This window comes from Cebidichthys violaceus, unplaced genomic scaffold (assembly GCF_023349555.1).
Source record: "Cebidichthys violaceus isolate CVI_PGR_0920_01 unplaced genomic scaffold, fCebVio1.0.p SCAF_86, whole genome shotgun sequence".
NCBI classification, from domain to species: Eukaryota; Metazoa; Chordata; class Actinopteri; order Perciformes; family Stichaeidae; genus Cebidichthys; species Cebidichthys violaceus.
In genome coordinates this window covers 335240-406991 of record NW_027176971.1, presented here as the reverse complement: position 1 = coordinate 406991, position 71752 = coordinate 335240, and the positions used below count along the sequence as shown (strand labels likewise).

At 40.7% G+C, this 71752-nt stretch overlaps 4 protein-coding genes across 6 annotated transcripts; 2 read left to right on the top strand and 2 right to left on the bottom strand.

The window, feature by feature from the left end:
• Positions 1-39554: 39554 nt before the first annotated feature.
• On the top strand, positions 39555-44257 carry LOC137866578 (excitatory amino acid transporter 3-like). Its single transcript, XM_068702576.1, has 9 exons — positions 39555-39687; positions 39769-39917; positions 41812-41953; positions 42301-42408; positions 42511-42630; positions 42777-42971; positions 43080-43214; positions 43777-43886; positions 44048-44257. Exons 3-9 carry the CDS (start codon positions 41832-41834, stop codon positions 44155-44157), a joined length of 900 nt encoding a protein of 299 aa, XP_068558677.1. The 5' UTR covers positions 39555-39687; positions 39769-39917; positions 41812-41831; the 3' UTR covers positions 44158-44257.
• Positions 44258-57229: 12972 nt separating this feature from the next.
• LOC137866581 (adenylate cyclase CyaB-like) lies at positions 57230-63876 on the bottom strand. 3 transcript variants are annotated; one of them, XM_068702582.1, is made up of 6 exons: positions 63770-63876; positions 62749-62911; positions 62078-62179; positions 61795-61920; positions 61531-61572; positions 57230-57477 (listed from the first exon to the last, which is right to left on the bottom strand). In XM_068702582.1, exons 1-6 carry the CDS (start codon positions 63859-63861, stop codon positions 57406-57408), a joined length of 597 nt encoding a protein of 198 aa, XP_068558683.1. In that variant the 5' UTR covers positions 63862-63876; the 3' UTR covers positions 57230-57405. The 3 variants fall into 3 exon arrangements, with proteins under 3 accessions (XP_068558683.1, XP_068558681.1, XP_068558682.1); XM_068702580.1 differs by lacking the exon at positions 57230-57477 and adding an exon at positions 60517-61380; XM_068702581.1 differs by lacking the exon at positions 57230-57477 and adding an exon at positions 60517-61380 and having other exon boundaries at positions 62749-62908.
• A 242-nt stretch (positions 63877-64118) lies between these two features.
• echdc3 (enoyl CoA hydratase domain containing 3) lies at positions 64119-67121 on the bottom strand. Its single transcript, XM_068702562.1, has 6 exons — positions 66919-67121; positions 66204-66325; positions 66030-66087; positions 65439-65673; positions 64754-64932; positions 64119-64585 (listed from the first exon to the last, which is right to left on the bottom strand). The coding sequence occupies exons 1-6, from the start codon at positions 67053-67055 to the stop codon at positions 64432-64434; spliced, it is 885 nt and encodes a 294-aa protein (XP_068558663.1). The 5' UTR covers positions 67056-67121; the 3' UTR covers positions 64119-64431.
• Positions 67122-69174: 2053 nt separating this feature from the next.
• On the top strand, positions 69175-71480 carry kics2 (KICSTOR subunit 2). The gene is made up of 3 exons (XM_068702561.1): positions 69175-69649; positions 70135-70423; positions 70512-71480. The coding sequence occupies exons 1-3, from the start codon at positions 69409-69411 to the stop codon at positions 71329-71331; spliced, it is 1350 nt and encodes a 449-aa protein (XP_068558662.1). The 5' UTR covers positions 69175-69408; the 3' UTR covers positions 71332-71480.
• Positions 71481-71752: the final 272 nt, after the last annotated feature.

The following is a 71752-nucleotide window of genomic DNA, read 5'->3' as shown; positions in this document are numbered from 1 at the left end:
CCCGTCTCCAAAATAAAAGGAAAACACAAAAAGAGGCGAGCGTTACTCTCCGCTACCCGTGACGGACGTTTCTCAAAGAGATAGCGCTCTGGGTAAACATGTGATCGCCACAGATCCAATCAGCTCAAACAAAGGGGATAAGCAATGGAGCCGGGTGAATTTGATCGTGTGTGTGTGTGTGTGTGTGTGTGTGTGTGTAGACTGTAATGTAGGTGTGCATCTGTACTATAATGTGCCGTGTTGTTCGTAGTAAAAGTGCAGAAGAAGAAAAAAGGGGAGAAAGAGGGAGCCAGGCGCCGCTGTTATCATTTGCATCATAATGGTAAACTGATATGAATAGTGCTGCGTCGATGCTAAGCTCTTAACGTGCGTGGAAATTGCTTACCTTCAAGAAATGTGTCGCCACGTTGGCGCTTATGTGCGAGTATTGTTTCGTGGTTTCATCATACTTTTTTTTCCCTCACCTCGCCGAGGTATCGTAGGAGTGATTTAGAGACCGCTGGCGGAGACGCGGCCGCCTCCTGAAATAGGTAACGTGAATATAAAAAGGGAGGAATTTAGGTGAATCAACTTTTCATTCTGGGTTAGATTTGTTTCTTCCTAGTTTGAAATAAACTTTGAGCTGAGGAGAGGAAGACATTCCTGGATACAGAATAAAGAGTTTTCCTCCTGGTCGATGAGGTACATCCAGTTTATTACAACCTGGATTTAGTTTTCCTATGTTCTGATGACTTATTACCCTCCAAGTTCATCGCTGACAGATCTGGGAAGTCATCGCTACAAAAAAGGAGTCCAAAGGGGAAAGAAACACGATCAGTCAGATCCCGGTTGTAAAGAAACCCGCAGGTGAGTCGTACTTATGTAGAAGAGAAAACGTCAAATGAGTAAAATCATGACCCAAAATCGCTAAAATGATGTGCGTTTACCAAACGGCAAGGAACAAAACCAAGAGTTCACAGCCAGGCTAGCGGTGCTTTGAGCTAAACGCTGATGATGGCGCTCGATACAAGTTTAAAGAAGCATCAGGACGTTAACTCAGACGTGAATACAGAACTTTCACGTTTGAGTCTGGCCAACTGCTGCCATCGTCACACTGCTAGCATGGCTGAACACCGTACATGTGGCACCAAAGGCAGGAGGAACTGGACTTCTTAGGGGCCCAGGAGCTCAGTTTTCACACAGTGTCTTTTTCTAAACGCCAGCGTCTTTCTTTAATTGTGAGGAGACAGCGTGTGTGACTGAGCAGTTTGCATGATATCTTACAAAAAAAGTTATTCCTCACTTTTTTTTGGTGCGTTTTCCTGCGATGCGTGTACATTTGTTACATGCCTGCGGTCTTTTCAAAATAAACTTCCGTCTCAGTTCGGTTGAGGTAACAGAACTACGATGTTAGGTTTCAGAAAAGATCGTGGTTTGGGTTAAAAGTGACGTTTCTGAAGTATACGATAAGTTCCGTTACAAAGACGTCGCCCTCTGGTTTCACACGGGGAATGAACCGTGGCCTCCGGGCTGAAGGATCGTGGTTGTGTCGGACCCGTCCTCCTACTCTCCCCTCCGCTGGGTTGTGTGCGATTTAACGGTCTTCATACGTCCTCGTTCGCGTCCTGCACATTACTTTTGGTAGGTAAAGCTTTACGAATGCTGGCTGAGAACGAAGCGCTCCACAGTGTCATGATCATAACCGGTAGAAAGGATAGCCTGAACCTAGAACAAAGTTGAAATGCATGCTGTTGTTGTTTGTATCTGTGTTTGAAAATGACTTTAGTGATTCTTAAAGCACTCTGAAAAGTGCCACAGAAACAAAGTTTATTATTTAATATCATTCAAAAGGCATAAAAAAAAACATTAGAGGACACATCCAAAGACACAGAGTATTTAACAACGGGATCCCCCCCCCTTCTCCTTTCCCATCCAACCCCCACATCCTCCTTCCCTACAGTTCCCACCTCTGCCTCCTCCCTCCATCATCTCCCCAGGAGGCTACAGAGGCCCTGTACTTCCCAGATAAGACCTTCTCAGAGGGACAAAGGCAGGGAGGGGGGGGTGGGGGTGGGGGGGTGTTGGTGCTGGTGTAGAAGGAGGAGGAAGGGGTGGGGGTGGGGGTGGAGGGTGGAGAGGGGGGCGGCCTTCAGGGTCACCTCAACGGCGCGCTCCTGATAGCGCTATCAGCTTATGCTAATCACCAGCTAAGTGTTTCAGGACGAGAAGGCGCTATCCTAAAACATGCGCCTCCTACTTAACCTGCGCCGTATCGCGATGAGCCCCGGCTCATTCAAACCGCCGCCGCTCTTCATTTAAAGGGCGACGAGACACCGAGAGAGGGAGAGAGTCCAAATTGATTAATCGTGTCACAAATTGATGTTAAGCGCCATCGCAGATACAGACACCCCTCCTTCTCTCTCTCTGTCTTCTTTTTTTTGACCAACTTGGCTTTTTGAGGGTATTGTTCTGCCAATAATGGCGAGGATGGGGGGGGGGGGGGGGGGGGGGGCGCCGGAGCCGCTTTGGATGTCTTGACTGGATGGCGGGAATACAGAGCGGCCGTGTAATGTAATGTAAGGCGCCATTGTTAGCCGGGCTTACTGTACACGACAGGTGAAAGATAAAGAAGTGTGCGGGCCACGCTTCCCCTCAACCTATACTTCAAGATGAAAAAAACGTGGCTGATAAACGCGCCGCAGGAACAGAAGATTCAGATAAAAGTCCCGGTGAAAGTTGAATGGGAGACTTCGGTGTCTAAGTGAAGCATTTACCTGCCGCCCGAAGAGAAGGATGAGACCTTTCTGCTCAATCGCTTCACTGCATTCATCTCAAATCTTTCCGTCAAAACCTGCTCTACCTCTCCTCGGCTCCGATTTATGCTCTTCTAACTCTCCGTCTCTCACCGACATGTTTAGTAAAGCTTCATTCCTCTGTGTGTAGGTTTGGGTTCAGAAGTGTCCTTCAATACTACTCTGTTACAAGTCAAAGTCCTGCATTCACAATCTGAGTATTAGCATCAAAATATACTTTATGTACCAAAAGTAAATGTACTCATTTTTCCATTTCAGGATCATATATATATATGATATTACCTGCTGCATTAATGTGTTCATCACTGTAATGTTGCACCTGGTAAATACATCATAATTTATTAGTTGACATTTTGTATTAATAATTTAAATCTGCAAAGTAACTAAAGCTATCAAATATATGTAACGAAATAAAAAATGTAATGGAGCTGAAGTACGATAAAAGAACCTAAAAATGTTACTTCAGTACTTGTGTATATGTACATAGTTATGAAAAAAACTATAAGTAAACTACTGTTTATAAATCGTATTGCTGTAAGCTCAAATTAAAGACATTTAAATGACTTCCTGCTCAGGTTTTTCACATTAAAAGTCTTCCAGCGGCGCAATAAACACAGTCCTCATCCGTCTTTAATGTGAAAAATCTGCATGAGTTCAATGGTGACAAATGAAAACTTTCTTTAATTTGCTCATTATTTTTGAGTCTTGTCTCGTCTCGATTGTGGCAGCTGGACGGTAGGAGGACACTCTGTCAAAGACTTCTGCGAGTGAACTAAACCAAAGTCGGGAGGACAAAAGCAGGATTTAGTAAAGTGAGGTGGACTTGATCCCGCCTCGTCCCTCAGTGGAAATCGCCACCCTTGCCGTCTCCTCGACCGCCGGCTTCCCCGCTAAACTCTGAAAAGGAAGTTTGGTGCTGCGCCATATCTTCTCCTCCCTCCCCTTGTCCATCCGTGTGTTTCCTCCTCCTTCCCTCAGTCTCTACTCCTGTTTAGATAGAGGAGCTTTGGGGAACCCGGGGGACAGGAGGTGAGGTCCACAGATAGAGGGCCCCATTGTGGTCCAACGGGAAATGCATTGTAGCTGGATTTGTCCAGTTTTATGTAAAAGCAATACTCTTTTCACCTGAACTAATACAAGCTGTGGCGTAAGCCCCTTACTGCCATGTGCTGCATTTTTCCCCTAATCTCTCTGGATTCAGCAGCGTCCCCACATACCTCAGGGCACTCACTGATAAAGCCTTAACTCTATACTACTCTCTCTCTCTCTCTCTCTCTCTCCCTCCCTCTCTCTCCCTCTCTACACTCACCCAGCCTCCTTTGCGGTCTCTCGCCCGTCTGCCTTTTTTTTTTTTTTCCCCCCTTCCTCCTCTTTTCTCTTTCCCAGGACACCGATGAAGCAGCCTAGCAAAAAATTAAAGTGATCAAGAGATTTAGAGGAACGAGGAGAAAATCACTTTGTGAATTCCATCTAGGAGAGGAGATGAGAAATGTCGAGGGAGAGAGGAGGAAGAATCGAGGCGGAGGGATTTCTGAACGGAGAGTAAATCGACTTCAGCATCGTCTGCTATTATGGGGATGAACACACACGTGTTCGGCTACACGCAGCTGATTGATTTCCAGGTTGAATGTCCCGAATCTGCTCGTATTAACTGTATTAATTACCGAGTTTCTTCTTTTATAGCTGTCTATACTCCTTAAATGAAAAAAAATAGTACAAGGCACAATCAAAATAATAACAAATCTGTACAAATAGATGGTTTGTCATTCACCTGCCACCTCTATCATTGAGCTTTGATTAAATTAGGTAACTAAAAACACTCGATTTCGGTTCAGGAAACACGGTGGTCGTGATTAAAAGAAACCGTTAGTAGGAATCGGGATGTGAACCAAGGTTTCCTCTGTCAAAGTCGGACATTTTGAGCCCTTTCTGATCTGCCAACTCGACGGTTAAAGTCAGCCAACGAATACCTTTGTTGTGTTTAGGGAATAAAAAGATCATAACTACAAGGAAAAAAATCATGTTGCAAACCAATGTTGTCTGTTTCTCGGACAACCAACCAACCATCCATCCACCTTTGGTCCTGAGAGCACACGCTCATACTTCACACAACCCAAACACAAAACGTTCAAAGCATTTGAACAGATGATGTCGATCAGAGTGAGGAAGATCTCCACACAGCAGCGGTGAAGCTAACTTTAAAGGCGTGAGATTGTTGTTTTGAGGATCGGCACGGAGTTTGTTCCCCGCGTGAAACGAGAAGTCAGTGTTGATGTCATTGTCTCGTAGCTCGCACACTGTAGCGACGGCACTTCTGTGGTTATTTCAACCAAAAACGGCGATCTTTTCCTCCACCTAACCAAGTAGTCTTGTTGCCGAAAACCAACTTTTTGTAAGAAATCACATGAACCGCTGAATGAGGATACGTTCCTCGGGACCAGAGCCCCGCTGCTGGGTCTCACGTTGGCTGAATTTGAGTCTCAGACGAAGGGTCTCTCCTCCCAGTGAAGGGGAGTGTGTTGATCTTTATTTTTCTCCCCCACGTCCTCTAAGGGTCTCCGTAGATTGGTACCTATACCGCAACCACATTGGTTCATTATAGTGCAATATATTGTCGCCTGCATGAAACTGACCTTTTAGCGCTAAACCATCCTGTGGTGCTTCCCTCATGAGATTATAAGACACCTTGTTTGCAGTACACCAGTTCCCCTTGTGCTAAGAAACAGCCGACAGCTGTGCTAATCTCACACCAGCCGAAACTGAACCAACAAATGAGGGAAAAATCACGATATATAAATTATGCAAAATGTACTGATACAAAGCTGTCCTTTTACATTTCCATGCTGTCTATAATTAGCTTGCAAACGTGTGCCTTTTTTTTTTTTTTTTTTTAAAGACACCATTTGTAAGATTTGTATTTGAATACAGTATATTTCAAATGATGTGTTTTTATTCCATTTAAATATTCTACACGTCTACTATTTCGTTGCCAACGTCTTTTGGGTAACAACTACTTTCTGAGGAAAAGCTCAAGAGCTCAAGATGTAAAAATAAAAAAGGACAGATGGCATTTTTATTACAAGCCTAATCCAGCATTTAAGCTGCTCTAATATCTCTCAGGCGTATTTTGGCCCGTTCTTCTTAGATTCCCCTCAGATTTAAAAGTTCCGCTGAGGCGTCTCCATCTCAGCTTTACGCGCACAGGTAGGAAGGCGCCTTTCTCCCATCAGCCATGATTTGTCAAAACAATTTGAGATCCTGCAGAAGCTACTGTAGGTCCTCCTCTTGAGCAACCGAAGGCACACAGCGCTGACAGAATCTTTATTCAAATGAAGATCCTGTCAAGAGAGATTAACTGTTTCACGAGCCCACACAGGGATCCCCTTGCCAAAAAACGGCAGATATTATACCACTGACTGGTGCTTTAGCATCACTTCATGTCCTCCGAGGTCTTCCTCCCTTCCCTGCTCTTGAGCATGACTTTTAAAAGTGTTACTTTCTCTTGTATTCATTCCTTTTTTTCTATCGTCTCCTAATCTACCTCAGGCTTGTCTCACTGTTGCATGTTTCTTGAGTCTTGGACAGTTTACTGCACAGCTGTGAATTTGTTCCTCTCTTGAGTTTAAGCACCAGAATGCAAAAATCTTCCCTTTTCCTTCACCTTGTCCTTGCTTTGGTTCCTTCTCTTCCTCCTCTTCTGCCGCTGTGGTTTTATCTCGTCCTTGTGCTCGTCCTCTCCCCTCCTCCTCCTCCTCCTCCTCCTCATAGTAAAGGCTCGAGTGTCCTTTGAAGACATTTTTGTTCTCAGTTTCCTTCTTTGCCGTTTCAGGTTGAACAGCAGGTTTGGGCACCAGACACACACCAAAACACAGGCGGAAATAGTGTGAGAAGACGCTGAATGTCTGAAGTTTAAAAGCCACTTTTTGCAAAAACTACAATATTGTGTTGAATCAAGACAAACCGTCTCGTATCTCTTGACGCAGGGTATCACTTCAGACACGTCACAGTCTGTGAGGTCGTAATTTGGATTTGCAAAGTATTTGCATGACATTTCAAGGTAAATTTGTCAATAGTTAATGTCATTACATTCATATTTTTTGATATTGTGAAATGTTTTTGGCTAGTTTAGGACGCTATCATACTAAATATGAGACTGGTGCTTCCTTTGTTTAAGTAGTGGCACATAAACCATGAGTGTAAACAAACGCATTATCAATACAACTGGTTATTGCTTTGTTATAGAGTAACTATTGTGGTTTTGAGTGTTGATATTCCTTAATTATTAATTGTCAGAAAGTAGTGAAAAGTGCTCATCGCAATTTTTGTCACGTTGTGAAGTGACATTTTCAATAAAACAGTTTTGTTTTTTTCCTCTAATCAACAATCTAATTCCCCAAAATATTCAATTTCCTGTGATATTAAACTAATAAAAGCAGCATAATTCTGACATTAGAGAAGTTGGAAGCAACACATTTTCGGTATTTTTGCTTATAAATGAGAAACGATTAGTTTATTAGTTACATGACAATAAACCTGTTATAATAATTCATTATTAAAACTATGATCATTTTCATTCAAGTGTCTTTAGAAGAACATGAAAGCTTTTGTCGGACTATTTAACGCCTTACGATGTTCTCTTGTTTTCCTTGCAACAAATACAGTTCTGTTTGCATTCAGTGTCTCTCTTTGAAACCCACGTTTCGTGCACGGTTGCATTTCTTGACACCTTAACGCCACCAACCGTCGATCAGTGGGAGACTGTGAAACCGTCGGCAGTAAATAGGAGTCCAGCACACAGACTGTATGAATAAGAAGCGGACGTAATCAGCGCAGTGTTACTGAGGGAAGTAGAGTCATTTTAGACTAGACTTCTATACAACCAGAGCAGTCGCCCCCTGGTGGACACTAGAGAGAATGCAGCTTTAACACACTTTCGAGAACCGGAAGTTGTACTGAGAACGAGATACAAACAAAGCGGGGACCAGAACTCCACAGAGCGCAACACAAGTATCGATATCTAAAGATGTAAATGTGATGATCCGGTGCAGAGGCTGGTAGCAGGTTTCAGATTTTTCAAATTCAGTGAAGGAAGACACTGTGGGTGGGAAGCTACAGCTGTGGGTGGGTGGTGTATGTGTGTGTGTGTGTGTGTGTGTGTGTGTGTGTGTGTGTGTGTGTGTAGGTGGGAAGCACCAACATATCACTGCTCTCCATCAGAAAATCTCTATCAGCAGATAAAACAAGGCGGAACAACACCTTGGACAAGATACGCCGACACTAATCTCCAACACTTATCAACGTTTCCCTGCTAATATCTCCTCCTCTAGTTCCCCCCCCCCCCCCCCCTTCCTCCCTCACGGAGTCCCCACCCACACGACCCCGTCCCTGAACACGAACACACACACACACACATCGCCGCCCGACTCCTCTCCCACCACGCCATTGTGAGGCGCCGGCCGCCCTGGCAATGTGCTTTGGTGTGATACTGAGAGAGGGCAATTCAGCTCCTCATAAAGACCAGGCTATAATCTCCTCCCAGCGACAGGTCCACCTACCCCACCCACGCACTCGCGCACACCTTCCTCGCGCACACGGCCTCGCCGCGTCCTCGCCACAGCCGCACCATAACACACATACACGGTGACAACTTAAAGCCGCACCCAGAATGACACGCACCATTATAAATAGTCTAATCTATATGGTAATAGTGTTGTATTCTACAAGCAGAGAATGGGGATAAGATAACATTGTGACTTCGGGGTTTGTACTGCCTTCTATGGTAATTGTTATCAAAGGTTATTTGGGATGACATCGGCGGCTCCTTGTGATTGGCTGGGCCCTGTTATTTACGATATGAATTATGATAACCATGATGTCTCTCTGCTCCTCTCCCTCGCCGCTGCCTCGCCGGCCGCCAGATACAATAAATTGCTATCGTTAATCACGGCGCTTTGTTCTGCCATGATTACCCCTCCACCGCAATAAGAGTTTTATTTAAGGGAGAATATGGATTTGTCATCCTTCTGGCGGCAAAATGAAACCGACAATATTTTACGTCCTGACATTTAATTTGTAAAAGCGGACGCAGGCTGCATTTGCATTTTATGACACCCTCTCCCTCTCGCACTGATCCATCCCTCTTCCCTCCTCCTCGATGTCTTCCTCTCCTTTTATACGCAGAGTGGAGGTGACATTTGTGGATCGGGTTGGGGCTGGAACGAGAGCAGAGGGAAGGGGGGAAGAAAAAAAAAAGGCGAGGCGATGAATGCTCTTGAATGTCGGCCAGAGTTTACGTGTTGTTATTTTTGCTGGAGCACGTCGCCTGGCCAACGAAATGAACTAAAAATAGTTTGTCAGGCAAATCAGTTGTTGTGGATTTTACATAACACTGTACTGCAAAAAAGGAGTATCTTATCTCAGCAGTATCAATACCCTTTTCAAGATGATAGCCTTGATTGTCTGTTTATCGGTTAACATGTGAGATACCGCCTGATGTGGACGATACTGTGATCTGTTTGTTTGGCACAAAATAGGAGGAGGCAGCATCTCTTCAAGAGCAATCTAAAGCTTTTAGAGATGTATTTCTGTTGGCAGCTGAGGGGGAAATGAACCTCCAACAGGTTTATTGGCTCGATTTTTTAAAATCCTAGTATGTTGTTTTTTTTTTTATGGTTTTGAGCCCCGGTAAAAGCGCCGCACTCTGGTAAAAAGATACAAAGATACGAAAGGCATCCGTTCATTTAACGGAACGCGTATAAAAAAGTGACACAGTGTCGTCGTAGAACCGAACTTCTCAAACACGTAGTTCCCTTCGGTTCGGTTTGTTTGACAGCAAGATTACGGAGAAAACGACGATTGTATAATATTCTATTATCAAATATAATGATAGAATATATATATAGAGTATAATATATATTATATTTTTCTGTTTGCTGACGCACCAGCCGAAGCAAACATTCGTTGCACGTGAAAACCTTTTTGGCAAGAAGCTTGACCCGAAGCATGAGTGCGAACCTTTCCGCGTTGTTAATAAGATTTTATCAAAATGAATAACCGCAAAAATACTATCTGTACACACCTGCAAGTATAAGTGCAGTGTCGTCTTTTAAGATCAAACAGAAATCCACAACAGACATATTGAGCAATCCTTTTCCAAATACTCCAGGTTTGACAAACTGGTGGGTCTGTTTACAAATCATCCGAGCGCTCATGAAAAGATGTCCCAAAGAAGTAATGTCCTAAAGTAAAGTAATGTCCTTAATCCTGAAGTCCAAATCATAAATGTGACACCGTCCATCCTGATGAAGATAAAGAAAACACGCCCTGACGGAAAAATAAATGGGAGAAAGCGCAGGAGGTTTACCAGAGGAGGGGTCAGACGGACATGTAGATGGTGACCAGCAGATTTATATTATACTGCAGAATTATGATGTGGAGAATCAATAATTAAGTGCAAAGAGTTTTGGGGTACAAATGCAGAAGCACCTGAAGTAAAGATTGTACATCAGAATAATTCCGCCTTCAATTTTTGAATCCAGCTCCCATCACGCCTGAGAGTGCTGAGAGAAACGTCTCATGTTTATTAAGAACAGGTAAATATAAAAATGTGTGAGCTTCAACATCTTAACAAATGTCTTTGTTTGTCACGACTCGTGAACTCAAGAGCTGCTGCACAATTTCCCCTCCTGGAGTTCTGCATTAGTGGGTCATTCGAACTGACTTTGTTTTGTGTGTGAACGCGTTAAAACACGACCTTCCTTGAAGGCATCGTACCACAAAGTTGTTCGGAAAAAAAATCTGAATTGTCCTTTAAATAACATGTCTCAATGCTAATGAAGAGGGTCTTAATAAACAGATGTACTGCTGTTTACCGTCGCACTGCTGCAGGGATCCATATTTAAACAGTCTACACACACACACACACACACACACACACTGTGAGGGCTCTCTGGGAGATAACAGTAGTGAAGTCGAGCTATTTCCTTTTCCTGTTTGTGTGGTGCCAGGCGAGCCACCCTGCTGCCACCGAGGAATGTTGATAATGCTGGCCCTGGGCTCTACTACACACACACACACACACACACACACATACATACACACACACCAACACACACAGAAACACTAACAGACGACGCCCATGTTATTCCACCAACGGCGAAAAACTTAATACACGTAAACATGACGGGGAATAAACTCCTTGAAAAAAAACAAAAAAATAAAGCTCCAGAGGAGACTAGACTTTGAATGACTTTGACCCGGCGTTGCCTCAGCTGCTTTGAACACACACACACCCACACACACACTCACCCACACACACACACACACACACACACACACAATAGCGTCCCTCTCTTTCTCTCAGCTCCACCTTCCTCTCACTTTCCTGACCTTCCAGTCCAGGGTGGATGGAAAGAGACAGCGAGCCCACTGGAACCTTGGGCTGAGTTATGCAGGAGTGAGCTTTGAATAATTGTCCCGCAATATGAGTGTCTCTGATTAATTGCCTGAGATAAGGTCTGCTTTCCTCCCCACTCCTCCCATCTGTACTCCCCCCCCCCCCCCCCCCCCCACCCCTTCCTCTTCCTCCCCTCCATCCCTCCCCAGCTCCAGCTCCCAGGCCTGCCTGCCTGAGCTCCCATAATCAGCCCGGACTACTGAGAGGGAGAGAGAGAAACTATTTAACTGACCCTGTCATCTTGGAGCACGATGATGGCTGTCCTAATTACTCAACAATAACAAAGGCCCTCATTTAGCTCTGACGGCTGCCTGCAATCAGCAGTTCTATGAATAACTTAACAAATAGGAATGAGGGGGAAAAAACGTATTTACAGGCACATTAATTCAAGGCCAAAAGACAATACGTGTCACCTCCAGCTAACTCGGGATTCAGGTGACAATTAGTAGGTGTGTGTGTGTGTGTGTGTGTGTGTGTGTGTGTGTGTGTGTGTGTGTGTGTGTGTAAAGCCTTTTGCACATGCATGCGAGCTAGAGTTTGACTAATCAAACATAATTATTAGTCTAATAAAAGACGTAGTAAATAAATAAATGTGTGTCACAAAAGGATTTGTGAGAACTTTTGGATTTAGCAGAAGAATTGTGATAATTGTGGCTTGAAAAGAGACGATTTTTTTGAAATTCAGCATCCCGTAAGTTGGATATTAGGTCGACAAATGCGGGTTGTCATTTTCAATATAGGTTTCAAACACGCGACAAAAAGTAGTAATACCACCACGTAAAAAAAAAATAAAAAATACTCTTTATTTGTTTAGATTTCCCCACGAACGCATTTATAATACAGTGGAAATTACACACTTAATTATACATAATAATTATAATTAAGAAGAGTATAGAAGTACATGCATGGGCGTTCTCAGAGTATTATGACAGTATATTGCAGTGTTTCTCTAATGGGAGTACTAGTACCCTCTGGGGTATTTTGATGTACTGCAGGGGTTACTTTTGATGTTATTTTTGAAAACATCAGTTGTGCATTGTTCCAAAAATAATACTACTTTATTAGGTTAAATAAAAAAAAAATGGAATTTCAATGAAGAACATTTTATATATATACGATATTCTTATTTCTGGCGAACATGGATTTGTGGTTGACACACGTTGCAGCAATACGGCTTCAAAGAAAAAGAGAAAGAAACAAAGAACAAGAAAGTGAAAACACAACAACGTCAGTAACGTCTTAAATACAGCATTCATGTGTTCATCAGCGACACGGCTGTTGTCTAGTTTCATCAGATGCCGGTGGTGCAGCACCGTATGAAGTCACATTATATTTAGTGCTCAGATAAATAAATGTGAGTGCTCTGATTAATAAAGGAAATATGTAATGTTGATCAGAACAGATGTCTAAAGGCCTTTACACACCGGGGGGGGGGGGGCGTTCATTTAATGTGATTCATTTGCACGTTAATACGTTTACGTTATATCATTTTACGCAGCGTTGTGTGAAACGGACATATTAAAACTACATTGTACAATAACACAGAAGCTCCATAGTCCGAACCAAGACGGCAAACTGTTCAACTTTGACGAAGACAGTGAGACCGGATCAACTCCTTCAGTTCTTACCCTTCACAATAAAAGCCCTATACATAAACACCGAGCAATTGTTTACCGAAGGCAAATTCACCCGGAGCATTTTGTAAAAGGAAACTCAGTGAAATAGCGTACAGTAGCTCAGGCTGTACAAATATTGAACTCAACTGAGTCAACAGGATCCCGGTAGTCCGAATCTTTTCTCTTCTCTGCCAGTATAAATTGTTTTTATGTGAAATATTCCCAGGCGAGTATTACGCATTATGAAGCCTCGAGTCCGGCGATTTTCGCCATCGCCATCTTGGAATACAGTCGTAGCCGTATAGTAAACCCTGTTTTATGGTCTGTCTGACTCTAAATGGAGCATAATGTACTAAATGAACATCATGCTGTATTGAAGAAGACTTGAGACCATAAACTCATGTTTACAATGGTCAGTTTTCCGGCTTTAGGTTAAAGACATGCCGGGCCGTCACAGGAATCCTCTCCGGGTTTTGGTAACTTCTTGCTCTGAGCTCTTCCTTGTCTTTCCTTCCAGCTGACTGACAGACTGTCTGTACTGAAGAGCCATCTCAGATGTGAAGGTCTCTATCGACACGCTCTTTACACATGGGACCCTGACGCTTGGGAATCAAACACATTCAACACATCCAGGCAAAATGCAGCACAAAAGCTGCTTTTCAGCTGGCAGATAGACGACATGTTGACACCGTGGAGCCGAGAGAGAAGCCGTGACTCCACAGTGTTCTATTGTGATGTAGCGAAATAAAGTTGTAGTATCTTACGGCATACTTTAAATGTGACTCAAAGTGGTAGTGTCAGGAGAGTGAGTATTACTCCGACTTATTCAACCGTGCAAACACAGCCTCTGTGGTATTTGTCATATCTAAAAACCTAAACAAGTTTTTCAGAATGTTTGGAAATAGTTGTGTTTTTCCTTCCCGACCACAAATGTGTGCTTTTCTTTTGGGCATGAGTGTCAGCTGGTTGGTTTGTGAGTATTTCTACACTGTAGTATTAGTAGTTTTATTTAAGTAAAAGATCTGAGTACTTCTTCCATCCACTGGTTCTACAAAAACCTTGCAAGAGCATCAAAATATTGATCGCTGGAGTATTGATCTGCTCGTCCCATTTTCTCTTTGCCCACTCCTCTTATGTGTTATTGATTCTGTGCATTAAATCCATCATATCAGAGGAGGACGACACCGACCAGACCAGACTTTTTAATACCAAGAAAAATATCTGCCGTACAGGCGCGCTGGTCTGAGCTCAGTCGGTGTGTTTGATTGTGCGTCTGCATGTTTCAGAAGGCGAGGAAACCATCCGCCGCCAAAGTGTCAGCTTCTGTAACCGCAGATAGCACCTGGACTTTGTTGAGCAGACTATTTACACATCAAACGGCCCGAAGACACAGACAGAAAATATATATATAAACTAAACAAGGGAGTGAAAAGAGTTCTAATGGAGGCGGGCGAACTGTGTGGAGCTCCGTTTACTGATAAACACACCGGGCCTTTATAGTGTTACAATAAACTGCAATAAACACAGACGGGGCAGTGAGGACAAGGAAAGTTTGGACTGGAATTTCAGAGGGAGGACAGAGAGAGAGAGAGAGAGGGAAAGGGGAGAAAGAGGGGGAGACGGATGCGGAGGGGAAGCGAAAGCCGAGCGTACACTTGACACTCAGCTAATGGTAAATCCTCAGCTTTATACTGTAATTTACTGCAGAGCCTTCGGGCCAAACTGCCTTTGAAGTGCTCCGAAATGTCAAATCAATTATTACTTAAATGAAAAAAAAAGAATTCAATTTACGCGTTTCATGATAATCGGTAACATTTCATGATAGAAAAAAAAAAAAAGAAGAGCAAAGCAATTTGAGACGATTTGAGCCCCGGCTCCGTTTTTCTGTGCAATTCTTTTTTTTTTTATTCGTCCTACTCAGATATGCTGATTGGAATATAAAGTTGTTGATGATCGCGTCTTTTCTCCGTCTTTCTTGTGTCATAGCGATCGCAGAGTAAGGAAAATCAATTTGGCAGTATAACACTCTTCATCAATTGGAAGTGGGCGATAATGACGTTCTACACCTGTGAGCGTGTGCTCAGCGAGCGGCGCTACGGAGAGCAGCGTGGAACAATACGCCTCCTTCATGATTCATTACGTTCTAATGTTGCCGCGTGAATAAAGGCGGCGCAGGCCCGTCGAATTACACACTCCACACGCTAATGGCTCTGAAGAAAATAGGCCAAAACCGGCGAGCGTGCAGCCGTCCTCCTCCCCCCCCCCCCCCCGCGCCGCTCTTTGTTCACGGACAGGTAAAGCAGCCGAGCCGTGAAGGCGTCGACATGCCGCCGCGTTGACGGTGACGTCTGTATCGGCGAACTGTGGTGGCGCTCGCGTGAGATGCGTCGTCTTCATCCGCCTGTAATTGAGATCTTTTGATCTTTCCACGAGTCTCACCCCAAGAGCGTCGAATACCGACGCTTGGCCGGCGCTCCTCGGTGGCTTGATGCCGACGCAGAAGGAACCTTTAGCTTCTGAACGAAAAGGCGGCGTTACGCCAAATCCGTTTGACGTATGTGAAGTCGACGGATTTGATTCATTTTTCCACTGAGAGCAGGAGAGACGATGACGACCTGTTTGCATGATGGATACGACTCGTCCGTGATCTAAATTTACAGTATCATGACTCAACCTCAACTCGATGCAAATGTGGTGCGTCCGTCAAACTAGGCAGCGCTGATCAAATATGGATCAAGGTTTGGTTACTGCATTGCTTATTTCTCGCTTTAAACGTTTCCAGAAACATATTTTAGTGGAAGGTTTAGCTCTGAAATGACAAAGTTTGTGACCCGGCCGCCATGTTTAAATCAGCCCAGTCAAAAACCAAAGCGCTGCCCATCAGCTGGAGCGAACCGGACCGGTTTTTTTTGGGTTTCCGTCACGTCTGGCCGGATTTGGTGTATCTCCACCATAACTCCAATGTAAACCCGATGTAGCAGTAGTTGTATTAAGATCGAGAAGTCCGCCAATGGCGGCTAGAAGGGGAGGTGGTGGACGGGTCAAACAAACAGGACTTTTTACTCATAAAGGATCGATTGCAGGTATCGTTTGACTGGATAAGTTTCGATACTACTTGGTGCTGGATTATTTCGGTCGATGCCTCACCGATACCCGGCCCAAATGCGGAAGACATGCGGTGATTTTGCCATAAGTCCACAAATAAAGAGGGGGAAAGATGACCAAAAATAAGAGGTTCAAGAGCAGAAGTACCCTCTATAAATCTATCATATTGTCTCAACCCTCGCAGGAAGGCGACCCCTCAGACAGTGTCAGTGACCCCTGGACTGAGACTCGATGGAGGGGGCAGAAGGGCAGAAGGAGAAGTTGGTAAGGAGGGAGAAAAAGAGGAAAGAAATGGCAGACAGACAAGCTGCCATGCACCCACATCTCTTTCTCCCTCCGTTCCCTCCCTTTGTGTACCGTGTGGAATAACATACCTTTTCTTCCCTCCTCCCCTCCGTCTCTGTAAAGCGATCAGGGCCCCCGATAGCGACGGCGATTACGAAACCACCAGAGCAGCCTCCACACCAAAACAAAGTGTTTTTCAGCTCCTGTTTTTTCAGGGGCCTGGCGCCACCCGGAGTACCGTAAACAATAAACACGGGACACAACGCCGGGGGCACCAGGGTGGCGCTCACTCATCATCGCAGGTACAGTGAGTCATTGTGAGCAATCGCTGGTGCATTCAGAAGCAGAGCGTGCAGGGCTGAGTGACGGCTGTAAGTCTGGCCACTTCCTGTGAACTTCTCATCAACTGAGCACACACACACACACACACACGGGCTCGCTGCGCACATTTTGGCTTTTCCATCTATTATCGACTTCACCTCTCCTTTGTCTGCGGTCTTTATAAAGACTCCCCTCCCCCCCTCCCCCCAAAATAAAAGCTGCGTCTGCTACCTTTTGCTGTGTTAAAAAGCAGCGTCCTCCCTATCTTTACATCTCCCGTGGCCGGCTCGCAGCCCCGACTTGCGTCGAAGCAGTTCTGCTAAACGGTGAACTCGTAGCAAATTGACTATTACTTCAAAGTGGCCTGTGATTATGTCCCTGAGTGATTAGGGGGGCGGGAGGGGGCTGTTAAGAGGGAGCCACTTGAGCATTGCCAGTGAACCAGCGAAGGAATGCCGGCTCGGTGCCGACCGGCGAGGGAAAGCGCCGCCGGAGACGCTCAAATCCCACAAAGGCAACGGCCGTGCAGAAAGTCAGAAACCGGAAAAAGAAATTCAAGTTGTAACTGCGCAAGAGTGAGGCTGTACAAAGTCAGTAAAAGATGCCAGAGGGATGAAATGAAAGATTTTGATGTATTATAAAAGAAATTTAAAAAAAAACCTACCTAGCAATAAGTCAAACGTTGTGACGTGGAGACGCTCACGTACACACTTAACGCAGGGTGCACTCAGGGCAGCAAAATCATTAGCTAAGCACATCAGGGGACAAGACCTCCAAACACTTCCATTACATTCCAATTGTTACCAGATTTTCCAACTTTTCAGCACCAAACTGTTCTTGTTTGCCCTTTTCCCCCTTCATCTCCACATCAAACAGACAATAGAGACAAGCAGAGGAAGAGGAGGAGGAGGAGGAGGAGGAGGATGGGGGATGAAAGAAGGAGAGAGAGAGAGAGAGAGAGAGAGAGAGAGAGAGAGAGAGAGAGAGAGAGAGAGAGACTGTGGCAGTAGAGAGACCCGGGGAGCGAGGCCCAGAACGGCCGTTTTAAATGGGAATAATAAGCTTCTATCTCAGGCAATTAAGTCTGCATTCGATACTTATCTCAGAGCAGAGGTCCACTGTGCCATCTAAAGAAAATGTTTGCGTTTGAAAAACTCCATCACGTAAACAAGATAAGGGGGAGAACACGTATGCGTGCCGCCTATCGCGTCCAACCTCGGCTTTGTTCTTGGAGGGATAAGTGACTCTGAAGCAGGTTTTTTTTTCTGAGCCACATGCTGCTGGTTCACAGAAACAGAATATATCAAGGTGGGAAGTTCAGGGTAAAGCATCACAGCCGCAAACATCTTTGGACGTTTGCTCACGTTTTGTGCTAAATTTGACCACCTATAATTAAAAAGTTGATTATAAAAGTAGTCTTGACTTCTGGGTTAAAGTGGGCTAAATATCCGTGTTTCTCTGTTGTTTTAGCAGCATTTTCAATATAAAGCAGGTCCTAATAACATGTAGAAATAACGCCATTTAAATCAGTGTCAAATGAAGCAATGCACGTGAAGACGCCTTGTCACAGCTTGACAGTTACTTTCACCAAAAAGTGATTTTTCTGTCTCAGACTTCTTTTATTTTGAAACAATGTAGGGGTCAGAGGAGGTAAAATAATTCAGGATTGAGAGGGAAAGTAAAACAGCTGACGGTACAACCGTCTGATGTCCAGGATGAATCAGTGTAACCCTAATGTATACTTGTATGTATGTTATAGTACAGATACATAACTACACATATCATCCGGAACAAATCTTGAGTGTCAGACAAACGGGTTGATGTTTACAGATAATGCTTTTCGTCGTCTGTGCAGACACGACGGAGAGAACGCGAACGTCTGCTACATTCCTGTTGTAACACCAGCAGGTCACAACTTTTGTTCATCAAGGTCATGAACCGTAAACTCGTCACATGCTGCTGGATCCCGGATCCTGGATCCTGAAATACAGCATTTCAGACATTCAGACCTGCAGTGCAGTGCAGGGACACAAGGTTCACATGTACCCGCAGCTACACACACACACACACACACACACACACACACACACACACACACAGGATACAGTATACTTGTCCTGATCATTGATTAATGGTTTTAGCAGATTAATCTAAAATAATTGCTCGTTGCAGCTCTACATTTGTTCCTAAGGAGCTTCATTGTACATTTCTTCCAATACTTTATTAAAACTGTCTAATGCATAGATTGAGTGAAAGACGCCCAAAATGACCTAAAATCAAGTGGAAATATTCAAAGACCTGATGTTTAATTTATTCGCAAAATGAAAATGTTTTTCTCCGAGTTTAAACTTATTTAGAAGTAAAATGTGAACCAAAAATATCATTCTAAAATGTACTGTTATTTCAGTAACAATGAGGCGACATTAGCTTATTATTAGTAGAAGCAGCAGAAATTGTAGTATTTTTACAAAAATGACTTTGGCTTAGTGGGGAAAAAAACGAAATTTATATTTTCTCGTTAAAACTGACAAATATGAGTGTCTTGGGCCCTGATTATGCTGTCGGTAATAAGTAGCTGCTGGTTGAAGCCGAGTGTGTGGAGGAGTAACGGGGCCTGAAGTGGACCGGACGGAGCTTTTCTGTATGTTTTCCTTCAGGTCGGGACACGGAGGCCAAACCAACACACTGAGGCCCCTCTGACGCTGAGAGCCAACGCCACCGCGGGGTCACGACCCCGGCCACGGTGTCTCAGAGATCACGGGGTCGGGTCAATCGGAGGGGAATGTTATCCAAAGCATCAGAGTTTATTTGTTTAATTTCCCTTCAAGCCCTGGTGTCTGCCTCTGATCAAGATGACGGCGGATTAGACGAAGAGGAGGAGAGAGAATATTGAAAGAGAGAGAGCCTCGCTGCTTCAAATTAGGCTGGAAAAATAATCCTGCGTTACCCCAACTAAACATCGTACTTTAAACTTATTGTCAAAAGTCAAATAAGCTTTACAAACCACAAAAACACTCCGGGGCTGTGCAGCCGGAGGAGGCGGTGATTCACGTTAAGGTCACTCCAAGTGTCACGAATATTTTTCCCTTTTCAAACCACTTTTCTGTTTTCTGTCTCAGTCAATCTGCTGAACCACTTGCACACCAGACAAGCGTCCGATTCATAGACACTGATCTGATCTCACGCTCCAAAATGAAAAGCTCATAGAAGGACGAGTCGGGCAGGATTTCACCAAATATTCAACTTTTTTTTTACGTCTTTTTTTTTTTTTTTTAGGGGTTTTGACTGCAATCTGCCAAATCCACCTACAGATCTATTTGAAATGTCGTGCATTTATCTTAAGGGAAAACAGCTTCATCATGTTTTCTGTTTGTAAGAGTAAATGTGGCGTTTTAACATGTGGATGAACATGCAACCTGCTACCTGCTTCATCACAAGGCCTATTATTGAACTGCACCAAATTAATAAAAAGTACAGATTTTTACAGAGATTAAAAGAGAAAATGAAAAGGCCCAGGAGCCTCTGCAGCTGGCGCAGTGATTTATCACATTCAAAACATTTGTTTCATAATTGTTATAGCATGTCTCATGATGCTTTTGTTACGTGTATTTTGAAGATAGAAATAAGTGAAAGGATCAAGGGCAGAGACATGTTTCATTCCTCAAAGCACTCTTAATACATTTAAAATCTAGTTAAAGTCAAATTGACAAACCCTTAAAGCTACTTGTTGCACTGAACAGTAAATATCATAAGAAACTAAAGGGACTCCAGCGTCACTTTAACCGAACCAGTAAAGGTTTCAAAGCTCCACACAAAGAGGAAACACCTCCTGGTGGCCTGAACCTTCACGCGGCACGCCGACGAAACCTCTGAATGACTTTTCACCCCCTCGACGCCGGAGGCAACGCAACAATGCGCTTAATTTGCTGTGTGAGTACCTGTGTACCTACTGAGGTGTGTGTGTGTGTGTGTGTGTGTGTGTGTGTGTGTGTGTGTGTGTGTGTGTCCCTGTTGGTGTGTGTGTCGAGATACAGCCCAAACAGTGCGGCGCCAGCAGTCTGCCCTTCCCTTGAGAACGTAACGGCTGAGTGCCATCGGAAAGAGAGACGGACGGGACGGGAGGGGTGAGGGGGTGAGGGGGGGAGGTGGGGGGGTAGGGTGGGGGTGGGGGGTTGCTTAATATCTGCACCAGTTGAAGGAGGCCGGTGAAGGCTTTCAGGTGAGGAACGGTGATGCCGCTTTGTCCTCACCAACACGGCACTGAAGCAGTTGAAATACTGTAACTGTGACTCAGTTACTCAATAACAATCCACCTTAAAAAAACAACTTCCTGTCATTTCCCTCCTTTAAAAGAAACAAGAGTCTTTGATCTCTTAAAAGAGCGAATGTCCGGCACTTCAAAATGAATTCATTCCACTTCCGGAAAAAAAAAAAAAAAACCCTCAGCGCCATATGATAATCCCACTGTGCCAACGCAGAAATGCTGTCTAAATTCTCATTTTAATCTGTAGAGGAGGGGAATGGATGTGCTTACTCCTTCAGAAACACATTTCTGCTGCGCTCGGCACAATCCCAATGCCAAAAACATTCACCCACAGCCCCGCTGGCCTTTCCTCCTCGACCGGGTTCCACTTCACTGCGTTCATTTTTTGTAGTTATTTCTTTTTAAATCAAATATTTTTCTGTCATGTTTTATAAACAAAAAGAACCATAACTGGCCGAGTTTGAGTTTGAAGGTGCCAAAAACCACTGAAACTCAATCAGGTTACGGAGCGCTCTGTTGTTTTCATTGACTTAAACACTTCTTATACACTAACTAGTTAGACAAATATTTTACACAAAAATATTTTTGCCTCTTCAGCTTTCTCCACTTTCTGTATCAAAACTATCAAACCATATGTTTAAGGGGGGGGGGGGGGTAACCTCTCTCTCAAAGCTACGCCTGTCAATATCATTCTCTCCAGTTTGACGGAGGAATCCAAGCGAAACCTGTCAGATTCAAACACACAACCTTAATAAAAACAAAAGCAGCGCTGTTCAGACAGCTCTAATTCCCTTGACAGCCTTCCAGCCAGTCCCACTTAAGGTTATTATGGGCTATAAATACGCTGGTTACCAGGGCTAGAATGTCAGCGCTGTTTGCCCTCGTTAAGACTCATAATTACCTCATTTACATCTCGTTTCCTCAACCAAAATTGGGAGCCATTATGCGCCTCCGCACTCCCCCCCCCACCTCCCCTTTCTCTTCTGCAGACGATTAGAGTCATCATCCAATCAGCTTCCGAGCTGCGCGTTGGGAGAGTAAAAGGCTCCCATGAGTCAGACTGGGACGGGAGGCGGAGGCGGCAGAGAAAAGGCTCATGGGAGATTGAGACGCTCGGACAGGAAGTGCAAGTAAAGGATATATATCCGGGGCAGGAAGTTCTAGTGGGACATGCAGAGACTGCAGCGAGCCACAAGGACACATTTTAATGACACATTGTTGCACTTAAGTATGCATCCGTGTATTCTATTCTAGTTTCACTGGAGTTTTAGTTTTTTTCTTCTACTCAAAAGGTTTCATGGGACACCAAAAAAACGACAAAAATCACCAACAGTGACGCTAGCTGCAAGTCCACAGAACCAGCCTGAAAACCAAGTAGAAGCTGAAACGATTGCGTGGGAGTCTTTGGAGCAGAGCCCGGACAGAACTTGTTAATTCGTGAACTTTGGACAGTCCAACTTTATTACCATTGGACAGATTGGTTCAGGCTAGCTGGTCCCCTGTTTTCAGTCCTAATGCTAAGCTAACCAGGCTGCCAGACTGTTATCGAATGGCCAGACACGAAGTTGATATTTCCCCAAATGCCGCACTATACAGTTGTTGCCACAAGCTCTTCTCCTGGTTCACTTCAATGGTCCTCTCACTACAGTAGAGCGCTGTCACTGTCAGCTTCATACCAAATACATCAGGATAAATATGAGCCGTTATTAATGACCCGGCCACAAGCTTCAGGGCCGATCACGGAGACCCGAGCGAACACAACAACCTCCATGTTTAAGGACGGCGCAGACAAAAACAAGGCGCCGTGGAGCGCGTGTGTCTGCGGACAAAATAATCTGCGGAGGAGATCAGAGCGACCTCATTCCTCACATCGTTGACAGGTTCCAGCTTCTGTCCGTCCACATCAGCCGCCGAAATCAACAACAAGGAACACAACAACGTTCCCTCTCTCTCCTTATCCCTCCACTGATGCTTCCCTCCCTTTGCTGTTGCCTCCTTTCTCTTCTTTACTCCTTCATTCTCCCTCCTACTAACTATCTTCACCGGCTTACCGTTATATGGTGGGAGTCTGGTATATTGTGTGTGTTTGTGTGTGTGTGTGTGTGTGTGTGTGTGTGTGTGTGTGTGTGTGTTATAACAGTATTACAGCAGTTGTGTATGAAAACAGCAGATAAGAGAGCAGGATGATGAAATGTGAAGCAACAACACATGACCCAGCTTAAAGATCTCTGATAAAAACAAACACGCTATGTGCTGTATCTACACACACACACACACACACACACACACACACATAGCCGCGAGAGCACACACGTCTGAATACACATGTACACACACAAGGTATACATACGTTTCAACAGATAAATACACACAAGCTGTGAGGCAAATGTGGCACACAGAAAAATGTACCGGCGTATTTGTGATTTTGTGTGTGTGTGTGTATCTCTGCATGTGGATGTATATGCATCCGTTTGTTTGTGTGTGTGTGTGTGTGTGTGTGTGTGTGTGTGTGTGTGTGTGTGTGTGTGTGTGTGTGTGTGTGTGTTCAGTAATGACACATGGTGGCCAGTTCAGCATTGTAAATGAAAAAGACTTGATAAGATCGGTGAGACGGGCCGAGTGACTCGGGTTTATGTGGTGGGTGGGGGGGATTGGAGTGTGTGTGTGTGTGTGTGTGTGTGTGTGTGTGTGTGTGTGTGTGTGTGTGTGTGTGTGTGTGTGTGTGTGTGTTGGAGGTGTACAATAATTTTCACTGCTGCAAACTGCCAAAAAATCCAGTGTGGAGAGATTTCATCCCAGCTTGAGAAGAGAAATTCATGAGATTTGATATTTTCTTTGCTAATGTATATTAGTACGAGCATATAGGAAGTACATCGTTTGAAGCTTTAAAATACTTCAGGCTTTCACCTTCTGACACAACACGACTTTCAGGAATTTTCGAGGGTGTGTTTGTTTTCCTTAAACTGAAATTGAAAGTCAACACAAAATATCAGCAGCTTCAATCTAGAAAGTAAGTGTTCTGGCATGAAAAGCACTCGTGTGGTACTGAGCGAGTAACTGTACGACAAACACGTACGCACAACTACTCACTGAAAAAATACTTGTTGTTCAACCTTGCTGGTTCTATTACGTGGGTGAAATATATTTATATTATAAATGGGTGAAAAGCTTTTTATCCGGCTTAATATTCTCTCTGCTCCTCACACATTTGAACAAATAAAGAGGGAAAGGCTGGATGAACATCAGCAACATGCTGGCTTTATCAAGACTAATTTGGGATAATTGAGCAGTGGTGAACACAGATATATTGACTAAGTATATACAGCATCAAGTAAGCAGAAATACTTCAGTGAAAGTAGAAATACCATAGCCTCAAAACTCTTAGTTACAAGTGAAAGTGCAGAAGTCTGACAGCAGTTTCGCCCCCCTGCGGCTCACTCTACCACAGTTTCACAAGAGTTGGGGAACTACGGTGGCCTTGAGGGAACGTTAAAACTCCAGAGTCTCTCTCTGGAGTGCTTGTCAGTGTTTGGTTTGTCCGTTCTGGGCCACCGTAGAAACATAACGGTGCAAACATGGCGGACAAGAGGACGCCGCTCCTCATGTAGATATGAAGGGCTCATTGTCACAGGAGTCCTAGATTCAGGTGATTACACACCGATGAAAACATAGTTATGAACATTATATTACATTTCTGTTGATAATGCAACACACTGGACGTTTAAAGTGTCAAATGTAAACACACTCATTGTGCAGAATGGCACCTTGCAACGTGTTTTGTTGTTACAGAATGTTACATTAATCTGATTCAAATACATGTGAGATTATTTGAATCTCATAATTAAGAATCATAATCTTATAGTTTTATGAAATGGAACGATGAGGACTGATGCAGCGCTGACAGACCCGGCCTAGTTCAAGGTATTGACTGCACGAATATAAATTGTTAAATTGACCAGTCATACCTGTAGCAAGCGTGTGGGCCGATAACCGTCGTCCTACAGCTGTTTGGCATCGAGTAAACCTTATTCATTCCACCGCTTCTGTAGATGCAGTTTTTATTTTTCACGTTTTCATCCGTTTGTTTCCTTATTTGTGGGTATTTTACTGTCCACAGGGCACTTTAACAGGTTGACCTCGAACCAGGCCAGCTTGTTATCGGTGCATTTATCAAGACTGGTTCCATCCTGCTTCCCTTTTGTCTCTCCTCCTGCTGTCTTCTGAAGAATTTCTGTATCAGAGTGAGGAAAAAACACACACACACACACACACACACACACACACACACACACACACACACACACACTCTCACCAATCAGTGGCTAGTTCTCTATCTGATTTGGACTTGATCATGGTGCCATATAGAGGGTCTCCAATGAATTCACACACACACACACACACACACACACACACACACACACACACTTAGCCCTTTGGTCTGATAACAGCGGTTTGGGGGGAAAGGGGAAGTAGAGGGACAGATATGTTTTTTTCCGGATGGACAGGTATGGTTTTGGCCACGCTCCGCTACCCCAGGACACCTCTGTGATTGGCATGGAGGCTGGGTGGCCTCCTCCACTGACAGATTATTCATATCACCTAGTTAGGTTTCATGAAGCAATTATATGTCTTCACACTTCGCCAACTTTGGGAATGGCAGACTATAGAAACACACACACACACACACACACTATGCGGTGGTGATGGTGGGGAATGCCTGTCACAGAGGAAGAGGACGGTGGTTTGTCACACCGGGGCGTTAAAGTAACAGCGTGAGGGGATTTCATTACGAGTAAAAGTCTCTGTTGATTCTCTTCATCGCAGATTTCTGTGACGAGTTAGTGATTCAAACTATGGACAAAGAGATTTGTGTATTTGCTGCTTGAACAACTGATGTGTGGAAAAGGTGCTTTACGTGGGAAAATACACAAGAAGCGACTGGTTTTCCATCTTTGAGTTCTCTGGAATAAACTGAGTCAGTTCTGGGTAAAGTTGGCAGTGACATCAGGAGGAGCATTCCTTGTTTGATTCCTAGGTGTTTTTTCTCTTTTTTTTCTACTCACTGTTTTTAGGAAGGGACCTCTCTGAGCTACTTTAAACTATTTTAAATAAGCGGTGTTGTGCATGAACACTCGTGTTTTTGGTGAAAGGGAGAACTGAACGTGTACGGGACCCGGGATGGGTCAATAGTGCAATCAAAGGAGGGGGAGACATCACTACCGCTACTACTACTACGCCCTCAAGGTCTCAAAGGTCAACTTGACAAGCAAGCGTGCGAGTGTTGAGCGGCAGCGAGCGCGTAGCGATTTGATGAACTAAAACTAACTAATTATCATTTTCACTGATGAATTTCACTTCAATCTTCGCCGAAGAGGGTGATTCAAAAGTAAAACAAAGAAAACCAACACATTAAGGTTGTTTTTACACTGATGTTGCCAAAAATACAAAAACTTCCCCTCCCTGTGAATGCACTATTACTCCCCCCCCCCCCCCTCTGTCATGCAGCGGAAGGTTAAACAGTCATGTCATAGCGTGCCTTTATGTGTCAGTGTTATGAGGGAGTGATTCAACAGAAGTGGGCTCTGATTACTCAACAACTACTGCAGGAAATCAGTGTAGCATGACTGCCTCTGAAAACACACTCATACGCTGCTGAAAGACGCGGCGGCGGCGGGATCAGCACGTACACAGCGCCCGGAAAAAAAAAAGGTAGACTTGAGGTCGACGCCTCCTCGACCTGTGGGCGACATCATGGGAAGCTGGTTTTAAACACTGACATATAGAAGGTTTAAGGTGATTTGAGCTCTTTCTCTCTTCTCCACACACACACACACACACACACACACACACACACACACACACACTAAAGGGAGCACAGCCTCGGTTCTCACACCATCAGCTGTGACCTGGTTAGCTTTAAGCCGCTGTTTGAGCCTGGCCCTTAGTTGAGGTTGGCTGCTCAGACAGGGCAATAGTTTGCACTCACACACACACACACACACACACACACACACACACACACACACACACACACACACACACACACACACTGGCCACTGTGGCTAATTGAATGGCCAGGGCAGGAGGTCCAGGCCTTTATAGCTCATGGAGAGGAGCCATGAATATCTCTGTTTCATTTGGACTTGACGCACCGAGGCGGTGGGAAAAGGTGAGCGAGTGTGGGAACAAACAGCTCCGAGCTCTGAATATTTACCTTCTTATTAAAAGCTCTGTGGGGTGAAAGAATGTCCTTCCAGAAACATAACACACATTTTCTTTGATTATGGAATTGTTGCACAGCTGATTAATGCAACGCTGGCAGCTTCCACACGTGTGAGTAAATCATTTTTTCCGTATTATTATCATCATTATTATACCTGAGTCCTCCTCTGTGAGGTCAGAAAGCTAACGCGCTCACATGTCAACGTTTACCATGTTCACAATCCTAGTTTAGCGTGTTAGCATGCTAACATTTTTGCTAATTAGCACCGGACACTGGCTGAAGGGAATGTCATTAGTGTAATTAGTTTAAACTGTATACATTTTAGGGAATTCTTAATTATATTTCATCCGGAACGGGACATGAATTTCTGAACCAAATTTCAAATTTGATTGAAAAAACAAAAAAGATTTCCAACATTGCCATCCTTGGAAAATTTGGTAACACATCCCCTAAACGTTGCTTTTATACATTATGAATTTGAATTTGCAACATCAACTCCGCTTTGACAGAAACTTGTGAGTTTTTTTTGGCAACATAATAACGGCGTATAAAGATTGTTTGACGCTTTTTAAAAAGTCGCAGAATGTTCTGAATGTAAGAGCAAAATATTCACTGACAACATATTTCATTATTTGACTTATTGTTTATTTATAGCAGCTAATACATGAATTAAGTCTTCCTGGTTTGTTTATTGATTTATTTATGGTGCGTTTAAAACACTTAGTTAAGATCTTTGTCTTGGTCAAGTATTAAAAAAGTCACAACAGTGGTTTATATTTAATCAAATCAAGCACTCTGTGGAGTAGAGGGAAAAAAAATCTGCACAAAAATGACACATCCTCAAAAATGTAAACGATCAAATCTCTCCGTTTGACCGTGAACGGTGGAGTCAGGGTTGCATGTTCTGTGTTTCTCAGTACGGTTGATACAATTTCAGCAAATTCGGGATTCTACTTCTACTGAACCCTGAAAATACATTTTGGTAAACCTTAAAACAAGGTTTTCAAAATTCAAGTTGTCACCCAGCCGTGGCAATATGCAAGTGAAAGTGGAAAAATGTCTGATTTAATGGGTTTTCATTTCAGACCTTGAGGCGATCCATAGCTTCAATCGGGAAAAAGAAAATACGGCATCTATGTGCTGGTTCAACCCGAGTATCAGTTCATGTACAGTATACATCTTTAATCATTTCCGTGCATGTGTATGTTTTGTGTGTGTGTGTGTGTGTCAATGTCCAATGCGCGTGGAGTCATCTCTTATCTTCGTGAGGAAAGGAAAGGAAGTAAAAGGACGGGGAGAAAATGGAGTCTGGAGGAAGGAAAATGAAACCTCGGAGCAGGAGTTGAGGGAGAGGTGAGAGGACGGCTGCAGATTGACGGAGCATAAGAGGAGAAGGGAAGGAGGAAAAGGAGATTGAAACGGTGTGACGAGAGTGAGGGAAGGGAAGAGTCGGCCTTATTCGATGCAATAATGTGTTCGCTGATGTTCAGCGTTCACACAAATCAAGTCACGTATGAAATCAATGGATCGGTCACATACACCAGGTTGTTCTCATGCACTGTTTGTAGCTAAACCTGCAAAAATAGTGCACGGTAATTCGTAGGTATCCCACAAAATCAGCTAGTTTTTATTTCACGTAATAGCGAACAAACACAGGACTTTCATCCAGGAATAACCAGACGTCACAACACTTATTTATTCATCACTTGACTTCCGTAGAATTTTGACCCAAACCACAATCCTCTCCTCAACCGTGGTTTTGTTGCCTAAACCTAAACGAGGTTATTTCCTGTGAAGATGGAAGTTTATTTGAAAAGACTGTATGTATGCAACGAGCAGATATTGACACGTGTTTCTGTTTTTGTTTTGTTTTTTTGGGCAGGAAAACGCACAAGAAATAAGGAAAAACCTTCCGTAAGATATCATAGGAAACCGTTGTATGAGGACACGTTGTTTACACACAATAAATATCCGATATTAGCCAGTAATGAGCTGCTATCCTGAAGGTGAAGAAGAAGGTTTTGATGACGTAAATGCTGATTTAGACACTTTTCCCACCCAAACAATGATTAAATATGTTTAATTCTATTGGAAAACGTACAAATTCTAGCATGTAAGACAGATATCAGCACATGTTTAAAATGAGTGACTTCTAACCTTTTTACTGGGAAAAAAAACCCAAACCAGGCGACAAATGAAGCGTTGACTGAATGTTGCATGAGGCGCTATGAATGCTTTGTGTTTGTCTCCACACACACACACACACACACACACACACACACACACACACACACACACTCCGGACAGACACAAACAATATCTTCTATTACCTTTGTAGTGTATAATGGTTCTCATGAGGGCAAGGAGGGGCCACAGCTTCAATTATGGCATAAACACTGACGGGAAAACACACATGATACACATGACAGACACACACACACACACGCACACACACACACACACTTAAGAGGGAAGTAAGCATCATTAGAGGCAGCGGTTAGAGCTCAACATGGTCTGTGTAGTTACTCACTGTGTTACTCAGCCTCAGTCACTTCTGATGTTATGTGATGAAGCATAGACGCAGTGTGACTGATTGATTATTGAAGTATTAGTACTGCAATAACTATTTGAACTGCTACTAATAGTGGTACTATTGTCAGTATAAGCCTTAGCATTAACTGTTGCATAATAATCTTTGCATTGCTGTTAACATTAGTCGTACAGTAGACTTGTTTTAGCATTAGCATCGATATTAGCATCAGCATCGACGTGAGCGTGTCAGCATTGAACGCCCACCAGCGTCTTAATGGTTGCTGTGATGAATGCAGCTCAAGAGAAATAGATGTGCAGTTATTGATGCATCCTGCAGCCTGTATTTGTTATTTAGCAAAAAATAATTTAGCTCAAATTTAGCGAATGAATTCGTGCACAACTTAATGCATGAAAGAAAACATGAATTCATTCATGTCGTACTTCATTAATTATCGGGGCTGGACGCATGCATGAGTTACTGCAGGAACAAGACGTTAATTAATGCAACAACTAAGGGATCTCAATCGCCATGATTTCTGAGTTATTACTGATGTTCCTGTGCCGTTCTGTTTGCCGTTTTTAGAATCAGTGTAATTGCTTCTTGGTATGAAAAAGGTCAATATTATTCATCCTTCAGCAGCTTCTTTCCTAAACATATCAGTATCATATGAGCCTTCAAAGACCCAGATCAGCCGAACCCTCACATCAAATATGCTCAACAATACACACACACACACACACACACACACACACGCAACACATGCAATTTTAAAAACACACACACAGCAGTCTGGTTGAGGATGATATAGTGTACACTGGGCATGCAGGAGGGGTGACAACAGTGTGGAGGGGTATATGAATATGAGAACGGGGTGAGACAAGAAATAGAAGGGTGAGACAGTGGGGGGGGGAGCTGTCAGGAGGGGTGAGACAGAGGTTGGGAGGGGTTCAAATTGTTAGTTTAGCCCCACTTGCTATATTTTCCCTCCCCTGGGCCTATTTTACATACTTTTCTCTCAGACCCAGTAAACAAACAAGGAGCACAATTAGTGCTGAGTGTGTGTGTGTGTGTGTGTGTGTGTGTGTGTGTGTGTGTGTGTGTGTGTGTGTGTGTGTGTGTGTGTGTGTGCGTGTGTGTGTGTGTATATATATATATATATATATATGTGTGTACACATGAATTAAGAGTGTGGGAGCAAACCAAAAAATGATTTTCTGTCTAAAAAATTGAGTTATGTGGACATACACATTCATGTAAGGCGGTGCATGTCCTCACACACACACACACACACGCACTAAACATAATTTCTCATAACACTCTAATATGGTTCATTTTCAGCTATCAAAACACACATGAAAAGAGTGTTAACGCTGTCAACAAGCGAGCATGGGATGTGGAACCGTCGTTTTCATTCTCAATATGTCAAGGTTAGGGTGTATTCCGGCATGAGAGCGAGTCAGAGGGGGAGAGAGGGAGCGAGAGAGGGGGAGAGAGAGAGAGAGAGAGAGAGAGAGAGAGAGAGAGAGAGAGAGAGAGAGAGAGACAGGGTTAGAGGGGGAAGGAGTGTCGTTCTCCATCCTCTGCTCTCCAGAGAATCCCATCATGAAACGCCAAAGCACAAAGAGCTCAGAGCCTTCGACTGAAACCGAGGGACCTTTAATCCCAAAAAAAAGAAGAAGAAAAGAGCGGGAGCATCGCTGGGGCAACAGCGCCACCCAGCACGCCGCTGCGCATACTGCACCTCCTCTTCTTCCTCTTCCTCTCAATCCTGACCTGCCTGTCTCCATTTTCTTTTTTATTTAAAAGAAAAGGAAAACTAAAGGGGCATTTTTTATTTTTTTTTGCCATCCCACATTTTAATTCAATGATCAAAATGAGTGACGGTGAAACAATTCAAGTCAAATCCACACCCGTTTTTTGAGCAAACTGCCCCCCCCCCCTCTTCCTCCTCCCTCCTCCTCTTCCTCCTCCAACACATGAGAGAGGTAATCAAAGCCACCGTCTTCTTTCTGTGTGGGAATCTAACCCTTAATGGGCTTCACCAACCTCACAGCCAAGCGCACTACACACACACACACACACACACACACACACACACACACACACACACACAAAATCAAACTAATTACAATTTGTCCTTTCTCTTTTGTCCTCTTCACAGTGCTCCCTGTTAATTCCCACCAAGAACACACAAAAAAGAAGGGAGGTGGTGGGTGTATGTGAGAAGTATAGCGGGGGGGGGGGGGGGGATTTTCCAAAGTGGCACAGTAAAATAACACACTGGAGTGTATATCGGCTTCCACTCTCCCTCATTTAAATAAGCGCCAACACTGATTTTCTAACAAAAATATGGTACTAGTATAATAACAATGAAATAAGACCCTGTGAAAACTCGCAGCCTGCAGCAAGTATTTAAAATATCATTTAAAAAGGGCTGATCTGTAATTCAGAGCGGATATGGTATCAGACGGCGTGCTTGTCATTCCCGGCTATAATCTCCACTACACTGAGAAACACACTGTCTGCTGGCAGCACTGGAGAGAGGGAGGAAGAATAGGGAGGAAGAGGAGGAGGTGGGGGGGGGGGGGTAGTACTTCTTTTTCCTCCTCCTCTAGGTGCCGTTCGTTTGTCTGATATCTGCTGCGAAATCTCAATTTTAAGAAAGAAGTCACAGATTGGAGAAGTTGGCTGCGCAAAAATGGGAGGCCGATGAATCGAACGAGTTCTGAGACGATATTATTGGACGGGTGAAGGTTGACGAAGGAGGTCCGAGGAGCCCGACGTTCAAGAGGAAACAACGCGCCGATTCATCCATTCAACCACCAACTCACTCGTTCATTTGTTTCAATCTTTAAGAAAGTTTATCGTGCGCAAATTCTTAAAGTTCATTCCTCAACTTGCAAAATAACAAAGATGTCGCCACAAGGCCTTGCAGCTGTTGATCACTCCACACGGTCGTCCTCAATAGTCCGAGTTGTCCTTATCTTCATTCTTCGCACTTTAAAGGACTTCTCATGCATGTTGGTCGAAAAGTTACAGAGTTGAAAGTTCTTTCCAGCGCTTGACAAAAACAAATCGCACCACAGAGTCCATTTATCAGCTGCTCTGGAGCTTTCGATGGTGTCCCCACAAATGCAGTTATTGAATAATATGAAAGCTCAATAATAACATGTCACATCTCAGATGGGGAAGGCTGATGGACGGACGGACAGAGACACGGAGACATGAGAAGATGGACTTCTTAAGAGATGCTGTGTCACGATACCGGAAATGACAATAACCTCGTTACGATCATGTGAATAATAATGTGTAAATAATCCAGCACCTCTTTAATCATTTTATATAAAGAGTTATACTCTCTCTCTCAACACTCACGTTTTGTGTAGATAGTTTAATTTATTTGCCAAAAAAAAGAGACAAAACACACAATAAACAAAGATGAATTTGACTGATAACATTATTATAATACATATTATTGTCACTGTGAAGTATTTTGTGCATCAGTCTTATAAAGAAATAATTGTTTGTTTAATCCGTTATTAAAATATAGCACCAATTCTGCAAAACGTACTTAGTCCAAAAGATTTTTCTTTTACCACTTTTGATGACTCCTCACTCATGTTGGTTTAGAAGTTAAGATAGAAATTTAGTTTTTGACCCCGGTAGCAACGTATGACATGAAAAAGAAATCTCACCACAAAGTCCATTTGGCTGTTTCGATTGTATCACACAATTAATGCAGGATTTAATTGCTTGTTTTAGGATGTCAAATATGAGGATTTGCTGCTCTTGTTTATCTATTTTTGGACTGTTGGTCAGACAAAACAAGCAATTTAAAGATGTCACCTCAGGCTAATGGTGACAATTAATTGATTAATTAGAACAAAAAAAAATCATCAATAGATAAATCAATGTCACTCTGGAAACTTTAATTGTTGGTTGAACAAAACAAGCGATTCTTAAAGACGTCACTTTCCGCATTTTCCTCACTAATTCTTTTACATTTTATAGATTAAATCATTCATCAAATAATCAGAAAACAAGATTTTTAAGTAGATGAAAGGATGAGGAAAACAGTTGCAGCCTCAAATGGAATTATGAATGAGCGTCCTGGACACACACTCATGAATACACACACTCTGGCACACACACACACACACACACACACACACACACAGACCTAAACACACATTGGGTTTTGGTTAGACGTGTGGTCTGGACAGGAAAGGGCTGGGGCCGCCACACTCAGCGGGACACGGACCTCAGGCACTTCACACTGCACACACACACACACTGGCAGGCCATCCTCACCCACCTATCCTGTTGCAGTGGGGGGTCGGAACCGGACAGACCCACACACACACACACACACACACACACACACACACACACACACACACACACACACACAATCATTGGCATCCTCATATTGAAACACACACACACTCAGTTGGGCGGAAACTGGCAGTGACATGTTGTCCGGCAGCTCAGGATCGGGGCTCTGAGGTTGGGCTGAGCCATCTATCATTCAGCCAGAAACACAGTAACCCAAGACATGAGTGGCAGGGGATCACACACACACACACACACACACACACACACACACACACACAGTGAAGAAGACATATGTAAGTATTCTCACAAACAAAACACAGTCGCTCAGACAAAGCCAGCAACACACCACATCACGCTTCACCGGCTGCCTTTGAGAAACCCTCAATATGAGCTGAATCTAATGAGACGTTTTGATCAGATTCCACACATGCATGGATGAATGGCTTTTACTGTTAGCATCCTGGCTTTCAAAGGAGAGTTTCTGTGTCCTGCGGACGCAAATGATTATGATTATTTCTGCCCTGACAAGATTTTAAAGAAAAAAAATCCTTGTGTGTATCACAGGAGTTTTACTTGTCTTTTTTTTTTTTTTGTCCATTTGCCTTTGTTTGACAGAGGACAGTGTAGAAATGGGAGAGAGAGGGCATGACATGCAACAAAGGTGCCATGGCCGGTATCGGACCCGGGACGCTGTGGTTGTGTTGCTACCCTTCTGCTACCGAGGCGCTCCGTAGCAGAAGTTTTCGGCAAGGAAATATGTTGGAAGATCAGCCTTCCTGTTTCCAGATCTCTGAACAATGAAGAGAAGTCAAAGGTTAGGTTTTACTTTATTTGTTCAACTTCCTGTCAGTTATTTAACCAATTCTACGCGTATTGACCGAGGACTTTCTACCATTTGGATTCTCCCAATTTGAATGGCAACGTCAAACCTTCAGCTCATTGTGGTCTTTGTGCTATAGTAACACCAGGGCTAGCCCTAGCTAGCTTGGCTACTTCTGGCGATCAGGTTACAGGTTTCGTTGTTGTATAGCGGGACCCTGGAGAATCTCTTTTGATGGCTAAACAGACCAAAAGCACCACATACAAAAACTAAATCTGAGCAGAACCACCGAGATATCTGAAGAAAAGAGGACACGTTAGTAAAGGAGCTGACTGACATGAAGATCACCGACACTGAACAGTGGCACTAAATATCAGCTATCAGCCGCTTTGACCCCTAAATATCAGGGTCTTTATTGGCCTTTAGAAAACACCGTGTAAACCCCCTTCCCAGCCCACTTCACAATCAAGCCTTCAGCCTGAGTAAGTGCCCCGCTTCATTTGTAAAGCACCCCCATGTGAATGATACAAACCGCCACTTCCCCTGTCTAAATCTCTTCCCCTCGCTCTTCCTCCCAACAGGCCTCACCATTCACGCCCCTCTGAAACTCCGAGCCGCTCAGATTGATGGGAGGACGCCGCTCATTTGGACCGGGAGAGAAGTGGCCCAGTTTAAGGGCTCGCTACTGTATTTTAAAACGCCACGGGGGTGTTAAAGAGACTGATGAGCCTGGTGGCGTCGAACGGCAATGGCGACCCTCCCTCCTGGATCTGTGCTAAAAAAAATAAAAAATAAGCCCTATTGGGGGGAGAATGAGAGAGAAGAAAGGGGCGGGAGAGGGGGGGAGGAGGGGAATAAATCTGCGTGGCGGCGGGAATCGATCGTTTCTCCCTCCTTTCCCGCGCTATCTCATCTGCAGGGGCTGAGAGAGGCAGAGCGGTTTAAACGATCCTGACCTTGTCCGACATAAATAGTCAGAAAAGTCCACAGAGCTGATAGCTTTGTGTAAGGCTGGGGGGGGGAGGGAGGAGGAGAAAAGGGGGAGGGGGACGCATTGAGATAAGAAGGAAGAGGGGGGTTGAATGAGATAATGCCCTGGCGTTACTACATCAGAGTCCATGTCGCGAAGCAGACGTCGCCGTGGGAAAGAGCCTCGGCCTCGCTTCCTGTCTTCCCCTCCTTCGTCGCTATCTTTACCTTCTTCTTTTTTCTCCCGGATCAAAAAAAAAAGAAAAAAAAGAAGGGAGTTAAGAGCGAAGAGGAGGAGTGGAAAAGTCTTCTTTTTTTTTTCTCCTTCTCTGCAGAGCTCTCATCTTCCTCTCTGTGATAACCTGAGAGAAGGATGGAGGAAGTCAATTGGCCCCCCAACGAACACCCGTTCTGCGCTCCCGAAGAAGACGTGAGCGTTTTAAAGCAAGAAAGGAGCTCTTTTGTGCGGCGCCCCCTCTTCTTTTCTTTTGAGCGTAACGCCGCTGTACCTGACAGTGGCGCTGCCCCGGGTAAAGGCAGAAATCTCTGCCTCCATTGTCACCTGTTCCTCTAATCATTTTCCGCCCTTCATGCCACAATGGAGGAGGGCGATAACGATAACGAGGTGAAGCTAATACAGAGCGGCGGCGGCGGCGGCTGCTGGGCTGTGGCGGCGGTGGCGCCGGCGACGGCGGCGTCCCCCCCCCCCCCCCCCCCCCTCCCCCACAGAACACAATGTTCAGATGTCTTCACTCGTTCTGCACACTCACACACCTTTATACCTTTATACACACCTTTAATGCAGAGACACACACACACACACACACACACACACACATTTTGTCTCTTTTTTTTTTTTTCTTCAGTCGCTCACTGGTGGAGCCATTATATTAGGGTGCCAACTGTCAAACCCTCGCAGTACAGTTACACACTTTACACACGGTTTCACCGTAACACACAATGAAAGAAGAATAACAGTGCGTTGTGGTTTTTTGTCTCTGCTTTGTTGGAAGTATAGTTTACAACTGACTGCTGGTTTGAATCCTGCTATCGGGGAGCAAAACACCTGAGAGCCAGTTTCTCCTCTCTGCACTCAACATTTGACATAAACTTGGGTCTTATTTTGCATATTTTGCGAAAACATTGTAGTTAATAATTGCAGAGATGTAAGCGAGCAGAAACATTGCCGGTGCCACGGGTAACAAACAAAACGAACAAGCTAAGCAGTGAGACGGTCAGTTCAAAGAAAAGGTTTAATCTAATTTACTTGGAAGAGAAAATAAAGGACGATGGTAAAACTATTACCCAAGCTGCCCGTCGTCAACATCCATCACACAACTGCTGGTTCAACATTGACCCACTGTGCTTGCCATAGTTGTGTCACAGAGTTTTGCAGCATTAATAGAGTCCTGCAGAGATGATGCATTTTGCAGCCAAAGCAGGAAGTTAGCGTCACACATGGTTCCCTCAACAAAAAGAATTCTTTCCATTTGGATTTTTGCAGAAAATGAGCTCTGCGTCAAACAAACGTGTATGATACTTATTTGGGTTTTTTTAGCAAGATAATCCTCACAAATGTTAGGATTTTTGAAGCGCGAAGACAATCAGCAGACAAACTTCAGCACCACGAAGATAAAGGGCCGACTGGTGTCCGAGTGATGACGTTTTCTAGTTTCATTTAGTCATTTGTTAGCAGCTCCTTTTATTAAGACATGTAAAAAAAAAAAGCTTCAAAAATCACCAGAGGGGTTTTTACTGACGTATGGATATTAATGACCTGCTCTTGTTTCAAAATCAGTATGAAGTGAGAAGGAACGATGCAGCATGGAGATCATGCTCAAGTTTAAGGTAATTACCACACAAATTGTGTATAAAGTTACATAATTAATGTTGTTTTTTTGGCCAAATTATATTGTTTCCTTGCAGGCCTGGTGGAAAATGACCCGAGGCCTATAGCATCAGTCCACTGCTTTAGAGAAGACAATGCTATGATTGGCCAACACTGTAAAATAAAAAACAAGAGTCAAATTGTATACAACTTGTACAGTATACTGTGGTTGCACACGTCTGTGTGGACCAACGAAATATTAATAAACAAACATAACATGAACTCACAAAATGTAATCTGTCTTGCCTGCAGTGACATTTTCCCTCGTGTTTGAATTAAAGACTTGGCCTGAGAGCTGAAATCTACAACATTCACGTCTCAACTGTTGACAACATTCGTTGTTTCGAGAAGCCTTGCACAGACTCACACTTTGAATTTAAAACGATTAATCCTGCAGTAAAAGGACTCGGTCTCGGCTACTAACAAATACCGTTTGCACATCTTGACATAAGACTCGAGCCTTAAAAACAGCTCTGATACCAGGTGGAGTATCTGATTTCGTCATGGCGCACACTTACTGTTTGGCTTCCAAGCATCAAGACAGAGAAGACAATTACTGCTGCGGAGACTTGCTGTTCTCCAGACTTCGTACTATCCTGACATTAAACCACGATGCACTGTTTCTGTCTGGCACGAGCTTTTTAAACGGACTTCCTGGTTATTCTTTTCACCTGGACCCACTGACATTTCCACAGAATACATATTAAAAATAGCCAAAACTAAACAGACAATCTGCTGCAGCTTGTGACATAGACTCTGCAGAATTTCCAAAATGAAAAAAGCCCCCCCCCCCTCCTTCTCCCCCCCTTTTCCCCTCACCCACATCCATGTGAAGTTGGATTGCTGGGAGATGGGGAGGCTGCTGCTCTCCGACTGTGTTTATCGGAGTCTGGCATCGCTGTAATTTCAGTGTTCAGATGCAATCGCTCCCCACTCCCCTCAGGAGTAAACAATAACAAGCACAAATACAATAGACAAACAAGGCCTGCAGGACATGTATGCACACACACACACAAACACACACCTATATGCACACACAGATGCACAAAAGCATACACTCTGGACACACAAACAATAATAAATGCAAACCACAGCCACCTTCTGTCTTGGTTTTTTTTCTGTCTTTATTTGACAGTAAGTGTCGGCAGAAACCTAAACAGCATTGACATGAGAAACCACAAGATCTGTGCAAAAAGACTGCACTCGGATCAGATACTGAATCTGAATGCTGTGGCCCAATTGACCAGAACTAACCCCTTCTGTCATAGAGAAGAATGCGTTATGTTGCCATTTCACACTGCTGGTCCCTTCGAGTTTCTCTTAAAGGCAGGTGGCTGCAGAAGACTGGCAGACCTCGCATTTGTTGTCGGACAGCGCCGCCCGGTGGACACCTAATGAACTGCAAAACGACGGGCTTCAACTGAGAGGAGAGCAGCGCGCTTGTTGGATCCAAACGACACATGATGAGGAAATGATTCATTGATCCCTGACTATAAATGCAGTGACTACATCTGAACACGAGGGTCAGAGGACATGGTCAAATGCCTTGTCTTTTCTTTACAACAACAGTTGCTCACAAAATTTGCAAAATAAATGCCAACAGAGCAGATTATGCACTGCATATTTTTTTAATTTTATTATTATTTTTATATGGTCTAATTTGGATCTCTGCTTAGCGACTATTTTTGTAGATTCCCTAAACTTAAAAATACATTTAAAAAAACCTTGGCGCCTCAGCCTGACCGTAATAAAAGTGTAAGCGCATGCGCTAATTTCCCCCCTAGTGTCGTGCGTCTGACGTCATGACGTCCGCGAAATGTTTGCCTCGCACATGTGTTTGGAGGGGAGCGACAGTCGGCAGACCGCGCGCTTGTTTTGGAACATAACCGTTAACAGTTCTGAACTAGCACTGCAGAAAATAATCTGTTCTTTATTGTCGTATGCATAATTGACCCTTGACTAAGCCACCCTGGTTCTAGTCTGGGTTGAGTTACAGTGAGGGACGCATTTGGTCATAAATATTGCACTTTGCTACTATCAGAATTTCATATTTGTTGCAATATCTTTTGTTGCACTCACAGGTAATACATGTTTTTGTTCACTTTGTGCACTGGCCTAGATATCAGTCCCTTTTCCTGTTTATTTTTTTTTTCCCATTTCAGATCAGTGCAGAGTTCCTGAGGTTCATGGATGTTCCCCTTGAAGAGAAGTTCAGTTAGACCTGCACTCGAATGAGCCAATCGGAGTGATTCATGACAAAGGAAGCGCTACGTGTTAAAGGGATGCTGCCATCATGCAAACTCTGCATCAGGTGCATCTGTTTATCTGCGCTACTTTACATTAGTGCCGAAAGAATTACAATTCAGATAATTGATCTTCTAAAAAATTGGGAAAATTAAAATTGGTCAAGAACACTTTGTTCTAGATGGACAACACACACATTAGTGCAATACATTTAAAAGCATTATAATACAATATAAGCCTTAGACATATACGTAATATGGCTTAGTGACCAAAACAACAACAAAAATCATGTCACCAAATATTCTTACATTTTTTTTATTGAGCCTTTTTAGATGTTGCATAACTTTTCTAATTTCTCTGCAGCATCATATCAAAATATAGTCAAATGTGAGCTTTGCAGTTCAACTGTTCATCGTGCTGCATCTATACAGTCTGATCTGTTTTGCAATTTAAATTAATATTCAGTAAATTATAAATTGTGCAACCACAAAAAGACTGGCGTCGCCAGAGAGGGATTGGAGCGTTTGCATTACCTTATGACTTTCATAGATTCTGTGGCTCAAGCTGAACTGTGCATAGTAAATCATAATACGGAAACAACATATTCCTTTAAGCACAATGTGAAACACTTCTCAATATGCTTTTGTTTAGTGAAGACCAGGCACTGTTATGTTATATACATTTAATGTGTTCCAGAAAACACTTTTAAAACGACATAGTGTAGAGTACTGGTTCATGACTCGGCATGTTGGTGATGAGACTGTTGCGTATGTTTGTAAAAAGTAGTTTGTAATAACTTGTCATATTTGAGCTGAAGCCATTTTGGTGATAGAAACATTATGCATATTTATAAAAGAATAATCTTTATGGTGCAATTTAATATATTTATGCATATTTGTTGGTCCAAATATGTGTACGGGACAGTAGTAGTAAACTATTTACAAAGCTGTAGGGCTAGCAGGGGTAGGGTGTGAGAAGTCAGCAGGTGTAGGGTGGTAAAGTGGAATGACAAAACAGCAGAAATTAATAGTCATAAGAGGGTCAAGAGCCACACTGATCTGCAACTCGACAGAAGCGGGAATTACTGATTTTTTTTTTTTTGGCAAATAATTGTAGAAGCCAAATCTATGGTGTCCTGATTTCTGCATTGTTGACCTATATGCTATATATATTATTATATGATATATATATTTTTATATCATACTGAATATTATTATGTGATATATATATATATATATATTATATGATATACATATTATATGACATACATATTATTATATGCTATATATATTATTATATGATCTATACATTATTATATGATATATATATATTTTTATATCATACTGAATATTATTATGTGATATACATATATATTATATGATGTACATATTATATGATATACATATTATATGCTATATATATTATTATATTATTGTATGATATATATATATATTATATTATACGATATATACATTATTATATCATACTGAATATTATTATGTGATATATATATATATATTATTATATTATTGTATGATATATATTATACGATATATACATTATTATAACATACTGAATATTATGTGATATATATATATATATATTATATGATATATATATATATATATATTATTGTATGATATATATATTATATTATACGATATACATTATTATGTCATACTGAATATTATTATGTGATATATATATATATATATATATTATTATTATATGATATATATTATTATATTATTGTATGATATATATTATACGATATATACATTATTATATCATACTGAATATTATGTGATATATATATATATATATATATTATATGATATACATATTATTGTATGATATATATATTATATTATACGATATACATTATTATATCATACTGAATATTATTATGTGATATATATATATATATATTATTATATGCTATATGTTGCATTATGTTGAAGGCATCAACCCATTGGGCCTGATGGTCTGGTCCTACGCCTTTGCCCTGGTCCTCAACAGACTGGGAGAAGACATGGGACCACTTGTGGCGTTCATCACTGCCATCCACGAGTTCCTTAAAGTTGTGGTTGACGCGGTTCTGGGGTAAGGTGAAACAACATGGCATTAAATATATGATTGACTTTCTCCATTTAAAACAAATATAGAAATATAGTACACATCCCACAGTTTGAAGTATTTATGCTACAACACTGAATGTACTACAAATATGGGTATTGCCATTTGAAATAGTAAAATTGTGTTACTGACAAAACATAGCAGCGTCTTTCACTCGTCGTTCAATGTTGCTTTTATTATAAAGGAGTTTCGGGTCATTTTTCGAGTTCTTCCATTTCCTTCTTTCTACTGATATATCAATGTGATTCAGACAACTGCCTCAGTTTGCTCAGTCAGTGGTTCCTTCATTTCTCATTTCATGGTTTTCTGTTCAGCTGGTTTCCAGTTGGAGTGCTGTTCATCGTCATACGCTGTGTCATTGAGGTTCAGGACTGGGAAACAGCCTTCCGCTACGCAAAGTTCCTGGCGGTAGTTCTTCTTGGGTGTGTTCACGTTTTACTGTTTTATCACTGAAATGACATCACTCTTAAAAATGAAGTTGAATTCATCAATGAAACTTGTATTGCATTCATTGTGTGTTTCAGGCTTGTAATCCAGGGAACATGCCTGTCACTCGCCTGGTCCCTGGTTATGAGACATCACCCTGGTGTCTTCATTAAGAGCTACTTTCCAGCCTTAAAGACTGCGTTCCTCAGCTCCTCCAGGTAAGATGATGTAGCACAAAGATCTGAGAGTTCACCATCACTGCTTATTAGTGCGTTCATCATCGGAGCATTTTTGAGAGATTCACATTTTTTATATTTTCCTGTGAGTAGTGCACAAACAATGGATTCTCTTGTGTTTCTCCAAGCTCTGCCACACTGCCGCTCACCTTGCGTTGCTGTGAGGAGCGACTCCTGGGAAACAGAGGAGTCACTCGCTTCATGTTCACCGTCGGCACCAACGTGAACGCGCACGGGACGGCTCTTTACCTTGTGGTCGCAGCAGTTTTCGTTACCCAACTCACCCACATCCATCTGGGCATAGGCCAGCTGAGTACCATGGTGTAAGCTGCTCTTTAGGAAGTCTTAGCGTCGTCGTCATAGACGGCGTTGATGTCGGTGTAAGGAGACTTAAAAAATGCATGGTACAAGTATGTGTGTTTGATCTGCAGTGTGACATCAGCAGTGTTGAGTGCAGGAGCAGCAGGGGTCCCAACCACAGGATCCATGACGACGTTTTTTGTTTTGGCAGCATCTGGGTTACCTGTGAAGGAAACCTTCATTCTAGTGATCATAGAGTGGATCCTGTAAGTCAAATCTGTAGTTCAAAATGTGATGACTGGATTTCTACAACTGCCTTTTCTGACTGGTTTGGGTCGGCTATTCACAAATGTGTTACTAAGTTTGAGTGTAAAGTCCTTCCTGACCTCTATTATCTAGTTTCAAACTAGTGATTTTCCAAATTAGGTTACTCCATTTAAACCTAGGAAACATCTGAGCTTGTAAGGAAGGTTAAGGTTGCAAGGAGAAACGTGGAGCCCCGTCCAATGAAAAACATTCAACAGTGTAAACTTGAAGTCACTGTAGCATCACAAAGTGTAACATAACTTTCAATCGGACATTATTAACATAACGTTTTGTAATTTGAGGTATATTGTGTAATTGTTCAATGTAATTTAAACGGTTTAAAAAGTTATTAACAGCATTTCGACGGTCACGTCAGATAAGTATTACTTATCTTGTTCAGTCAGCTACATGATGGCTACTTAAAATTCTAGAAGTGCAAAGAGTTAAAATAAAGAAACAAAATGTGTGCAAAGCAGCATATATCCTGTGCTGTCATAGTCTGATGTTGTCTGCGCCTTTCAGAGACCGCTTCAACACAGTCATCAACGTAATGGGAAACTGCTTTGGCGTGGAACTCGTCCATCATCTGTCAAGAGACAATCCGATGGACCTGGAGAACTGGAACTGGGAAGGTACAAGTCTTGATTGTCTCATGTTACTTATCTTATTTGAGCCCAGTTAATTTGCAGAAAATATGAAGTCAATTCTTCAATCTGGTGCAAATGGTTATTCATAACAGTCTTATATGCTGAGCTCAGACCAGTGATGACCATGCTGTGCTCTGCCTGGCTAGGATGCATGGCATCGATGCTGAGACCCTACCAGATGACATCCAGGTCCACATCGGCCCATCTCAATCGGATCACTAACGGATTCAAGAGGTTACAGACCATCGAGTTTTAGAGCTGAGCGATAAAATGGAGATGAAAGTGATTAAAGAAGAAGAGACAAGATTCCATCGTGTGCGGGAATACTTGGAGCTCGACGTGGTTTCAAGTGTGGTACATTGATTGGTGTTTCACTTGTTCATCAAGTATTTAAAAAAAAAAAAAAAAAAAAAGGTTCTGGAATGCCAACAGCCGATTATAGTGCTGGGGCAGATGCCTGGACCAGGCAGAGACAGAGGTGACTTGTGTTTGGAAAATGGGGAAGCTATTAAATACTCGAGCATGAACTCATCTGTCAGAGAATTTAATGTCGTCACCTGCGGAGCTTTGTGCTCTGCCTCTCAGCTTTTCTCACAGCTTTTAAAAAGAGCAGATTGTCACATGTATATGTATGTTGTCGGTGTAGACGTCACGTGAACGTCTTTCATGCGATGCCACGTCCGTTTGTTTGCGTATAAAAAAAAAACGTGTATTTCAAATTGTGACTTCTCCATCAATGAAAGCTTCAAAACAATTGAAAAATGCTGTCTTTATCAATTAATCTACCAATATAGTTCTTGAATAATCGTATGGTCCATTAAATGTCAGCAACTATTGAAAAACACATTTGAGAAGTTTATAAAGCTCAAAGTTAAGCATTCAAATATCTTCTTTTGTCTTTGTGGCATCTCTCACTATTTCATGAACTTTTACGAACCAAACGATGAATAAATTAATCAGCAGATTCATCCATAATGAAAATAATCATCAGTTAATAAAATAATTTGTTCTACCTCAACCAACTGCTACAGTAACATCCTGCTTTGACATTTATGCATGAGTAATAATCTAATTTAGAAGTCTGACTCTGATTCTGAAAGCACACACAAACACACACACACACACACACACAAACTTGTGTTCAAAAAGATTCTGTTCAGAACCACAGTTTTACTATTTCTTTTCATGAATAATAAATGAAACAAAAATAAAACGTGTGACAAAGATCAATATGATGCCAGTTTGTTGTATTAAAAGGGAGCTATTGTTAAGACTATGTGGTTCTGATATACAATTTATATAACTCTAATTCAGAATTAGAGTTATATAAATTGTATATCAGAACTACATACAGTGCATACCAAGTTAAAAAATAACATCAAATGTAAAATGTTATTCTTAAGACGAGGTTTTGACATTCAGTGTGACGCCAATAATTATATAAATATAGTATTATATAATAATTATACACTTAAAAGGACCAATTGAAAACCAAATATTGACTAACTTCTGATGGATATTAAGCTCAATTACAATTCTCTAGGCAAGAAAAATAGAAACGCAACAAAGGACCCAAGCAATATCTGAAAAAAATATTCAAGGAATGATAACTAAAACACTCATAGTTTGTAAAAAAGAAAATAGAAAAAGTCATAGTATAGCATGTCGAAAACAGTCATAGTATAGCATGTTGAAAAAAGTAAAAAAAAATGTCATTGTATAGCATGTCGAAAAAAGTCAAAAAACAGTCATAGTATATTATGTCGAAAACAGTCATAGTATAGCCTGTCGAAAAAAGTGAAAAAACGGTCATAGTATAGCATGTCGAAAAAAGTCAAAAAACAGTGATAGTATATTATGTCGAAAACAGTCAAAAAACAGTAATAGTATATTATGTCGAAAACAGTCATAGTATAGCTTGTCGAAAAAAATGAAAAACGGTCATAGTATAGCATGTCGTAAAAAAGTGAAAACGGTCATAGTATAGCATGTCGAAAAAAAGTCAAAAAAGTCATAGTATATTATGTCGAAAACAGTCATAGTATAGCCTGTCGAAAACAGTCATAGTATAGCCTTTTCAAAAAAGTGAAAAACGGTCATAGTATAGCATGTCGAAAAAAGTGAAAAACGGTCATAGTATAGCATGTCGAAAAAAGTAAAAAAAAGTGAGTATATTATGTCGAAAACAGTCATAGTATAGCCTGTCGAAAAAAGTGAAAATCCGTCATAGTATAGCATGTCGAAAAAAGTGAAAAACGGTCATAGTATATTATGTCGAAAACAGTCATAGTATAGCCTGTCGAAAACAGTCATAGTATAGCCTGTTTGAAACAGTCATAGTATAGCTTGTCGAAAAAAGTGAAAAACGGTCATAGTATAGCATGTCGAAAAAAGTGAAAAACGGTCATAGTATAGCATGTCGAAAAAAGTAAAAAACGGTCATAGTATAATATGTCGAAAACAGTCATAGTATAGCCTGTCAAAAAAAGTGAAAAACGGTCATAGTGTAGCATGTCGAAAAAAGTAAAAAACGGTCATAGTATATTATGTCGAAAACAGTCATAGTATAGCCTGTCGAAAACAGTCATAGTATAGCCTGTCAAAAAAAGTGAAAAACGGTCAAAGTATAGCATGTCGAAAAAAGTCAAAAAACACTCATAGTATATTATGTTGAAAACAGTCATAGTATATTATGTTGAAAACAGTGATAGTATAGGATGTCGAAAAAAGTGAAAAACGGTCGTAGTATAGCATGTCGAAAAAAGTGAAAAACGGTCATAGTATAGCATGTCGAAAAAAGTCAAAAAACACTCATAGTATTTTATGTCGAAAACAGTCATAGTATAGCCTGTTGAAAACAGTCATAGTATAGCATGTCCAAAAAAGTGAAAAACGGACATAGTATAGCATATCGAAAAAAGTCAAAAAACAGTCATAGTATATTATGTCGAAAACAGTCATAGTATAGCCTGTTGAACACAGTCATAGTATAGCCTGTCGAAAAAAGTGAAAAACGGTCATAGTATAGCATGTCGAAAAAATTGAAAAACGGTCATAGTATAGCATGTCGAAAAAAGTCAAAAAACACTCATAGTATATTATGTCGAAAACAGTCATAGTATATTATGTTGAAAACAGTGATGGTATAGGATGTCGAAAAAAGTGAAAAACGGTCATAGTATAGAATGTCGAAAAAAGTGAAAAACGGTCATAGTATATTATGTTGAAAACAGTCATAGTATAGCCTGTTGAAAACAGTCACGGTATAGCCTGTCGAAAAAAGTGAAAAACGGTCATAGTATAGCATGTCAAAAAAAGTAAAAAACGGTCATAGTATATTATGTCGAAAACAGTCATAGTATAGCCTGTTGAAAACAGTCATAGTATAGGATGTCGAAAAAAGTGAAAAACGATCATAGTATAGCATGTCGAAAAAAGTCAAAAAACAGTCATAGTATAGCCTGTTGAAAACAGTCATAGTATAGCCTGTTGAAAACAGTCATAGTATAGCCTGTCGAAAAAAGTGAAAAACGGTCATAGTATAGGATGTCGAAAAAATTGAAAAACGGTCATAGTATAGCATGTCGAAAAAATTGAAAAAAGGTCATAGTATAGTATGTCGAAAAAAGTCAAAAAACAGTCATAGTATATTATGTTGAAAACAGTCATAGTATAGCCTGTTGAAAACAGTCATAGTATAGCCTGTCGAAAAAAGTGAAAAACGGTCACAGTATAGCATGTCGAAAAAATTGAAAAACGGTCATAGTATATTATGACGACAACAGTCATAGTATAGCCTGTTGAAAACAGTCATAGTATAGGATGTCGAAAAAAGTGAAAAACGGTCATAGTATAGCATGTCGAAAAAAGTCAAAATACAGTCATAGTATATTATGTTGAAAACAGTCATAGTATAGCCTGTTGAACACAGTCATAGTATAGCCTGTCGAAAAAAGTGAAAAACGGTCATAGTATAGCATGTCCAAAAAATTGAAAAACGGTCATAGTATAGCATGTCCAAAAAAGTCAAAAAACAGTCATAGTATATTATGTCGAAAACAGTCATAGTATAGCCTGTTGAAAACAGTCATAGTATAGCCTGTCGAAAAAATTGAAAAACGGTCATAGTATAGCATTTCGAAAAAAGTCAAAAAACAGTCATAGTATATTATGTTGAAAACAGTCATAGTATAGCCTGTTGAAAACAGTCATAGTATAGCCTGTCGAAAAAAGTGAAAAACGGTCATAGTATAGCATGTCGAAAAAATTGAAAAACGGTCATAGTATAGCATGTCGAAAAAAGTCAAAAAACAGTCATAGTATATTATGTTGAAAACAGTCATAGTATAGCCTGTTGAAAACAGTCATAGTATAGCCTGTCGAAAAAAGTCAAAAAACAGTCATAGTATATTATGACGACAACAGTCATAGTATAGCCTGTTGAAAACAGTTATCGTATAGGATGTCGAAAAAAGTGAAAAACGGTCATAGTATAGCATGTCGAAAAAAGTGAGAAACGGTCATAGTATATTATGTCGAAAACAGTCATAGTATAGCCTGTTGAAAACAGTCACGGTATAGCCTGTCGAAAAAAGTGAAAAACGGTCATAGTATAGCATGTCGAAAAAAGTGAAAAACGGTCATAGTATAGCATGTCGAAAAAAGTGAAAAACAGTCATAGTATAGCCTGTTGAAAACAGTCATAGTATAGCCTGTTGAAAACAGTCATAGTATAGCCTGTCGAAAAAAGTGAAAAACGGTCATAGTATAGGATGTCGAAAAAATTGAAAAACGGTCATAGTATAGCATGTCGAAAAAATTGAAAAAAGGTCATAGTATAGTATGTCGAAAAAAGTCAAAAAACAGTCATAGTATATTATGTTGAAAACAGTCATAGTATAGCCTGTTGAAAACAGTCATAGTATAGCCTGTCGAAAAAAGTGAAAAACGGTCACAGTATAGCATGTCGAAAAAATTGAAAAACGGTCATAGTATATTATGACGACAACAGTCATAGTATAGCCTGTTGAAAACAGTCATAGTATAGGATGTCGAAAAAAGTGAAAAACGGTTATAGTATAGGATGTCGAAAAAAGTGAAAAACGGTCATAGTATAGCATGTCGAAAAAAGTCAAAATACAGTCATAGTATATTATGTTGAAAACAGTCATAGTATAGCCTGTTGAACACAGTCATAGTATAGCCTGTCGAAAAAAGTGAAAAACGGTCATAGTATAGCATGTCCAAAAAAGTCAAAAAACAGTCATAGTATATTATGTCGAAAACAGTCATAGTATAGCCTGTTGAAAACAGTCATAGTATAGCCTGTCGAAAAAATTGAAAAACGGTCATAGTATAGCATTTCGAAAAAAGTCAAAAAACAGTCATAGTATATTATGTTGAAAACAGTCATAGTATAGCCTGTTGAAAACAGTCATAGTATAGCCTGTCGAAAAAAGTGAAAAACGGTCATAGTATAGCATGTCGAAAAAATTGAAAAACGGTCATAGTATAGCATGTCGAAAAAAGTCAAAAAACAGTCATAGTATATTATGTTGAAAACAGTCATAGTATAGCCTGTTGAAAACAGTCATAGTATAGCCTGTCGAAAAAAGTCAAAAAACAGTCATAGTATATTATGACGACAACAGTCATAGTATAGCCTGTTGAAAACAGTTATCGTATAGGATGTCGAAAAAAGTGAAAAACGGTCATAGTATAGCATGTCGAAAAAAGTGAGAAACGGTCATAGTATATTATGTCGAAAACAGTCATAGTATAGCCTGTTGAAAACAGTCACGGTATAGCCTGTCGAAAAAAGTGAAAAACGGTCATAGTATAGCATGTCGAAAAAAGTGAAAAACGGTCATAGTATAGCATGTCGAAAAAAGTCAAAAAACAGTCATAGTGTATAGCCTGTTGAAAACAGTCGTAGTATACGATGTCGAAAAAAGTGAAAAACGGTCATAGTATAGCATGTCGAAAAAAGTCAAAAAACAGTCATAATATATTATGTCGAAAACAGTCATAGTATATTATGTTGAAAACAGTGATAGTATAGGATGTCGAAAAAAGTGAAAAACGGTCATAGTATATTATGTCGAAAACAGTCATAGTATAGCCTGTTGAAAACAGTCACGGTATAGCCTGTCGAAAAAAGTGAAAAACGGTCATAGTATAGCATGTCGAAAAAAGTGAAAAACGGTCATAGTATAGCATGTCGAAAAAAGTCAAAAAACAGTCATAGTGTATAGCCTGTTGAAAACAGTCGTAGTATACGATGTCGAAAAAAGTGAAAAACGGTCATAGTATAGCATGTCGAAAAAAGTCAAAAAACAGTCATAGTATATTATGTTGAAAACAGTCATAGTACAGCCTGTTGAAAACAGTCACGTTATAGCCTGTCGAAAAAAGTGAAAAACAGTCATAATATAGCATGTCGAAAAAATTGAAAGAAAAAGTTAAAGTATTGCAAGTATGTAAAAATAAGTGTGAAAATCTGATAGTATATTGTCAGAACAAAAAGGAATGGATCAAAATATTGAATTCTGATATTACGTTTATTTTTTCTTGCATGCATTAAACACCACGACTTTTTGGAATTGCTTTTTATTCAATAACAAATTACAATACATACACTAATACTGAACAATGACAATATTCAGTGAAGTAAATGCTATTATTTGAACCAATACATGTTGCAGCGCTACGCTGTCTATCTCAGCCAAGAACGGAGAAATGTAGAGTCCATCCTGAGTCATGTCATGGAGACGCACCGAGCCAGAGCCCTCACTGCTGTTCCTTCTGTTGGAGCTCTCTCCAATCCAACCTAAGGGATAAGAAATCATATTATATTGTGTCTACAAAAAGTCAGAGAAAGTCATAGTATAGCATGTCGAAAAAAAATAAAAACGGTCATAGTATAGCATGTCGAAAAAAGTCAAAAAACAGTCATAGTATATTATGTCGAAAACAGTCATAGTATAGCCTGTTGAAAACAGTCATAGTATAGCCTGTCGAAAAAAATAAAAAACGGTCATAGTATAGCCTGTCGAAAAAAGTGAGAAACGGTCATAGTATAGCATGTCGAAAAAAGTCAAAAAACAGTCATAGTATATTATGTCGAAAACAGTCATAGTATAGCCTGTTGAAAACAGTCATAGTATAGCCTGTTGAAAACAGTCATAGTATAGCCTGTCGAAAAAAGTCAAAAAACAGTCATAGTATATTATGACGACAACAGTCATAGTATAGCCTGTTGAAAACAGTTATCGTATAGGATGTCGAAAAAAGTGAAAAACGGTCATAGTATAGCATGTCGAAAAAAGTGAGAAACGGTCATAGTATAGCATGTCGAAAAAAGTCAAAAAACAGTCATAGTATATTATGTCGAAAACAGTCATAGTATAGCCTGTTGAAAACAGTCATAGTATAGGATGTCGAAAAAAGTGAAAAACGGTCATAGTATAGCATATCGAAAAAAGTCAAAAAACAGTCATAGTATAGCATGTCGAAAAAAGTCAAAAAACAGTCATAGTATATTATGTCGAAAACAGTCATAGTACAGCCTGTTGAAAACAGTCACGGTATAGCCTGTCGAAAAAAGTGAAAAACGGTCATAGTATAGGATGTCGAAAAAAGTGAAAAACGGTCATAGTATAGCATGTCGAAAAAAGTCAAAAAACACTCATAATATATTATGTCGAAAACAGTCATAGTATATTATGTTGAAAACAGTGATAGTATAGGATGTCGAAAAAAGTGAAAAACGGTCATAGTATAGCATGTCCAAAAAATTGAAAAACGGTCATAGTATAGCATGTCGAAAAAAGTGAAAAACTGTCATATCGAAAAAAGTAAAAAAACAGTCATAGTATATTATGTTGAAAACAGTCATAGTATAGCCTGTTGAAAACAGTCACGGTATAGCCTGTCGAAAAAAGTGAAAAATGGTCATAGTATAGCATGTCGAAAAAATTGAAAAACGGTCATAGTATAGCATGTCGAAAAAAGTCAAAAAACAGTCATAGTATATTATGTTGAAAACAGTCATAGTACAGCCTGTTGAAAACAGTCACGGTATAGCCTGTCGAAAAAAGTGAAAAACAGTCATAATATAGCATGTCGAAAAAATTGAAAGAAAAAGTTAAAGTATTGCAAGTATGTAAAAATAAGTGTGAAAATCTGATAGTATATTGTCAGAACAAAAAGGAATGGATCAAAATATTGAATTCTGATATTACGTTTATTTTTTCTTGCATGCATTAAACACCACGACTTTTTGGAATTGCTTTTTATTCAATAACAAATTACAATACATACACTAATACTGAACAATGACAATATTCAGTGAAGTAAATGCTATTATTTGAACCAATACATGTTGCAGCGCTACGCTGTCTATCTCAGCCAAGAACGGAGAAATGTAGAGTCCATCCTGAGTCATGTCATGGAGACGCACCGAGCCAGAGCCCTCACTGCTGTTCCTTCTGTTGGAGCTCTCTCCAATCCAACCTAAGGGATAAGAAATCATATTATATTGTGTCTACAAAAAGTCAGAGAAAGTCATAGTATAGCATGTCGAAAAAAATTAAAAACGGTCATAGTATAGCATGTCGAAAAAAGTCAAAAAACAGTCATAGTATATTATGTCGAAAACAGTCATAGTATAGCCTGTTGAAAACAGTCATAGTATAGCCTGTCGAAAAAAATAAAAAACGGTCATAGTATAGCCTGTCGAAAAAAGTGAGAAACGGTCATAGTATAGCATGTCGAAAAAAGTCAAAAAACAGTCATAGTATATTATGTTGAAGACAGTCATAGTATAGCCTGTTGAAAACAGTCACGGTATAGCCTGTCGAAAAAATTGAAAAACGGTCATAGTATAGCATGTCGAAAAAAGTCAAAAAACACTCATAGTATATTATGTTGAAAACAGTCATAGTATAGCTTGTTGAAAACAGTCACGGTATAGCCTGTCGAAAAAAGTGAAAAACGGTCATAGTATAGCATGTCGAAAAAAGTCAAAAAACAGTCATAGTATATTATGTCGAAAACAGTCATAGTATAGCCTGTTGAAAACAGTCATAGTATAGGACGTCGAAAAAAGTAAAAAACGGTCATAGTATCGCATGTCGAAAAAAGTAAAAAACAGTAATAGTATAGCCTGTCGAAAACAGTCATAGTATAGCCTGTTGAAAACAGTCATAGTATAGCCTGTCGAAAAAAGTAAAAAACGGTAATAGTATAGCCTGTCGAAAAAAGTGAAAAACGGTCATAGTATAGCCTGTTGAAAACAGTCAAAAAACACTCATAGTATATTATGTCGAAAACAGTCATAGTATAGCCTGTTGAAAACAGTCATAGTATAGGATGTCGAAAAAAGTGAAAAACGGTCATAGTATCGCATGTCGAAAAAAGTCAAAAAAGTCATAATATATTATGTTGAAAACAGTCATAGTATAGCCTGTCGAAAAAGTGAAAAACGGTCATAGTATAGCATGTCGAAAAAAGTGAAAAACAGTCATAGTATATTATGTCGAAAAAAGTCATAGTATATTATGTTGAAAACAGTGATAGTATAGGATGTCGAAAAAATTGAAAAACAGTCATAGTATAGCATGTCGAAAAAAGTAAAAAAACAGTCATAGTATATTATGTCGACAACAGTCATAGTATAGCCTGTTGAAAACAGTCATATTATAGGATGTCGAAAAAAGTGAAAAACGGTCATAGTATAGCATGTCGAAAAAATAAAAAAACGGTCATAGTATAGCATGTCGAAAAAAGTCAAAAAACAGTCATAGTATATTATGTCGAAAACAGTCATAGTATAGCCTGTTGAAAACAGTCACGGTATAGCCTGTCGAAAAAAGTGAAAAACGGTCATAGTATAGCATATCGAAAAAAGTCAAAAAACAGTCATAGTATAGCATGTCGAAAAAAGTCAAAAAACAGTCATAGTATATTATGTTGAAAACAGTCATAGTATAGCCTGTTGAAAACAGTCATAGTATAGCCTGTCGAAAAAAGTGAAAAACGGTCATAGTATAGCATGTCGAAAAAAGTGAGAAACGGTCATAGTATAGCATGTCGAAAAAAGTCAAAAAACAGTTATAGTATATTATGTTGAAAGCAGTCATAGTATAACCTTTTGAAAACAGTCACGGTATAGCCTGTCGAAAAAAGTGAAAAACGGTCATAGTATAGGATGTCGAAAAAAGTGAAAAACAGTCATAGTATAGCATGTCGAAAAAAGTCAAAAAACACTCATAATATATTATGTCGAAAACAGTCATAGTATATTATGTTGAAAACAGTGATAGTATAGGATGTCGAAAAAAGTGAAAAACGGTCATAGTATATTATGTCGAAAACAGTCATAGTATAGCCTGTTGAAAACAGTCACGGTATAGCCTGTCGAAAAAAGTGAAAAACGGTCATAGTATAGCATGTCGAAAAAAGTGAAAAACGGTCATAGTATAGCATGTCGAAAAAGTCAAAAAACAGTCATAGTGTATAGCCTGTTGAAAACAGTCGTAGTATACGATGTCGAAAAAGTGAAAAACGGTCATAGTATAGCATGTCGAAAAAAGTCAAAAAACAGTCATAGTATATTATGTTGAAAACAGTCATAGTACAGCCTGTTGAAAACAGTCACGGTATAGCCTGTCGAAAAAAGTGAAAAACGGTCATAGTACAGCATGTCGAAAAAATTGAAAGAAAAAGTTAAAGTATTGCAAGTATGTAAAAATAAGTGTGAAATTCTCATAGTATATTGTCAGAACAAAAAGGAATGGATCAAAATATTGGATTCTGATATTACGTTTATTTTTTCTTGCATGCATTAAACACCACGACTTTTTGGAATTGCTTTCTATTCAATAACAAATTACAATACATACATTAATACTGAACAATGACAATATTCAGTGAAATAAATGCTATTATTTGAACCAATACATGTTGCAGCGCTACGCTGTCTATCTCAGCCAAGAACGGAGAAATGTAGAGTCCATCCTGAGTCATGTCATGGAGACGCACCGAGCCAGAGCCCTCACTGCTGTTCCTTCTGTTGGAGCTCTCTCCAATCCAATCTAAGGGATAAGAAATCATATTATATTGTGTCTACAAAAAGTCAGAGAAAGTCATAGTATAGCATGTTGAAAAAAGTCAAAAAACAGTCATAGTATATTATGTTGAAAACAGTCATAGTATAGCCTGTTGAAAACAGTCATAGTATAGGATGTCGAAAAAATTGAAAAACGGTCATAGTATAGCATGTCGAAAAAATTGAAAAACGGTCATAGTATAGCATGTCGAAAAAAGTCAAAAAACAGTCATAGTATATTATGACGACAACAGTCATAGTATAGCCTGTTGAAAACAGTCATAGTATAGGATGTCGAAAAAAGTGAAAAACGGTCATAGTATAGCATGTCGAAAAAAGTCAAAAAACAGTCATAGTATATTATGTCGAAAACAGTCATAGTATAGCCTGTTGAAAACAGTCATAGTATAGCCTGTCGAAAAAAGTGAAAAACAGTCATAGTATAGGATGTCGAAAAAAGTGAAAAACGGTCATAGTATAGCATGTCGAAAAAAGTCAAAATACAGTCATAGTATATTATGTTGAAAACAGTCATAGTATAGCCTGTTGAACACAGTCATAGTATAGCCTGTCGAAAAAAGTGAAAAACGGTCATAGTATAGCATGTCCAAAAAATTGAAAAACGGTCATAGTATAGCATGTCGAAAAAAGTCAAAAAACAGTCATAGTATATTATGACGACAACAGTCATAGTATAGCCTGTTGAAAACAGTCATAGTATAGGATGTCGAAAAAAGTGAAAAACGGTCATAGTATAGCATGTCGAAAAAAGTCAAAAAACAGTCATAGTATATTATGTCGAAAACAGTCATAGTATAGCCTGTTGAAAACAGTCATAGTATAGCCTGTCGAAAAAAGTGAAAAACAGTAATAGTATAGGATGTCGAAAAAAGTGAAAAACGGTCATAGTATAGCATGTCGAAAAAAGTCAAAATACAGTCATAGTATATTATGTTGAAAACAGTCATAGTATAGCCTGTTGAACACAGTCATAGTATAGCCTGTCGAAAAAAGTGAAAAACGGTCATAGTATAGCATGTCGAAAAAAGTCAAAAAACAGTCATAGTATATTATGTCGAAAACAGTCATAGTATAGCCTGTTGAAAACAGTCATAGTATAGCCTGTCGAAAAAAGTGAAAAACAGTAATAGTATAGGATGTCGAAAAAAGTGAAAAACGGTCATAGTATAGCATGTCGAAAAAAGTCAAAATACAGTCATAGTATATTATGTTGAAAACAGTCATAGTATAGCCTGTTGAACACAGTCATAGTATAGCCTGTCGAAAAAAGTGAAAAACGGTCATAGTATAGCATGTCCAAAAAATTGAAAAACGGTCATAGTATAGCATGTCGAAAAAAGTCAAAAAACAGTCATAGTATATTATGTCGAAAACAGTCATAGTATAGCCTGTTGAAAACAGTCATAGTATAGCCTGTCGAAAAAATTGAAAAACGGTCACAGTATAGCATGTCGAAAAAAGTCAAAAAACAGTCATAGTATATTATGTTGAAAACAGTCATAGTATAGCCTGTTGAAAACAGTCATAGTATAGCCTGTCGAAAAAAGTGAAAAACGATCATAGTATAGCATGTCAAAAAAAGTCAAAAAACAGTTATAGTATATTATGTTGAAAGCAGTCATAGTATAACCTTTTGAAAACAGTCACGGTATAGCCTGTCGAAAAAAGTGAAAAACGGTCATAGTATAGGATGTCGAAAAAAGTGAAAAACAGTCATAGTATAGCATGTCGAAAAAAGTCAAAAAACACTCATAATATATTATGTCGAAAACAGTCATAGTATATTATGTTGAAAACAGTGATAGTATAGGATGTCGAAAAAAGTGAAAAACGGTCATAGTATATTATGTCGAAAACAGTCATAGTATAGCCTGTTGAAAACAGTCACGGTATAGCCTGTCGAAAAAAGTGAAAAACGGTCATAGTATAGCATGTCGAAAAAAGTCAAAAAACAGTCATAGTATATTATGTTGAAAACAGTCATAGTACAGCCTGTTGAAAACAGTCACGGTATAGCCTGTCGAAAAAAGTGAAAAACGGTCATAGTACAGCATGTCGAAAAAATTGAAAGAAAAAGTTAAAGTATTGCAAGTATGTAAAAATAAGTGTGAAATTCTCATAGTATATTGTCAGAACAAAAAGGAATGGATCAAAATATTGGATTCTGATATTACGTTTATTTTTTCTTGCATGCATTAAACACCACGACTTTTTGGAATTGCTTTTTATTCAATAACAAATTACAATACATACATTAATACTGAACAATGACAATATTCAGTGAAGTAAATGCTATTATTTGAACCAATACATGTTGCAGCGCTACGCTGTCTATCTCAGCCAAGAACGGAGAAATGTAGAGTCCATCCTGAGTCATGTCATGGAGACGCACCGAGCCAGAGCCCTCACTGCTGTTCCTTCTGTTGGAGCTCTCTCCAATCCAATCTAAGGGATAAGAAATCATATTATATTGTGTCTACAAAAAGTCAGAGAAAGTCATAGTATAGCATGTTGAAAAAAGTCAAAAAACAGTCATAGTATATTATGTCGAAAACAGTCATAGTATAGCCTGTTGAACACAGTCATAGTATAGCCTGTCGAAAAAAGTGAAAAACGGTCATAGTATATTATGTCGAAAACAGTCATAGTATATTATGTTGAAAACAGTGATAGTATAGGATGTCGAAAAAAGTGAAAAACGGTCATAGTATAGCATGTCAAAAAAATTGAAAAACAGTCATAGTATAGCATGTCGAAAAAAGTCAAAAAACAGTCATAGTATATTATGTCGACAACAGTCATAGTATAGCCTGTTGAAAACAGTGATAGTATAGGATGTCGAAAAAAGTGAAAAACGGTCATAGTATAGCATGTCGAAAAAAGTGAGAAACGGTCATAGTATAGCATGTCGAAAAAAGTGAAAAACAGTCATAGTATATTATGTCGAAAACAGTCATAGTATATTATGTTGAAAACAGTGATAGTATAGGATGTCGAAAAAAGTGAAAAACGGTCATAGTATAGCATGTCAAAAAAATTGAAAAACAGTCATAGTATAGCATGTCGAAAAAAGTCAAAAAACAGTCATAGTATATTATGTCGACAACAGTCATAGTATAGCCTGTTGAAAACAGTGATAGTATAGGATGTCGAAAAAAGTGAAAAACGGTCATAGTATAGCATGTCCAAAAAAGTGAGAAACGGTCATAGTATAGCATGTCGAAAAAAGTCAAAAAACAGTCATAGTATATTATGTCGAAAACAGTCATAGTATATTATGTTGAAAACAGTGATAGTATAGGATGTCGAAAAAAGTGAAAAACGGTCATAGTATAGCATGTCGAAAACAGTCAAAAAACAGTCATAGTATATTATGTCGAAAACAGTCATAGTATAGCCTGTTGAAAACAGTCATAGTATAGGATGTCGAAAAAAGTGAAAAACGGTCATAGTATAGCATGTCGAAAACAGTCAAAAAACAGTCATAGTATATTATGTCGAAAACAGTCATAGTATAGCCTGTTGAAAACAGTCATAGTATAGGATGTCGAAAAAAGTGAAAAACGGTCATAGTATAGCATGTCGAAAAAAGTCAAAAAACAGTCATAGTATATTATGTTGAAAACAGTGATAGTATAGGATGTCGAAAAAAGTGAAAAACGGTCATAGTATATTATGTCGAAAACAGTCATAGTATAGCCTGTTGAAAACAGTCATAGTATAACCTGTCGAAAAAAGTGAAAAACGGTCATAGTATAGCATGTCGAAAAAAGTGAAAAACAGTCATAGTATAGCATGTAGAAAAAAGTGAAAAATGGTCATAGTATAGCATATCGAAAAAAGTCAAAAAACAGTCATAGTATATTATGTTGAAAACAGTCATAGTATAGCCTGTCGAAAAATGTGAAAAACGGTCATAGTATAGCATGTCAAAAAACAGTAATAGTATATTATGTCGAAAACAGTCATAGTATATTATGTCGAAAACAGTCATAGTATATTATGTCGAAAACAGTCATAGTATATTATGTCGAAAACAGTCATAGTATATTATGTCGAAAACAGTCATAGTATAGCCTGTTTAAAACAGTCATAGTATAGCCTGTCGAAAAAAGTGGAAAACAGTCATAGTATGGCATGTCGAAAAAACTCAAAAAACAGTCATAGTATAGCCTGTCGACAAGTCATATTATAGCCTGTCGAAAAAAGTGAAAAACAGTCATAGTATAGCATAGTATAGGTCATAGTATCTTTTTTTATTTAAGACGGAACAGATTTTTCAGTATTGCATGATTGTAAACTGAATCTTTTTGGGGGTTTTAGCTTTAGTTTTAGCTTTCACCACTTTTCTGGATTTTATAAACTCCGCAATTATCTATCTATCTATTAATTAAAGAAAAAATAAGGAATAATTCTAAAATATTTGAGAAAACATTGGTTGTTGGTTTTTAATGAAATATGTTCAAACGGCCGTCTTTCTGTGTTATGGCGTTTACATGGCGATGCTTCCTGCCGTCCTTCAGCTGTATTAACTATAATAATAATAATAATAATAATAATATTAATAACAGTGTGTGTTTCTAATCCTGCTCTGTCTCCTCATTAATCTTCCTTCTCTCCCTTCTTCTTTACGAACGATGTTAGCCAACAACAACAAGAGTGTGGCCGTGAGTGCGGGCCACATTCCCTCCTACAACAGTAACCGGTGGGCTATCCTGACTGGTCTTTTTTTTTTTTTTACCCTTTACTGCCATGTTTTAATTCCAAAGTGGTTGTAAAAAAAAGAAAAAAAGCTCTTTGAGATGAGTTGTCTGGTGGCCAACTGAGGAACTGCACGACACTGGGATGTTTGGTAGCTTATCATAGTCTTAAACCTTAAAGCTTATTTCTCTTTAAAGGGACAGTTTACATTTTATGAAATGTGGTTGTAGGAGGACCAGCACAGGAGCAAAGCAACGTACTGCTGTGGACGTATTTTACACACCTAAAAGAACTGTCATTACTTTAAGAGTACGCTATATTTAGAGTAGTTTCAACGCTTTACTTTGACATCTAACAGGAACTGAAGCTGTAATCTGTTCTCTCTTCAAAGCCACCGGACTCCATTGACAGAAACAGCAATTTTAAACAGGAGTCGCTGTTCTACTACCACCTCCATCTGTTCATTTGTTTGTTTTATTGTGTGATGTCGGTCAGGGTTAGTTCAGATTCACCAATGTCACAAACTAACTAACCGACGGAGGCGGCTGCAGACCAGAAATATAATATAAATATTAAATATAATAATATAACGCTATAATGTTGTTATTGGGTAAACTAGTTGGATGTCAAGAGCTTTGCCGGATGAGCAAACTCTGGAGAACACAAAGGTGTTTGTTGTCGGTCTTTTGGGGAAACTATTTGCATAAATGTCATTTTCAGTTTAAATGAATCTTTTTGTTGAACTGACTTTGTTCCGTTTGAATCCATTCACACACAAACCTGTTCCGTTTCACTTCCTTTATTTAGAAAAGAAGCTCGAGAACCAAATACAAAAGTTAACAAATCAGATCCTGATCACAGTGAAACTACTACAGAGTATTCTGAGTACTGTACTAAAACTACTGTTTGACAATACTGAAGAGTTTAGTCCTCATCGTCCTCTCCTCTCCAGGAGTTGTTTTATGTGTCTTTGTGTCCTTTCAGTATCAGGTCCATGTAGTCTACGTGTCTTTGTGTCCCTTCAGTATCAGGTCTACGTGTCTTTGTGTCCCGTCAGTATCAGGTCCATGCACTCTACGTGTCTTTGTGTCCCTTCAGTATCAGGTCTACGTGTCTTTGTGTCCCTTCAGTATCAGGTCCATGCACTCTACGTGTCTTTGTGTCCCTTCAGTATCAGGTCCATGCACTCTACGTGTCTTTGTGTCCCTTCAGTATCAGGTCTACGTGTCTTTGTGTCCCTTCAGTATCAGGTCCATGTAGTCTACGTGTCTTTGTGTCCCTTCAGTATCAGGTCCATGTAGTCTACGTGTCTTTGTGTCCCTTCAGTATCAGGTCCATGTACTCTACGTGTCTTTGTGTCCCTTCAGTATCGGGTCCATGTACTCTACGTGTCTTTGTGTCCCTTCAGTATCGGGTCCATGTAGTCTACGTGTCTTTGTGTCCCTTCAGTATCAGGTCCATGTAGTCTACGTGTCTTTGTGTCCCTTCAGTATCGGGTCCATGTACTCTACGTGTCTTTGTGTCCCTTCAGTATCAGGTCCATGTAGTCTACGTGTCTTTGTGTCCCTTCAGTATCAGGTCCATGTACGCTCCCGTCACCAGACTCTCTTTTGAGACGCCCAGCTTCTCCATCAGACCCTCGGCCACCTTCAACAGAACAGATCAAACTATTTACAGCGTGAACGTTGACGCTTTTGTGCCGGTAAAAAACGACGACACAAAAGTGAAGTTTACCGACACTTGTGTACTTTTAAATGTTTAATGTAAGGTTGGTAGAGTTTTAACATTTAGACCGACCTGCTGTCCGTCTTCAACAGTCTGCTCGGGACGCATCACCACCTAAACAAACAAACAAACAAACAAACAAACCGTTCACGGCGGTCTGGATACATACAAAATAAAAAATAAAGAATATTAAATGCATAAAAATAACAAAAGTAAAGAAAAGCAGCAAATCCTCACATCTATGAGGCTGAAACCAAAAAACTATTTCACGTATCAATTAATCATTTCAATACTAGCAACAAAAAACTGTGTGTGTGTGTGTGTGTGTGTGTTGACCTCCAGCTCCATGTAGTTTCCAAGTCCCTCCACCGCGTCCAGGTGAACTCTGGTCTGACCAATCAGAAACAGCCGTCGCTCCTTCCGCACCTCACCTTTAACCCCGAGGGCATCTGACAGCACGGTCTGAGCGCGAGCGCGCGCGCGCGCACACACACACACACACACACACACACACACACACACACACACACACACACACACACACACACACACACACACACACATTAATAAACGGCAGTGTGTGGCTGCAGAAACACACTCGGGTTGTTTGGTGTTTTACCCGGAGACTCGGCGGGTCGCTGGTCGGACTGATGGAGTAACGGGACAGTTTGGGTCCATCGGTGTCGGGACGCTCGTAGAAGATCAGCTGACCCGACTCGTTCTAACAAACAAACAACCAGTGAGTCAGTTTTACACCCCGGTACAGGATGTGGTGTCTTCAGGCAATATTATTGTCTTTTTAAATATATTATTATTTTGTATTTCTGATGTAATTGTTCATTCTATTTTTCATGTTTATTTATTAATTTGGTTTTTTTTACGCTATAATACTTTTCTAATGAATTCGTATCCAATGCAATCTTTATTTAAAGTCAATTGTATCTTACTTAAATCACATTGTTTTTATTGATTTATTTGTTTTAATCTTTATTTTTTGTTTAATCATTTTTTTTTTTTAATATTACTTTTTTAATTTTAATCTTATTTATTTGTTAGTTATTGTTTTTATTTTTTATATTATTAATTTCTTATGTTTTGGGGTTTGTAAGTCTTCTCATTGTATTTATTTTCACAGTGGCTCTGGGTCTCTCTCTCTCCCTCTCTCTCTCTCTCGCGCGCGCTTTCTCTCTCTCTCTCTCTCTCTCGCGCGCGCTTTCTCTTTCTCTTTCTCTCTCTCTCTCTCTCACGCTCACACACACGCACGCACGCACGCACACACGGTGAATGTACCATGAAGTCTCTCAGCTTCAGTCGTCCTTGGCTGCAGTTGAAGAACCTGTCGTGCTGTCTGATGATCATGCCCTCTGATTGGCTGAGCTCGGAGGCCTTCTTGGCGAACAGCGTTGGGTCGCTCACTTTGGCTTTGATCTCCACGTTGGACGGCATGGCTCTACTGAGCATGTGCAGAACAAGAGAGACAACAGGAAGTCAGGCATGTTGTTTATTAAAAAATAAACATTTTTATTTAAATACATTTAATGTCAATTGTATCTTACTTAATTCTCGTTTTGATTTTATTTTTGTTAATCATTTTATTTTTAAATATTACTTTTTTAAATGCTGATATTTTATTATATATTGATATTTTTTATTACATCTTGGCCTTAATTTGAAATTTTAATGTATTATTTTCTGTTTTTCTTCCAATTTTCCACTTATTTATTTTTTGTTATAATTTATTGTATTTGTTTTAATTTTTTATATTATTATTAATTAATTAGTTTGTAGTATTCTCATTTTATTTACACACACACACACACACACACACACACACACACACACATACACAGTTTTAAACATTTAAAATAAACATTAACATTTGTATTTACTATATAAACTGATGGATGGTAAAGAAAGCATAATGCTTTTTATAGAATTATTTTATGAATATTTATTTATTTGAATCAGTCCTCTGCTGGTGAAGTGTCACTTTAAAAAAATAAAAAGCTCTTCTATAATTACATTTGTTTCATTCAAACAGATTTTTGTTCTCCATGTTGTCGCCACAGCCTTTCAACTCATCCGATTGGACGATGTGGAAAAAACCCCACCAATCACAACGGAGAACAGAAGTTTTTCCTTCCACTCGATGCGTTAGCTAGCTAGCTTGTTAGCTACTTAGTAATTGAGCTAACACTGATGCTAAACCCTAAATGTCGTATTAAACATGGCGGATGGTTAACTAACAACACAATGAGTGTCTCATATTAAAAGAAATGAACCGTGTAAGAAGTAAAGTTTGTTGTTTTACCTGCTGCTGGGTCTCTGTGTGTCAGCGCTTGATTTTACCGCGAAACACTTCCTCTGGGGCGGAGCATCAGCGACGACAGCAGCTGACTTCATGATCTACGCATGCGCAAAGGAAAAACAGGAAACGAAGAGGTCTCACTCCGTTTCATATCTCAGCATCACGGCTGACTTCTAAAAAAGTACTTTCCAAATTTGAAATTTCATAAAGTAACCAAACTCCTTAGGTCTTCAAACATGTAACACTTTATAATAATAATAATAATTATTATACCATTATTATTTAAACATTTTCAGGAAAAACATATAGATGGAAAATTCATTCAAAACTGACCTAAAAAATAACTAACACCAACGTGTCACACTATTTATTGCATTTACAATTCTACAAATACAGAGAGCAGCATTCTTTAGCTTTGTGAGTCCGTTAAGTCATCAAACATCTGGAGTCCGTCTCATCGGCAGCTGTCAAGGCACAGAAAGGTTCAGCTACTTTAGTCTCAGTGAAAAGGAGGAAGTCAACGGTTCAACCATTGTGATCTCGTAAATCACTCAGCTATATTTTAAAAGTAGCCCATGAATTGACTTGGGACTGGTGCTAATTATTCCACACCACATGTACCAGTCAGGATAATCTCTATCTCCTGTGATGAAGTCAGCAGTCCGTCAGTCGTGAGCTTTCTCTGCTTTATTGCTCCACACCGGCTTGCGTTTCTCGATGAATGCCCGGATCCCCTCCTGTCCGTCTCTCAGAGCCAGGTTGTCAACCATCACCTTGGAGGCGGTGGCGTACGCCGCGTCTCGGCCTTGAGCCATTTGTCTTTTGAATGGAAACAAAAGAAAAAGGAGAGCAGAACATGTGGAGGGAAATATATTAAAAACAGGTTGTCAGGAATCCCATTGAACCGTCTCAAGTGTCCCAGGACTTTAAATTAAAATAAATAAATAATGAAAGTTAAATTCCATCTGAGATCTGTAAAACTCTCACCTCTGGAAAGTGGCCTTGCCGAGCGCCACCACGGGCCGGCTAGCCTGACACACCCGCTGGGCGATGGCTAACGTCTCCTCCTCCAGTCGCTCCTCTGGCACAACTCTACTGATCAGCCCGTGCAGCAGAGCATCACGGGCTGAGATGGGAGCTCCCGTGAGCAGCATCTCCATCGCAACCTGGTAAAAAAAAAGAAGAGGAAAACAAAGGTGTTTATTAATAAGAGCTTCATGCTACCAGAGTTGGTAAAAGGACGCTATTGTCTTAGTCCGGCCTAACTTCTATCCTCTATAACACTGGGTGCTGCTGGTTTTTCGGGGATATTCCCTTGTTACAGGGTCGCCAAAATTACCATCAATGCTGTCAACACCTCCGGGACGTAGTTCTGTCCTTCACAATAAGATATCACGCTTCAACAACTCCAAATTGTGCAATAAAAGCTCCTTAATTTCCATTTGAGTGTATACCACCACCTGCTGGACGTTTTGTTAAACTCTTCTCAACACAAAACACCAGCTGATGGGATTTAACATGTATGTACACATATATTGTATGTAACAAGTACTATCATCGAGTAAGAGTTCTATTACAACTAAAAACACAAGTATTCATGATTGAATATATTTGATTAATTAAAATACACCCAAAGTCTTCGAGTGTCTTCCTCCTGAAGTTCAGCTCTTACCTTCCGCGGCACCGCTCTGCCGATGGCCACCGCCGGCGTCGAGCAGAAGAGGCCCACGTTGACCCCCGGGGTGGCGAAAGTGGACTTTTCCGTCGCGACGGCGACGAGCTGGCAACCGGCTGCCGTGGCGACGCCGTCCACCATGGCGATCACCGGAACCGGTATGTCTTGTATCAGAGTCATCACCTGAAGCACAAGAGTCACACAGTTATTTATGTGTGTGTGTGTGTGTGTGTGTGTGTGTGTGTGTGTGTGTGTGTGTGTGTGTGTGAGTGAGTGAGTGAGTATAAACTGTTTGTTCATCAACTCAAATAGATAAAATATTATATAATAATCATTCAAATAAAAACAGAAATTAAGTGAAAAAAATGGTCATCATGTCACACTATTAGGCTGAGATTTAGGCTTTAATTATAATTATTGATGCAGCGACATGAGAGGAGGAAGAGGAGGAAGAGAAAGAAGAGAAAGAAGAAGAGAAGGAGGAAGAAGAAGAAGAAGAGGAGGAAGAAGGAGAAGAGGAGGAGGAGGAAGAAGAAGAAGGCGGAAGAAGAAGAAGAAGAAGAAGAAGAAGAAGAAGAAGAGCTGACGCCCTGAGCAGACATCAGCTCCTTCAGGTCGTGTCCAGAGGAAAACACTGGACCTCTGGCTGAGAACACACACACACACACACACACACACACACACACACACACACACACACACACACACACACACACACACACACACACACACACACACACACACACACACACGCACCCCTACCTGATATGATAACAACTCTGAGATGGTCACTGTCGACGTCAGTGAGGATGTTTTCTCTGAGGGACTCCAGCATGGACAAAGACAGAGCGTTCCTCTTCTTGGGATTGTTCAGTATTATTCTCCTGGAAACAAAAGAATAAAAAGTAACATTTTACAGTAGTGTTCTGTGTATTTGAGCCCTACAGTTTGCTACAGATGTTCTCTATTAAACTGGTATAGCAGTACAGAGATCTGAAGTAATATTAGAAAAATATAAAGGCTCCAAAAAGTGCAATATTAAGTCCATATATGACAGAATGGAGAATAAATAATATGTGTAAAGAAACATAAAGTACCTAAAGAATTGTACTTCAATGCAGTACTTGAGTAACTATACTTAATGACTTTCCACCATTGCATTAATAATAGTAGATTTCTATACATTAAAGTGCTTTGTAGTATGCGGAATCATTTATTAGTGGCACCACCAGACCGTGAGAAAAAACACGTTGATTTAACTGTACAAATATTGACTTTTTATTACAAAAATACATTTTTAACAGGAATATTATGTATGCCGAATTTCTCTTAAGACCGTGACATGTGCAAAAAAGTACTGTATGAACCACTTATACACGCTTTTGTTGTTAAAATCTGTATTCTCTCCTTAAATATAGTACATCTACCACAGAGTATGGGCCGTTCCGAAGGAGACGGAGACATTTCGTTGCTGCACCTTATTCCGTTGTTCTGCTGTCTCACCGTCAGCGGCTCCGGTTCAGTCGCAGAGTAGAAACGAGTCCCGGTCAGCGGCGTTAAAGTCCCGCTGAGCTGAAACACACCGACAGCTCTGCAGAGTAAACTACGAGCCATGTTTGTTTATCGTCATCGCTTCACCTTCCCCACACTCACTTCCGGGTTGAAGACGACGTCACAGGCACGTAAGGGCAACGTAAGCCGAAACCAGGAAGTCAGAAATTCAAGCGTTTCCATGTTTGTTTTTTTAGGAAATCGGTTTGTTGATGAAAAAAAAAAAAATACATGTACAACTTTAAGATTTAATTGGTCACAAAGTATTATAAAAAAATATTAAAGTTAGTTATTCATTAAATTTCCAATTCATTTTATAATTTTTTTTAAATTACAGACATTTTAAAGACACTACAGGTGAATAGGGTAAAAAAAAATAGATATCAACATGACACTTTACCAGGTGATTACTGACATTAAGACTATTATTTTTTGTACTACAAGTTTACTTAAATGTTATGTTTAAATATGCAAATGCAGCATTATCTGATGGTAACTTTTGGTGAACTTAAGAGAAATTTACAGACGCAAACAGAGAAAGTAGTAAAATAAACACCTAAATGTGTATTTTAGGTGTTTTCTTTCCACTAATCAGAGAGACGACGTGTTATGGAAGCTAAATAGCTCAAAATTGATCAATGCGTGAAACCATATTCAGATGAAGTGAGTGCATTTATTCTCAAAGGACACAGAAGACGATATGGAGTGAGAAACACACGTACAGTACAGTGATTGGTTGCCACTAGTTGCCACTAATAGTAGTTAAACTGTGACTTAAAGGCCCAAAATGTTTGTATTTATTGCTTTGATGATAGAAAAAAAATGTAACAATTAAACAACTGATTGGGGTTTTCATGGCTCCATCAGTGCGGAGAAACAAACAATCAGTGAATTCTAAAAAAACAAGAACTAGATTACTCCACTCACACGAAAGTGTCGGGAGTCTAAATGAGGCACCCATGCACGAGCACATAGTCATCAAACAGGCAGCGAGCCACTGTGTCAGCGGTCTGATTGGGCAGCGCACACAGGTTAACACATGTGGTGAAATAGCCATCCACCACTAATATCGATCTGTTCCCTCCTGTGAAGTTACAGGCAGCTCGAGGATATCTGCAGCCTGGGACCCTCCCATGGGAGCCGTCTGCCTGGGAACTGGGGCCCTGCGGGTTTGGCAGGCTCTGCACCGCTCACACCATTGTCTAATGTCTCTCAACATTAAGGGCCAATAGGTAGGTCTGTCTGGCCTTCTCCCAAACTCGCTCTGCAGAAAAGTGTGCAGCAGCTGGGCCACCATGCAGAGTCACTGTGGCAGAGAGAATATGCCGGCCGCCGTTCCATGAGCGCCTCCTCATCCCCTGGCAGCTCTGATTCGACCACCGATCCTGCGGCACACACATCCGACAGCGAGCCCGCCTTTCTCTGGCGTCCGGAGACACAGGCCGGCGAGACAAGGCATCCGCGTTTTAGTGGCGTGAACCATCTTTGTGAATAATGGTCCAGTTGAATGGGTCGAGCTCCAAAACCCACCGGCCCCTTCGTCCTGTAGGATCGTTGTCAATGCCCATTTTTCTGAGCCCCAGCAGCATGCGATGATCCGAGATGATGGTGAATGCAGAGAGGCCCACATAGTGTTTAAATTCACGCACGGCCCATACTGTGGCCCAGAGCTCCCTGTCGAAAGTGGACCATCTTTTCTGTGTGTGCGTAAGAGCCTAGCTGGCATGAGCCAGTATTTGTACTTGAGATTCATATGAGTGTTCATTCATTAATAAATGCACATTCAGTTGTTTAGTGCATATATCTGATGCATATATTCTTATTCATATTTACAGCTTTGTGAACACATTTATAAATCTCAGTGCACACATACAGATGTAGTTTCACTTCTCTACACACACATTAGAACATAATATTGCTATATTAAACTCGTTTTTGACCTATTTGTCATATTATATTAATATTATATACCTTTTCTGTTTAATTACTTATTTTTTATAGTTGTTTTTAATCTTGTTTTTAATACTTTTGTCTCTTGTTAGTTTGGACTATCCACTCTGCTGCTGGTATTCTACATATTTCCCCGCTGTGGGATAAATAACGGATTATCAAATTTTAATCGAAACTCATTTATTTTGGTACTCTTAGCTCGCCGTAGTATTTACATCCTCTGTTTCCAACATGGCGCCGGGCAGTTAGCCGGTTAGCTTGGACACGGGCAGTTTCTTATCAAACGTTGTCGTTTTAAGTACATATTGAAGGGATTGTTCCCGCTTAATTACGAAGAGACATGCGTTTCTATACATACTGTCAACGCTGTCGGTAAAACGCGTGTTTCCGCGCTGGTAATGCTCTTTTCTTACCTAGACGTGATAGCCGTCAGCTAGCCGTTAGCCCCGGGAGGTAAAGCTCCGCAATGACGTCATCGGAGGCCGTGGAGGAGCTGCGGCCCGTTCCTCGCGAGCGCGCCACCCTGGAGAGCTTCTTCACGCAGCTCGGCATGTTCTCCTTCGACCGAGCGAAGGACTACGTGGAGAAGGAGAAGGACGGCAGCAGGAGCGGCGGGGCCACGTGGACGGCGCTGCTCGCGGCTCTGGCTCACCTGGCCGCCGCGGAGAAGGTGTACCACCACATGACGTTCCTGGGGCAGAAAATGGGTAATAATATACTGTCTGAAAAAAGTAAAATAATATTTATTATTATATTGTACTTATATTATATTTTTATATTATTAAATTATATATTATATTTATATACATTATATTAAAATATATTTATATACATTATATTATTAAATTATATTTATATACATTATATTATTAAATTATATATTATATTACTTATCAATCAATTTATTATATATTTTATTATACTTCTTAATGTTAATAAGTACTTTTACTTAAGTAAAAAAGGTAGCAATACCACAGTGTAGAAATATGATATATTATATTATATTTCATGGAATATTTATTCCATCTGAAAAAGGTAAGTACTTTTGCTAAATAAGAAATATTAAAATACTGGAAGTAAAAAAGCTCGGACAGAAAATAGGTAATATTAAATATATAGTAATATGTATTAAAAGGTTTCCAACACCAGATGGCGCTGTAGCACAAACTGTTTTCATCCCGCCATCCTCCAGGAGGCCAGAGCTTCTTCAGCCGTAAGGACTCCATCCGAACCATCTACACGTCTCTGTACAACGAGCTGAGGAAGGTGATGACGACGGGCCGTCACAGCCAGCCAGGCTCCGCCTCCTACCTGGAGGACCTGCTGTCTCACCTGTCGGAGCAGCTCTGCCACTTCACGCAGGCGCGCACCGAGATGGCCGACCTGTACGAGAAGATGCACTCGCTGGGCGGCCAGAAGAGCATCAACTCTGAGGAGCTGGTGACCACGCTGGAGGCCGTGCTGCACAAATATAGCTCCAAGTGGGTCCAAGTTTGTTATTAACACCTGGAGCTTTAGTGTTTGTGTTCCCACTGACCTCCTCCTCTTCCTCTTCCTCGCTCCCTCCAGGTTCCACCACCCGATCCTGGGCCGGGTGGAGGAGGGCTTCCAGACGGAGGTGGACGTGGTGACCCAGCTGCTGCGCTGCCAGGCCCAGGTGTCCGAGTGGCGCTTCCTGCCGGCTCTGCTCAGCCTGCACGGCGCCACCTCCAAGCTCACCGCCTGGGGCCAGCTGTTCCAGCGGCAGAAGGAGACCCGCAAGCACCTGTTCGGCGGCCAGTCCCAGAAGGCCGCGCAGCCGCCGCACCTGTACGCGTGGCTGCAGCGCTTCCAGGCGGTGCTGCTCGCCAAGTTCAGCTTCTACTTCCACGAAGCCCTGAGCCGACAGGCGGCGCCGGCGGACATGCGGGCGCTGACCGCGCGCACCGCGCCGGACTACCACGGCAAGATCTGCTCCTTTGTCCGCAAGCACGACGCCAGCAACGTGTCGCTGGTGTTCGACAACCGCGGCTCGGAGAGCTTCCAGGGCCACGGGTACCACCACCCGCACTCCTACCGGGAGGCGCCGAAGGGCGTGGAGCAGTTCCCCGCCGTGGTGTCGCTGCCGTCGGGCGAGCGGCCGCTCACGCACTGGCCCAACGTCATCATGATGATGGGCGATCGCGCCGTGGAGCTCAACGCCCTGGACAAGGTGGTGCACTTCTACGACGACAAGGTGCAGAGCACCTACTACCTGACGCGGCCCGAGCCGCACTTCACGCTGGTGGTCATCTTCGACGGCAGGAAGTCGGAGAAGGACGTGCACATCGCGGGCTTCCTGCAGGAGATCTCCGGCTCGCTGCGGAACTCCAAACCCTTCAGCACCCTCAAGCCCGGCTCAAAGGGCTGAGGTGACCAAGACAAGTTCCTTTTATGTTGCAGACCAAAGATATGCACCAACAAACTCTCAACCTTTTATTTACAGTTCATTAAGGATTTTAATGTTTTAAAATGCTTGTATTTTTATTTGCTGTACAATTTAAATAAAGCTTTGTGCGTCAATAATGTGACTTAAATGTGGTGTTGTGTTCAGGGTCCTGTATTTATCACAGCTGAATCAGCACCGAGGTCCTAAATGAATTATTATTACTAATTTATGAGAAGATGTTTGAGGGTCCAGAGAGACTTTCATATGAGTTTAACATCTCTGAGTTTAAAGAACTTTTTAACGCAAATTTAAGCTAAAGTGAAACATTTAAGGAAACCTCTTTACAGAACACACCTGGAGGTTTATTCAGTGTTCAAAACAAAACTTTTTTTTTTTTTGCCAC

Coding starts and splice junctions, on each gene's coding strand:
- LOC137866578 (XM_068702576.1), top strand. CDS start 41,832: ATGGTCTGGTCCTACGCCTTTGCCCTGGTCCTCAACAGACTGGGAGAA. Junction 42,409..42,510: donor CTGGCGGTAGTTCTTCTTGG/GTGTGTTCACGT, acceptor TGTGTGTTTCAG/GCTTGTAATCCAGGGAACAT. Junction 42,972..43,079: donor GGCCAGCTGAGTACCATGGT/GTAAGCTGCTCT, acceptor TTTGATCTGCAG/TGTGACATCAGCAGTGTTGA.
- LOC137866581 (XM_068702580.1), bottom strand. CDS start 63,861: ATGAAGTCAGCTGCTGTCGTCGCTGATGCTCCGCCCCAGAGGAAGTGT. Junction 61,921..62,077: donor GCGACCCGCCGAGTCTCCGG/GTAAAACACCAA, acceptor GCTCGCGCTCAG/ACCGTGCTGTCAGATGCCCT. Junction 61,381..61,530: donor CTGTTGAAGACGGACAGCAG/GTCGGTCTAAAT, acceptor GTTCTGTTGAAG/GTGGCCGAGGGTCTGATGGA.
- echdc3 (XM_068702562.1), bottom strand. CDS start 67,055: ATGGCTCGTAGTTTACTCTGCAGAGCTGTCGGTGTGTTTCAGCTCAGC. Junction 66,326..66,918: donor CAGCAGAACAACGGAATAAG/GTGCAGCAACGA, acceptor TTTTGTTTCCAG/GAGAATAATACTGAACAATC. Junction 64,586..64,753: donor GGCAAGGCCACTTTCCAGAG/GTGAGAGTTTTA, acceptor TCCATTCAAAAG/ACAAATGGCTCAAGGCCGAG.
- kics2 (XM_068702561.1), top strand. CDS start 69,409: ATGACGTCATCGGAGGCCGTGGAGGAGCTGCGGCCCGTTCCTCGCGAG. Junction 69,650..70,134: donor GTTCCTGGGGCAGAAAATGG/GTAATAATATAC, acceptor GCCATCCTCCAG/GAGGCCAGAGCTTCTTCAGC. Junction 70,424..70,511: donor CTGCACAAATATAGCTCCAA/GTGGGTCCAAGT, acceptor CGCTCCCTCCAG/GTTCCACCACCCGATCCTGG.